Source organism: Anas acuta, chromosome 1 (assembly GCF_963932015.1).
Source record: "Anas acuta chromosome 1, bAnaAcu1.1, whole genome shotgun sequence".
NCBI lineage: Eukaryota > Metazoa > Chordata > Aves > Anseriformes > Anatidae > Anas > Anas acuta.
Genome location: NC_088979.1, coordinates 54,153,165 through 54,225,253, shown reverse-complemented (window position 1 = coordinate 54,225,253; position 72,089 = coordinate 54,153,165). Strand labels below are relative to the sequence as shown.

General features: G+C 44.0%; 1 protein-coding gene and 1 long non-coding RNA gene across 2 annotated transcripts; one reads left to right on the top strand and one right to left on the bottom strand.

Annotated features, from left to right (window-relative positions):
- Positions 1-32,500: 32,500 nt before the first annotated feature.
- LOC137854207 (uncharacterized) lies at positions 32,501-41,613 on the top strand. The gene is made up of 2 exons (XR_011095016.1): positions 32,501-32,623; positions 37,170-41,613. It is a non-coding gene; the product is annotated as an uncharacterized lncRNA (long non-coding RNA).
- On the bottom strand, positions 41,185-71,457 carry RAP2A (RAP2A, member of RAS oncogene family). The gene is made up of 2 exons (XM_068677331.1): positions 71,107-71,457; positions 41,185-45,198 (listed from the first exon to the last, which is right to left on the bottom strand). Exons 1-2 carry the CDS (start codon positions 71,418-71,420, stop codon positions 44,961-44,963), a joined length of 552 nt encoding a protein of 183 aa, XP_068533432.1. The 5' UTR covers positions 71,421-71,457; the 3' UTR covers positions 41,185-44,960.
- Between the last annotated feature and the right edge of the window lie 632 nt (positions 71,458-72,089).

Genomic DNA, 72,089 nt, shown 5'->3' with positions numbered 1-72,089 from the left:
ACCTAAGGGTATTCATGGGCTTTTCAAGTGAATGCACATTCATACGTGAAGTAGGCAACACACAGTGAATGAGCTACATTATGTGAATGTGCTCAACAGCTGAAAAATGAACTATGTCATGGGTTTCAGCTTCTTAGAGTGAACAGCTGAGTCTGATGGTGACACTGAAAGATTGTTCTTCTGGGTTAGTAAGTTTGATTCACTGGCCTGACAATGCCCTCTTCTCTGCGAATCCTTCACACCTGTAGATGCCCAGCACAAACAAAGGTCTAGTTCTGGCAGCTGGCAAGATCCAAATTATTAGCATGCTGAAGCAAGCGCAGCAGTATTTCTGATGTCAGTGCTGTTTGCAATGCTCATTATATATTGAACAGCAGCATGAGACCGATGCTTTCTTTGAAAGATCAGTACCGAGATATAATGTCAGAAAAATATTCACGTTGAGTTCGATAGACTCTCAGGAAAATTAGAGAAAATATACCATTCCTAGGCTGTAGCACTGCAAACTTCAGACTAAGCCAAATAGAATGGTAACTGCTTTTCCCCTTAGGCTTCTTTGTACTAAATCCATTGCAAGATAAATAACAGCAAGCCTCTAAATAAATACTACAGATTTCTCAGGAAATCTAAGGTGACATTCCAAAGTAAAACCACGGGAAATCTCTGTGGACTTTGACGATAGATTTTCTAATTGATATACCACCAAATAAATATTAAAACCCAAACCGCAAATGACATTCTCCTTGCTGCTCGAGATCTACACTGAGCCGTCGGAATATTAAAGCAGTCCCTACCCTGGTTGTTTATGAAAAGAATAGTGTCTGTCATTGAACTAAAGGAAAAAGGGAAATACCTGTCTACCTGAAAGTGTGAGGCTTGTTACTAGCTAACCAGCATTTGCTGTGATCCCTGGTTTAACTGTAAGCCAGGGTTTCAAAAGGGAAAGGAAAACAAATGATTACACTTTGGAGAAAAAAACAGCCCAAATTTCTATTCCAGTAGAAATGCCAACACCACCTTGGAATTCATTTTAAGCTATAACTATACGTGAAAATGCCACTGAAAACCCATAGATCTTCAGACCTTCCTGCACATCCCCACAAATATGCAAGACTTTATTGAAAGCCTTTGGAAGTTGCATGTGAACTGTGGGGCAAAAATACAAACAACTGTGCTGCTAAAGCATATTGCTGGATGTATATCGATAAAGCATCGCTCTACTTTCTTGTTTGAGGTTGGCTTATGCAGTTCAAAACAAAAAGAAACAACATGGATCTGGTGATTCAGTGTACGCCAGTATCTTAGGTAGCAACCAAGCCTGGAAGCTAGGCTGCTGAGTTCCTCTGTATGTGATCAGTGACGCAGCACAAGACCCAAAATGTCAAATGAAATAACACATGATTCAGAAAAGCTTCTGGAAGGGCCCAGACAGAAACAGCAGAGAAGCTGGTAGAGGCCACGCAAGGACAAAAGGCAAGGGAAGAAAGTTTTGTTTCTCAGTGCTACCTATCAGCACTTAAGTTGAGGGACTGCAGGTTCCTTGAAGTGGTATGGATTTGGGTTTATATCACCTTTTTCCTTTCAATACACACTTTCAGAAAAGAAATGTGTTGGGTAAATCAAATGTGTGGAATGGGTTGTGCTCTGGGTTACATACATCAGGTAGAAGACCTGATTTTAGCTGTCACAAGTCCATCTAACGTAGCCACCTAACATGTGGATGTCACTTAGGCTTCTGAAGAGCTGGTAAAGTACATACCAAAAGAGGTACTTTATTTATCAGAAGTGGTTTGTGAGATACCAATGTTTTAAGTGCCTGTGCCAGGTGGCCGGCACACCACCCCCCAGTACTAGGCATGCTGAAAGTGGGATGCAGAGCAGCCTTTGTGCACTTCTCACCCCCAGGCTCCAGGAAACACACCTGGCAGTCCATCTCTTGGGCTGTGCTATTGGACTATGGGCTGGGGAATCTATCTATGAAACACCTCTTCTCCACTTCAAGAATTCAGCCTAAGGCAATACATTTAGTTTCTGTCTTCAGACTTCCAAATGTCTTTAACTGGGACACTTTGCAATGCCATAAAATGACCATGGAGTGCAACACAAGCATAAAAAGTTAATTCTTTTAAAAATCAAGCCTAGAACACAAACGTATGAGCCCACTCAGTATGTGACAGTGGATAAAGATGGTGGTGAGGGTGGAGAAGGTGTAAAAGATCAGCTCTGGAAGCATAATAAAATATATTATTAACAGGAATTTTTAAATATTAGTTTTGTTGTTCCTAAAAGCAAGACTACAGACCTGTTAAAGGTGGACTTGAAGGCACAGTGAAATGTTTAGGTTTTGAAAAATTGAGAGTGTTATGTCAGCATATCTGCCTTGAGTAAGGTAGATTGGTGGGAAGGCACGAGATGTGCAGTCCTTGAGAGCATCCAAGACAAAACATATGAGAAACCCTCACTCGATGGGACTTTTGCTAAGTATCTGTTTAAATGTTCTCCTATATTGCTCCAGGGTGTCAAGCCATCACTTTGCAGCTGAAGTTGGGAGTTTTCAAAGTCAAATTTAGATTGCTGGATCCTGTGCAAGCACCACATGATACCAGACCTGCTAGGAGAAGCTCGTGGTCACAAGGACACACACAGCTCAGGGACATGGTCAGACTGGCAACATTCATTAGGGATGCCGATGAATCACATGAAAAAGGGACCATCAGTTTCCCAGTAACATGCTGCAGTTCACAGGAATATGAAGACACCATGAATTGGCTTCCTGGAAAAAACACTGATAGAAAGTGTGCTAAGAAGTCCTTCTTTCAGACTAAATAAAAACAGCTTCTGTATGGTTGTTTTTGTAGAGTTAAAAGGGAAAAAAAAGAAGTGAACTGCAAGGAGAGGCAAGGAAAAAGTCAAAGAGTCAGAGAAAGAAGAGCAAGAATGCCAAGACCTCAAAGAAGCAACTGGAGTACAAGAAGTACAAGGGACACAGAGGCCCTGTTTCTCCTGCCCATTTGGTCTGCCAGTTTTTGGGGCAGGCTCCAGTGGAATCAGCCTTTGTACAGGGTGTGGGAACATCAGACACCCCCATTTCAGTCCCACCTCCAGGTGCTGCTGCTGTAACATAAGGCAGGATGGGGACAGGCATAGAGGCAGACCAGCAAAAATCACGAGAAAGAACTAAGGTGGCCCAATTTGTAAATGCTGGCAATCAGGAAGGTGATATATTCAGCCTATTGTTAGTTTTTTGTTCAGTGGCCAATTTCTCCTTAATGAAAATAAAGGAAAGCATAGAAATCTAGAGGCTATGCAAATGGAGATTAATAAAGACTTTTAAAAAGGTTATTTAACATTTTTACCGCTTTGAAACTAGAATGCTTTTTGATTTTGAACATTTTTCAGGATTATTAACTTTGCTCAGGTTTAATACAATGAATTTATACTTACCAAACAGAAAGACAAGCATACAAAATTACTGCAGGAAGTGCATTGCAGAGTGAAGTCTGTATATGGATTCTGAAAGACTCCGTATATTTAAAAAACAGAGTCATTTTGGGGGTAATGATGACTGAGTCATCGTCATATACTGTGTGTCTGCGTGTGTCAAAATAGGAGCAATAAATGTAGTCATAAGGCAAATCTGTGTGACTGAGTAATAGAGAGGCTGAAGAAGACCTAATAGCTGGAACAATGAGGGCTGGGAGGGTTGCTTGTTATGATAATGTGTGATTTGCTTAACGGGGAACGAGCACAACGAGAGAGGCAAGATATTGCGCTGTGCGCTGTAAACCAAGGGACTAATGAAAGATGACATGCAGGTGGATTTCAAATAGCTTACGGTATGTTCTCAGTGCGTCGTAGGGAGGCAAGTTAGAGCCAGGAAGGTGACGTGGCCGGGCATCCTTCCTCCTGGAGCATGAGCATCTGTGGCTTCTGCTAAGTGTGGCCAGCACACTTCGTCTGCTGTGTGGGAAGGGGACTCAGGCCTTGGCACACCACACTCGAGAGGCTGCTGGCAATTACTGCAAGATGCTGGTGGGACAGTCTCAAGTCATCTTTCTCCAGGAAAGCCAATAAGTGCCCCTTAGTGTGCCTGTTAGCATTCTTGCACCCACAGAGGGCTAGGGGGAAGCAGCAAGTTTCCAAATCCGAAATGCAAAATGTTTTCGGAAAGGTGGTACCTTATTTGCAGGCATTTTGTGAGATCTTTGCTGTTAGCTCAGGAGGCTACAGAAGTTTATGAACTAAAGATACTCTAATATTGCACTATGGCTTAGCATGGATATCCTCATGTGTCAATTGTGAAATAAATTATCTGCCTTGAACTGCACCGTTAACAGAAGCGATGAACCATGCTGTAAGTTCATTGGTAATTTTTCCTATGTAGATAAATAATTTCCCTCTAGATTTCAATCAAGTCTTTATTTTGGACCCATGATAACACTGTCATGATTGATTTAGTGATTTTTCTCTGGTTGGATATATTAATAACTGAAGTATTAGCTATTTCTGAAAGAACTATAATTTAATCAACATGAAACGCGTAAGATTTCCTCGATATCAATCACCAGTAGTAGATTGGCTTTATCCATTAGTCATCAATCTACTGTCAAAAGTAACTGGTGAAGAATATTAATGCTTCGGAACAAGCCGTCTTGTCCATGATGAATGTACCCTGTTTTCCAAACCGTGCAAGTCAAATATAACATCAATGCTCACTTTGAGCACTGCTAGACTATCTGCAGGGTCTGCATTGCTGAAGGATCAAACCGTGGAGCAGCTCGTTATCTACACTGAGTTCCCCTTAATGTTTCTCAAACGGGGATGAGGTTAATAGTTGGGAGCTCCCACAGGGGGCTGCCACAGGCATCCTCGCCGCTCTATCCTCAATCCGTGGTCTCTAACAACTTTTAATGGGTAATCGCACCGAAGAGCCTGATTTTGCACATGGTTCTGCCAAACTATGTCCCCTTTCGTGGCTGTGTTTACTCAAACGGGACCATTAATGAAAATGAAGATATGTTGAGCTATCTGCAGGGTTGGGTGCCTCACACGCGGAATTCTTAATCGGCCATAAATCTAATCAAGATCTTCATCCAGCGCAAGCAAGCAGTGCAGTGGGTGAAAAACAAGAGGTACTGTTATGCAAATATAATTGCACTCAGGGCATACATTAAAGCAGCCCTCAAATGGCAGTCTTTTGGCTTTAAACAGGAAATAAAGCGAGATCAAATCAGGGGGGAATAATACCAGTTGATTTGCAAGATAAAGATTAATAAAGGAACTCATTGTATGCTTTACACATAAATTTTATGGTTACCGCACTGTAAATTTTTTTTAAAAGACTTTTTTTTTTTTTTTAAACTTTCTGCACCAGAACTATGATTCATTCACATGGAAAGGTTAGATGAGAGACACAATTTTTTAGCTCATTCAGGCTGTTCTAATTCAAAGGAGAGACGCTTTTGTGAGACCCAAAGTTGTTCGGAGAGGGAATTAGTTGGATTAGCGGTGTGTCATTCTAAATGTGCCTTACACATTTACCAGCTTCCTCTTTTCTTCTTCTTCTTATTTTTTTTTTTCAATTTGTTAGCATTGGAGTGGCTTAGGATCCTCCATGCGAATAAAACGCATTGTGTGCTTCCTGTACTCTCACTCTGAGGTGGCATTTCCTTCTGACCAAGGGTACAGGACTCTTAAGAAAAAAAAAACAAAACAGCACAGAAAAGCAACGTGATGCATCCAGGATGTCAGCATTACCAACAAATCTAACCACAAGATCTTACCGCCTCAACCTTTCCTGCAGCTTTACTTGTTCCTTGCACCAGGCAGGCTCGAGAGCATTTTGTAGACCTCGTTTTGTTTGCTACAAGCCGCATGCAAGTTGCTAGAATTAACTCTAGCATCTGGGAGCACACCAAGGCCGTTCACCATTATGCAAACCTTTATTATTCCAAAATCCTGGTGCAATTGCATGAAGCATGGGGTGTCCCCCCAGTCCCTGGCAAGCCAACACAAGCAACCTCAGGCAGCCTGCCCTGCTCCAGCTCCCAGACAGCTGGGGTGGGAGGACGAGAGGCCTGCGTGCCCCCGCACAGGATGCTGCCCGAAATAGGCTGCGAACAGAATGTAGGCATCGCGGTGTAAGCAAGCAAAAGCGAGCAAGCCAGCCCTGCTGTAGCAGCCACAAATCCATCACGGGCATAATTATATCGGCACTCACACCTAGGTGACAGAGTTCTGTGTTGCATCAAATATATAGCAAGTGCGTGTAATAATTTTGGTTTTATTCTTGTAAATTACAAGTCCAGGGGGAACCGTTACTGACCATCTCTCTGGCTATCTGCATATGGCAGGCCATAAGTTTTCTTCAAATTAATTGGAGCAAGAGCATCTGTTCTAGAAAAAATTCAATTGATTTCAAAATTTCCAGTACTGCAGAAGCCGACAAGCTAAGCAGAGTAAGAGAACCTACATACTTAACGATTGGTGACCTGTTTCCCATCTAAGCTTTCTATTTTCATCTCCAAGCCACTGATTGCTGTTATGCTTTTCTCTGCAGAATAAGAGACTTCAAAATCCTCTTCCATAGGTTGGTAGTTATGGACCATGATGATACTCTTCCTCCTGCTTAGGAAAACTGGTAGAGCTCCTGGATCATTACATTATTTAGTACTTTATATCATTGTTTTGCTCTTTCTTTCTTTATTTCCTTCTTTCCTTCCTTTGTTCTTTCTCTTCTGACCCCGACCACAGCTTGATCCAGCAAGTTTTTTGCCACCTTGAGTTTTTCAGTCATGATTTCTCTTTGATTTTTTCCTTCCTTTCTTTCTTCCTTTCTTTTCTCTCCCTGTCCCCCCAAACAGTCATAAAAATTTTCAGTAGAAAAAGAGTCAAGAATCGATCTTGTTGGGACCTCCTTAGAAACCAACCCACTCCTGAATAATTTCCCATTTACACATGCCTTTAGAAAACTGTCACACAGCATTTTTATCCATACTGCTAGGAAAGCAGCGTTAATTTTGACACTATTCATGCCCCAGTGGAAAGGAGCACATTCCAGGACTGCTGTACTCGACCAGAACAAAGTTGAATCTGCAGCTGTATTTGGGTTTTCATGGGATTCAAATAGCAGACAGCTGGCTGGCCATCTCAGCCTGTTCCAGCTTAGTATTTCCATGTTTTTTTTTTTGAAAAAGAAAGGCAGACCTCTGTGGTGATGTGTTGCCAATGTTTTAAGTCAGAGGTCCCATAAAACGTTCCCAGCTTGGTGTGATAAATCTAAATTGGTGTTTGTAAAAAAAAGATAGAAAATGGGCTGTGAAATCTTTTAATGTATTTTAACTCTTCACATGTTTTCCTGCAATACAGGAGGACAGCACAGTGAAAAGGCCTGTATTAATCACATATAATGCAACCCACTGTAGTTTGTGCCTTGTAAATATGCCGAGGATTTTCACTGAGACCAGCCTGTGTGGTACTAGATGGGGTTTTGGGAGAAGTTTCTATGCAGGAGGGGGGATGCATCGCATCACCCAGCTCTTCTAGTGTGGATCTTTTCTCAATGCTGGGAGAACGTGGTGATGTGACTTTTTTGTCTGATGGCATCACGCAATGCATCACTGGTTAGCCACCACCACAGCCTGGGATGAAGGGAAAGATGCCTGGTGTGAGAAAAACAAAACAAAACAAAACCACACAACCAGCAGGTTCTCACAGACTTTTCAGCCCATAAATATTGTGACTGGGGCTGTATCTGCTAAAACGAGCACTTTCATTTATTTATTTATTTTGGTGAGATGTTAACACTAATGGGTGGAAGCAGGAGGTAGGTCTGCAAACCCAGCCTGAGGGTGCTGCACTTTATTGAGCAGCTCCAAAGCTGTCTGAGTGGAAGAAGATGTCTCTCTCCATGTAAGTAAGGCTAGCTGTCTTACATGAGAGTAACTCCTACCTTGAAACATAATAATCCACGAATCTTTTATGTTCCACAAAATCAGCTTTTCCCTGTGAATGGGGGGTACAGAGGCACTGTTAACTTCTCGAAAACAAGTAAACAAACACAGGTGAACCACACTGCATGTAAAATTCAGTATCTACACCTAGAAGGGTGAAATCTGAGCAGGTCTCTCCTTTGTTATCCAGGTCACCACTTGAGATCATCTTAATTTTACAATCATAAGACTCACAGTTACTAACCAGGGCACACTGGAGTAATTTCATAAAAGAAAAAGCAATCCCCTCCAAATTTCAGGATAGTAATGAAGGAAATTTCCTATCAAATGTCCACTTATCAGGAAAGACAGGAAAATAAAATACATGAAGTACAGTCGCTGAACATGCCTGGTATTCTTGATCTTTCTAAAAAATAAAAATGACCATGCTCTTTCACATAAGAACACCGTCTGATTCATTTGTGGAACAGATTTCTATGCAGTTGTACCTACCTACCAATAAATAAATAAATAAAAATGTCTATTGCTCACCTATAGCAGACAAAATTGCTCTTTGCAGCAAGTGAAAAACAAATTTGGCACATCACTCACTCGCACAACATTAGTTTCTGCCGCTCGCCCACCCCACGCGCTCGATGCGCGCGTGTCAGCTGTGCCTGCGTCATCTTCCTAAGCCCTGGTGACTGACTCATTTCTACACCGCATGTGGCGAGTGTAGGCTGGACTTGAGCAGGCTTTTGGAGCCAGGGAGCAGGAGGGGGCTGCGGGGAAGCAGGCACTGGGAGGGCATGGCCCCCGGCTGGCTGCCGTGGCTTCTCCGAGGCAGGCTGCCACCTCCACTGCGTGCTTCTGCTGGCAAAAAGGATGACAAAGGCACCAGCACCCAGCTGGCACGGCCACATGGCCCTCCCAGAACTGCAGAATTTGGGGCGAGATGTCAGCTTTATCAGCCTGGTTTTGGAGATGTGGAAAACAACCACAAACTTTTACGCTGCAGCTATATTTTGCCCCCCAAAAAACTATCTGCAGAGGAGCAAAGTCTTTCAGGCAAAATTTCTAAACAGTTGAGTAGATCAATGTAAAGTCATTATATACTGGTGCTGCTGCAATAACCTGGGCACCGTTCTGCTTTATGATACTCAAATATTATTTCAAGTAAAGCTAATCTAGCATGTTATTCGTCCCTACTGTTTGCATGATTAAAGTGCTTGGTGCAGTCTGAGAACACCTGGGGCCACCTCCAGCCTTACCCCAAAATTTGCCATCCCATTCTCTTTGTGAGTTCATCTTACCTATAGATTTGGATGCCTCCTGGTTGAAGTTAGTCGTGAAGAAGGATCAAGCTCAGGTTCAAAGTGTGCTGGCACAACTGTTGGTGAAATATTAGGTCTGAAAGATCTCAGATAGCAGCTGCTTTCCACAAAAAGCATTACTACACATTACTCGCAGCCACTTGCACAGAGGAAAGAGTCTTCCCTTCACCAGACATAGCACTGCCAACAGGAACAACAAAGTTGCTCTGGTCCCCGTGCGTGTGCTGCTACTGATGGGTCACTGGGCTCTGTGGGAGCTGAGCAAAGCCCAGAGCGAGCAGCACCTTCCCACCACACCATGCCCAAGCACAGGGGCTTGGGAAAGGGTGATCTTACCCCTCAACCGCTTTGAAACCTTCAGAGCCTAACGAGCTTTAACTACTGCTGCTCTACTCCTCAGAGCAAGAAGTCATGACATTTCTTTTATCCATGTCTCCAAGAGCAAGGAGTTATTATGATGCAGAACTCCTGTATTTTGGTAATAGCTCTCCACCCAACTTTCCCACAGAAGAAGGCTGCATTTCTGTGGGTTTTGTTTCTGCATTTTGCCTGAAAAGAGGCACAGCTGCTCAGGCACAGGTGGGTGCTGTGGGGGCACAACACTTCCCAGCTGGGGCTGGCATGCCCATCTCACCAGGGTGGTGGCTTTCATGGCTTTAGAAATGTAAAAGGGGCATGAATTGAACTAATCGTATGCCAGAAGCACAGGCACCAGTTATAACTTGCTTGTTAATTCACATTCACAGAGGAAAGTCCTTTTATCTGGTTAGGCTATGCTTTCCTGCTCTACTTCATAGAGATGGGAGTCGGGAACTTCTCCCTGCTGGTGAGGCACCAACACACTCTCCAGCTTTGATGTGTTTCAGACTATCCTTTGCTTACTCTCTCTTGGCTGGTCTGAGCTACCTGCTCTAGATGAAGACCAAGAGTAGTGCAAGCACGGTGCGGTGAGGCTACCTGTCTATCTGCCAACTTGCTTCTTCAAAGTTGCAAAGAGTTCAGAGCGGTGAAGCTGGAGTGAAATAGGCACTGCTGAAGTTGTGAATCTCACCCAGCAGTTCCCTGGTATGGCAAGCCAAGAGGGATGCTTGCTCGTAGCTCAGTGTAGAGGCTGTCAGGACCAAACATCACTGAAACAGTGTGGGTAACAGCCACAATTTATGCTGCAATTTGCCAAGGACCATTGTAAAGCAACAGTCACTCACTTCTGTTAAACGACTGAAAGCTCCAGAACGAGTCCTAGGAGCTCGTGACAACCCAGACCGCCCCCTCCTTGCTGAGTCCCTCCAAATGTGAGCTGTGTGGGAGAGAGGACCTTTTCTCTGCTGGGTACTTTTGAAAAAAGAGGAGAAGCAGATTCCCCACGAAGGAGGAAAAAAAGAGGGATGGGCATACTGCAGAGTAACAGAGGAACCCCTGCTATACCAACAGCAGCTGAGAGAAAAGGAGGTTTTGTGCTTGGCGTGGGCTGGAAGAGGCTGGGAGCTAAGAGTAGGGTAGCTGTTTTCCAAGGTACTGTTCCTCCAGTGACTATTGAAAAAGGACATCATGAATCAACAAGGTTAAATCAAAGAAGGATTGATTTTAATTATTGTATCTTCACTGAAATGCAACAGAATTAAACCTGAACTTCTTGGCTGATGCGTTTACTTTATTTGCCTCATAGCTTAAAGCAGTTGTGAAAAGTTTCTGCCTTTGCTTTCCAATGTGCCTACACTTTCTATTTGTGAATAATCTCTTTAAACAGTGATGCAGACCTCAAAGGTGAATGTTGGCAGCACTGTTAGCCCCCTGACAGGTGAAGGAGAAGGAAAACCATTCCCCTATGGTCTTGTCACAGTCATCTGGCCATCATACCCTTTCCAGGTAGAGCATCATGGCCATCAGCTGGGGAGGCAGCAAGCTCAGATTCCTTGGCACCTCTTGGTCCTGCTCAAGCCATGGATTCAGAAAACAAGTGAGCACCAGAAGAAACGGAGCACAAACCAATGCATGGGTCCTTATCCTTGCTGCAGAGATTAACCAACCATAAAGGATGTTTGCGTGCTGATAAGATCACACAAATTTAGGAGCAGGAGCTTGAGACAGGTTCAAAAGGTGCAGGAGGTGGGAGAGTTTTGCTGCTTCTGCTCTTCACTCTCTTTTGAGTGCGCCAAAAGCAAGAATTGTATACTGGCCATAAGCAACAAACACACTTAAAAATCCCTGTCTGAGTCTGCGTCCAACCCCTGCTTTTAGTCACAAAGCCTCCTAAAATTACATTTTTTTTCTTTTTCTGCAGCTGGAAAGCTGATAGAGATGAAGTGCTGCTGAGTGGATAATGGTGTTTGCCTCTGAGCTATTGGGAGCCAAATTATCACTTGACCCAAAGTACCTGAAAGATCATGCCAAGTTTTCCCTTAACTTGCATATGGATGCAACTTCATGGTTGAAGAAGAATTTAATTAATGAAGGCAGCAGCAGCACAAAATATGCCCTGCATGATCTGATCGAATTACTTCAGAAAGGGAGCAGCTGTGGGAATCACTGCTTTTGCAATATCATGACGACACAAAATGCAAAATCTCATTGTGGATCCACCCCACAATAAAATAGTTCTGAATTCTGGACAAATATAAAGTACTTCTTGAATCAAATTAAATATTATATTCAATCCTAAATGGCACATGAAATGCACTATATTAATCAGAGCAATGTCTGGGTAAGCATTAGTAGGGTGTGATGGGGTGTCATCTTCAACAGTGTAGAAATGGAGGATGTAGACAGTCTGAGGTTCTGATCGGGGCACAGAAACACACAAAAGGAGGAAATGTAAGTCATGTCACATCTCAGAATCACACCCTGACCACTGGGAGTGCCTCCTGTCCTGCATGGTTTTCTGACTGGCAGTTACACGTCTCAGATTTTCTCTCAAGCAACAAGGATTTCCAGAATTCGTGGGTATCTTGTCTGGCTGGAACGGGATTTTTCATTGCCAAAACCTTGTTCCAGGCAAGACATAATTCAGAAATGATACTGGATTAGAAGCAGACCTCTGCCCGACTGTGCCATGGAGAGGTAATAGAGCCTGTGTGATGAACCCAAAGGGAAAGACCTGGCGATGCTCTTTGTGTCTGCCCTCACCCTGTGGATGTGACCAGCCACTGCCCTATCCTACAGCGAATTAAAGCTGCACGGCCCCTTTGTAACAAAGACAAATGTATGCTGTATCTCTCCAACTAAAAAGAGAGTAAGCTGGCAATTTACAATGTCAAATTGCAGCTTCAGCCGAGTTTGGTGGTTCGCAGAGCTTAATCCTCTTTATTTAAAGTTTTATTCAGTGTGGCTGCTTCATTCCGAGCAAATTTTTCAAATGGCCTTCAGAAGATGTGGAATCATTTTCAGCCTTTGACTGATTTGATCTCTTATCATTTCTGAACTACGGCTTTGGAGATGTAATTATTTTAATGCTTTTTTAATTTCAAAATTAGACTCGTATTTATTTTATCAATAAAAAAGACTAATGAGTTCCCCAGAGGGAAAGCTGTACAATGAAACGTATCATAGGACCACAGCCTTAGAGCTGGTTTGGGAGGAACTGTCTTTGAGCCAAATCCAAGTTTGTTGCCGTGTTCATTTTTGGAAGCCTCCTCCATTGATTTTTCATTTGTGTATTCATTAGACTGAAAGCCCATGAAGTGCAGTTGTTAATTACCATCAATGGTCTGTTTTTGAATCCTTTCTTTTTCAGACTAAGCTGATAATTCAGCTAGGCATCTGAATGGCTGAGGCTGGCTGATGCTAACCTGCTGCAGTTCCTTCCACATCTTCTCTTGCAAGCTGTTGTGAAGTGCAGGCACAGGAGATCATCCATGGCTTCTCTTGGTGCCAGCTTCCCCACGGCTCAAAAAGAAATTTGAGACAGAATCACAGGATGGTTTGGGTTGGAAGGGACCTTAAAGACCACCCAGCTCCACCCCCTGCCATGGGCAGGGACACCTCCCACCAGAGCAGCTTGCCCAAAGCCCCATCCAGCCTGGTCTTGAGCACCTCCAGGGATGGGGCACCCACAGCTTCTCTGGGCAGCCTGTGCCAAGGCCTCACCACCCTCACAGTGAAGAACTTCTTCCAAATATCTAAACTAAACCTACCCTCTTTAAGTTTAAAGCCACAACTCCTTCTCCTGTCACTACACTCCTTGACAGAGTCCCTCCAAAGTTTTTCTGTAGTTCCCCTTTAGGCACTGGCAGGCCTCTGTAAGGTCTCCCCAGAGCCTCCTCTTCTCCAGGCCAAACAACTCCAACTCCCACAGCCTGTCCCCATAGGAGAGGTGCTCCAGCCCTCTGAGCATCCTCATTGCTTTCCTCTGGACTCACTCCAACAGGTCCATTTCCTTCTTGTGCTGAGGGCCCCAGAGCTGAACACAGCACTCCAGGTAGGGTCTCACAAGAGCAGAGCAGAGGGGGAGAATCACCTCCCTCGCCCTGCTGGCCGTGCTTCTTTTGATGCAGCCCAGGATACGGTTGGCTTTCTGGGCTACAAGCACACATCGCCAGCTCCTGTTTGTTTTTTTATTCACCAATACCCTGAAGTTCTTCTCAGCAAGGCTGTTCTCAGTCCATTCACCATCTTGTTGAACTACATGAGGGTCTCATGGGCCCACCTGTCAGGCCTGCATGAACACAAATGGGTCTTCTTCAACATCCCTCATGCAAGGTGTCAGAAGGAAGGGTTGGGAGTGAATGGGATTTAACACAGTGCTGAGCTCAGGCAGCTGGCAGCTGCGGCTGCTCTCTGACACATCCCACAGACAAGTGGCCACCAATTTACATCCAAGACCTCAGAAACTTCAGGCTCTCTTCTGGCTCTAGCATGTCCCAAAGGAGGGCTTTGAAGTGTGGAGATGACCCATCTCCATGGCTTACATTGGTTGCAGCCACCTTATGCAGCAGTCTGTGTGGTGGCACAACACCTTTGTTTCTTCATCCTGCCACAATTCAACTGCTCATGTTCCTTTTTTGTTTGTTTTGGTTTTAATTTTTATTTTTTTAATTTAATTTAATTCTTGCCCCAAAAGTTCCAGGTGCAACTTCCAGGTTGTAATGGCCTTCCTGCTCCTCATGCCACGGTGGCTGCTTTGTTGAGGTGAAAGAAATGGTTTCCGTGTAATTGCCCATATTGGTTATTTTTCGAATGACTACTTGAAAGTTTCACAAAATTAAAATAAAATCAGCTTGCTAATGAAAATCAGAATGATGCAAGAACTATGACCTTGATGAAGTTTTCCATCTTTATATATATGTGGTACTGCGTATTTATGCCTAGTTGCAAAGAGTTCCCTGAGAAGGGTGCTATGAAACCATCAGGCACCAGCAACCAGAGAAACCACCATTGTCATATTTTGTGCCCACAGCACCCAGAAACCATGCAACACCACAAACTTCAAACCACTGCTGTCCCATGGGAGAGAAGTGAAAGGGGATGGCTCTCGGTCCTCTGGTAATGGACCAAAAGCAAACGACACCATCTCCTTTGCATTATTCTATCCTGCTTTAAATCTGCACGGTGTCCTCTTTTCCTCACAGTATGATAATTTGGGTGGATTTCTGTACTGGCAGCCAGAACACAAAAGGTACAGAGAAATTCACGGTCCTTCTTTAGTATAAGAGATATCATGCCTGAACATGCCAGCAGTTATTTTCATCGTCTCAGCTCTGACACAGCTCTCGTTGAAAGGTGAATCCTACAATGGGCTCCCCACCCCAGCTCACGCAGGGGTCTTTGGTGCTCCACAGCTGCGTCAGCACAGGTGCTGCCATCCTGGGTGGAGCAGGGTGAGGAAAAGGAGCTTGGGACGGACAGAGCTGGCTCTGCATGCTGAGGCAACGCCACACTGTCTGCCTCTGAGTGGGCAGCAGCATCGGTGCTTGCTGCAGACAAGTGAGGAAGGCAGTGTAGAGGAGCAGGCTGCTTGCTCTGGGCGCAGAGATGGCAGAGTACAGCAGCACGGCTTTTGCCTTGAAGCATTGTCCTGGTTTGTTAATGCGTAATTGCAAGTGTTTCTGACTGCACCCTCATGTTGGTGGGCATGCTACAATCAGATTTATTTTTTTTTTTCCAAACAGAAAGGAAATCTTGCAAAGCCTTGCATTTTGCTGCCATGCACGGGTCGTCACCAAACCACTGCATCATCATTTACAGGCCTAAAATATTTCATTAGTTTCTTGAGTCCTGGCTGGCTCTGCATGCCAGATCACCGAAGATGTACCTGGATCTTTGCTTTAAGAGCAGAGTTAAGTCGCATTCTGTAGCTGAGGTGTTTTAGCTTCTGCGTACTACTGCTCATGCCTTGCAGTCCTTGTAGTCACCTTGCTGCTGTACTCTACAGATTTTTTCAAGTGCTGCAGTGCTGCTTGTTACTAAGTGGAGAACATGGCTGAAAACTGCTTTAAGGAGGGGTTGTTTTAGCTCTGGAGCAGCAGCATCGGGGCCCTGTTTAGATTTTTCCTCTGGTGCCTTGTCTTTGACTGTAGTTATGCAGAGAGGAGCTGTTTACTTATTTTGCATGGCTCCCAAATGTCATTTAAGCTTTATTAACAGGAGGGTTACAACTTCCCAAATTTCTAATTAAGGTCTTCCCTTCAGTCTATTAGCAGTGCTTTTGTGGACATATTCTTTAATTAGTTCTGACTTTCTGACTCCAGTGCAAAGTAGTTTTTAACTACTGTCTGCAATGCCCACGAGTGGTGAGTCAACCTATTAAAAATTAAAAATCAATTTTACCTTCACCCTATAGAAGTTTGCCAAATGAACCAAGCACTATTTCATCTTATTTTCATTATCGCAGCATCTGAGAGTCCGGGTGGTGACAGGAGCTGTACAAGTGGAGACCAAAGGCAGCCAGCCTGCCGCCGAGGGGAGATGGGTGGTAGGAGGAGCTGTGAGGTGGGCACCATGCACTTGGTAGGACGGGGATGCTGAAGGCCCTGGTTTTTGTTGTTTGACACAATATGGGTACTGTCCTGGTGCCACTAGCCAGCTTCTCTGTGCGAAAGAGACCCCACAGATGCTGACCCCCAGAAGCATCCTGTTTGTTTACAGCCCTAGGAAAACACGTCTTAGAGACGTTGGGCAGCAAAACCCTCTAATGTCTCACCTTAAGCTCAGGTCACCTTTAGCTGGGTCTGTATTTACTTTCTAAGTGCACACCCATGGCCTCAGAGACTCCAGCTTAGGTCCAGCTCATTCTATGGCTCCTGTTCCTGGTGCGACAGGAATGGGGAGTCACCCTCCAGCTAACCCCAGCTAATGGCTACCAGCCACCAAAAGCCATCAACGCTTTCCCATCCCCACATCCTGCCAGTGCCCTTGCACGACTTCAGGGAGGTAAACTGGTAGAAAAGTCCCCTTGTGCTGGCTGGGGACTGGGGCAGAGACATGGCTGAGCATGGGCTAGGGTGAGGAGAGAAATCTGGGGCTGAGCAGGACCACCACACTCCCTTGCAGCAGCCACTAGTATTTCATCAGCTGTAATGTTTAGCAAGGCTACTCCTTTCCATGGGCACCAGAGTGCCCACAGAGGCTGGAGAGGTGAGGACAACCACCTGCAGTGAGGAAGAGGATGGTTTTCCTGGCACATGGATAGAGGTTAACATCTATGCCCTCAGACTAGGAAAATGTTGAGGCACAAAGCTGTGTCTGGGCCCTTCGTTCACACTGCTGTGACTGGCTCCATGCTGGTTCAGGAATCTGCTCAAAGCCACTTGCAAGATCAAGGCATTTCTTTGTAACCTGTTGGGACCAAAAGCTGGTCTTTATATATATGTATAATGCTTCATATCCTTGTAGGCACTGCAGGCAGAATAGATGATTGCAGCCCACTGAAATGTTCATGCGAAAACTTTGTTGTTTCAGTCCTGGTATTCACCTTAGCGCTCAGACTAGGTTTTCTGAGTGCATAATTATTAATGTAGTCATTAAGAGCATTTCCTGCTGTGTCAAAGCAAAGGAGCAACTCAGAACTGAGCACAGAACACATCAGAACAGAGAGTTAACCAAACCTATATGAGTACAAAGTGCAAAAACATCTGTAAAAAGCAGGTCAAGAGGAGTCTAATTACAGGGAGCACTTCGAAAGAGATTTATTTTTCATTTTGGGGATATGGTTTTAAATAATAATTAAAAACCCTGCAATCTTTATGGATTCTGTGTTATCTGTGAGTAAGGATAAGTTAAGGTTTCATAGTCTGAAATATAAGGATTGTGTTATGCATATCATTTAAAACATGCTAGATTTTGTCAGATGCTCTTTAAAAATGATAAGTTATTCACAAATATTGACACCATTTGTCAAGATGTAATACTTTAAAACAGATAGATAGTCTGCTGCAAGAAGAGCAAGAAAGTATGGTCTCATTTGCTTTCTGGATTGTGGCAATAATCTCCAAGTATTTTTGCTTTCAACAAGTAGAATCTGAATGGTAAAAATTGTTCAGTATGAAATTATGAAATGCTAGGAAAGAAGGCTTAATTCCAGGGCCTTTGCTGTAATTTTATCTGAATGCTTTCAGCTCTAGGATCAGGGCCAGCAAGTATGGAGGACTTTCAAGGTTCTATGAATGGATTTGAAGAGGGTATAAAGAGGAGGAGTTTAAATGTATATGACACTGGAAAATGGCTTGGATGAAAGAGCCTGATGCTGGGACTGACAAGGAAAAAATGTATGCTGTGAGGATAATAAAACAATGGGACAGGTTACTCTGATAGGTTGAGCAGTCTCCACCCCTGGGTCGGATGATGGAAGAACATCACCCAACGGGACAATGCAACCCAGACTGATGCTGGCATTGACCTCAGTGTGAGGTTGGATGAGAGACCTGAGCTGCCTTCCCACCTAAATGACTCAGTGCTTCAGCATGGATGGGTACGCCACAGCCTAGAGTGGACATGGCCCCATAGTGAATCTCCCAAACCCTGCCCCCTGATGCTGTTAGTTTGGGATTCTTCAAATCCATCCATCTCAGCACAAGCTGGAGCTCCCAAGGGCAGAGTATCTTCATCCCTGACCAAGGAAGGGTTTGTGCATGGCCGTCCCCACACTCAGTGGCCACCATTATGTTGCTTCACGTGTTAAATATGCTCAGCACACGTTGAATAATCGTGCTGTGAGGAAGGGGAAAACCCACCCAGCACCTTGCGCCCCACCAACCGCCCAGCACAGCGCTGTTGATTACTCAAGCAGGGTTCTCCAGGAGGGTTTTATTGTGCCTCTGAAGCTAAAGCCTCATTTCCTCACGTCTCCAGCAGAGCATCCCACCCGTTCTGCAGATCCTTCGGCAGTATTAGTCATTTGTGGCTATCAGCCATGCTTTCCCAGGCCTCCCCTCACAGCTGGTAACTGGGGGAAAAAGCATGCTGTAACAGAAACGGCCTGTGTTTCTAAATCACAAACATCACCGTTGTGTTGTGCTAACAGCCATCATCTTTATTTTTAGGATATTTAATCAATTTGGATGGTTTCAGATATATTTTAGTCAGACCAGCTTGCTCTAACTTACCTCCTAGTTCTGGTTGCCATGGCGTAACGATGATTTCTCTTTTAGCTAAAAATAAACCTTCAGCAACAAATGTATTAGCCATGCACACGCACACCCAAAACAAAAACAAAACAAAAACAACCCCAAAGCACTTTTCTATGCACCGATTTGTACCCTGCTCAACTGGGGCTCTTGGGCATCAGCGGTACAAGGCCCTGGATGGCTGTTCCCCACGTCCCCTTCCCTACTTATGGACCTTTATATTCTCTCTAATGAAAGAAATGCCTGTGAAAGTGCAAATATTTTTTCTACATGGCATCAAAACTGAGAGCATCTCCACTAAAACTACTGCAGGTGGTAGTTTAGAGGCACAGCATGCCACGGGGATGTTCAGCTTGTAAAAACAGCACGTTCAGAGGGGTGTTTTCTTTGGCTTTGGAGCACCAACATCTCTTCTGCTGCTGGCAGCACTGCCGTGGGCTCTGTGCAGCAGGGAAAGGGCAAGTCTGGCCAGGTTTGTCCTGCCCTACCCTTCTCCCTCCTTGCCGAAATGCATTTGCAAGCTGCTGACAGGGCCCTGCCGAGAAGCACTTGGGCCGCACCAGCCCAAGCGTGCCCGTACTGTGGCACGGGGGAGAGCGGGTGGCTTGCTCGGCTCCTCCCTGCCAAAAAAACACAGAAAGGTAACAAGGAAATTTCCAACGCTCAAGCAGAGAAGCAGGACAAGAAGCAAGGACACCGTTGTGGGAGGCTGGGCTCTCACCCAAGCGGCGCGTGCTGGCTGAGTCCCTGCGCTGCCAGTTCTCACGCTCCTGTTTTCAGTATGTTGCGAGGCCGAGCCTTTCTGGGATCTTGGCCTGGTTTTGTAAACACTGCCTCACTTAACACAGCTAAACACAGCAGGGGCAGGAGGGACTCCTGCCCCCGAGGGTGACTGGGGCTGACCAACTCCTGTCCGTGCAGCGAGGCCACCTGGGTTTGCAGCAGCATCCTACCACTAACTATACTTACTGGTATATAACAGAAAAAAATACATATAGAGTTACATATATACATAAAAGTGTATATATATCAAGTTGCTGTTCTCTTTTGTAGCTGCTTTAACAGCAGAAGGGTTGGTGTCATTGTGCCTGCTCACCCCATGTCCTCAGCTCTCATGGTGGCAAACAGCAGGTGGATGCTGGTGGTCCCCTGATTAAAGCCCAACAAGTTTTGGGCAAGGAAATCTCTTTCCTTCAAGGCATTTGGGCTGAGACTGGGTAGCTCAGTGGGTGCTTCCCAGCCTGAAACAGAGGCATATGTTTACAGTGTGCTTGTGATTGGTGCCCAGTGCCTCTCTGACAAAACCAGATGGAGAACGGGAGTTTTCTGTCATTACCAGCTCCTTTAGTTCGTGGCGTGCCCTGGGGCTCACCACTGGTGTGAGATGCCTGACCCAGCAGGCTCACCAGCTGAATTCCTTGTTTGACCTGTTGCTAATGGCAGCATTTTAATAAAAAATACCCAAACCCTACCTGTGAGAAGAGTGAAGTGTTGCCAAAATTGAGCTGGACTGAAATCCCACAATCCAGGCCCTCACTTTCCTACTGATCTTCCCAGAACATGACCCTCGGGCTTGGAGCTTGTATTTGGGTTAGAACTCAGGCATTTGGGCAGCCACCTCATTCCTGAAGCCTTTGGGCTTCTGCTGCTGCTGAGGAGTGCTCTCATCCAGCATGTGTATATGAGGACAAGGCCGTGCTTTGCTTTAGGTGTATTGGTCTCTCTGGCGTTGTCACTCACCACACCACGGCTGGAGCAACATCACCACTGGTAACCTGGAGGCCTGAAGGTCTGGAAATGCTCTCCGGGGACATACTTACCGGTCTGTTCTCCCCCAGGCCTCAGGCTTTGATGCTTGCCCTGCATCTGAGCAGACCATCCCCTGTCCTCACTACTAACAGCAGCCAACCTCGTTACTTGCGGTGATGAGCTTTTTGGATGCTGCCTTTTCTCATGTCTTATTATCACAGGTTCAGCAGAAGGAATGGAAAAGCACAGAGGCTGCTTACCACCCGAGTGGTGCTGCCAGGCTCACGATAGAGCTGAACAAGGATGCAGAAGAAGATGAAGCAAGCTCTAGGGCTGAGGAGCATGATTGTGCTTCTTGTACCAGCCCCATGCCAACACCACCACTCTCCCCAATGAAGTAATGGGATCTCATGAAGCTTCTTTCTCCTCTGGGATGTTTGTGATGCCCAGATCTTTGCAGATCTTCGCTGAGCATGTGCCAGAGGGGCTGAAGGTCCGTGGCTGCCTCCTCCCCACATGGCTCCTGCAGAGGGTGGGCACCAGCTCAGCTGCAGGGAAATTTCTGGCAGGGCTGGTTAATCTTCAAATTGCTTTTGGGAAAGACAATGAAAAAATGCAGATCCCTTTTCTGCCCATGCTCAGCAAAACTGTCTGTGCTGGGCTTACAGAAATACTCCTCTGCTGCTCTGCTTGGGTTTCTGTTTTCCTTCAGAGCTCACATTTTTTTCCTTTCGCTTCACCAGGTCAGCCTGCAGTTTAACACAAGCTTCAAAACCCCCAGTGCGGCATTTAATGGCTTTCCCAGATCATCTTTCCTGTCTTTTATTCTGCTCTTCTCTTTGCTCATCATATCCCTGGTCTTTTCCAGAGTAAGTCCACCACAGAAGTCCCTTCCCTGCTGCAGTTGTTTATCCCCGGTTCCTCATCTTGGAGCCAACTGTTTTCAGGATCAGCTTTCAATAGGGGAAATCATCTCCCTTTGCAGTGCCCCAAACCTGAGTTTGTGAAGACAAAAATCCTTTTGTTGATTATCCGCACCGTCATTGTTTGGGCTTTGTTTTTATTGTTTCCTTCTACCTTTCTGCACAAAGAGAGGCTAAACCCTCTCTGATGTGCTGCCTGCCACTGCTGTCGGCCGCTGGCACAGTCATGAGTTTCACTGCAGCCAGAGATTTCTCTGCATTCAGCTAAACGCGAGTGCATGCATTTGCAGGCTTGAGAAGAGGGGAAAAAAAGGGGGGAAAAAAAAGACAATATCTCATGATAACAGATATAGACTTACACACCACCAACATAGTCCTTGTGGAGAGTGAAACTAATTTCCATGGGTCTGGAATAAGGTCATGCGAGCTAAAAGAGCCCCTGTGCTGCCCCACTCTGAGCTGCCCATTAGTTGCCACCTGACCAGTGGACCTAAACCACCAGGAGTGTTTCAAAATGTGGCACATACGTGGACAAAAAATCTCTCAAAGAAGTTTTATGAGCCTCCTGCTTGGTGAGCATTTATTCAACCTCTGTTGCCTTCTAAGCTTTACAGTTTTACCATAGAAGAAATAAATCCCTAGGGGAAAAAGAATGAAACAAAAGTAGTTTGGAAATACAAACACTCAGTGCCTTCCTCTAGCACCGAGAAACAGAAATAAAAGGACACAGAAAAGAAACTAAGCTCCCAGGTAAATGCAAAGAAAAGAAGGTGTTAGGAAGCAAGAAATACATTTATTTGAGTTTATTTAAACAAACAAACCAAAACCATCCTGATTGCTTCTTCAGTAAGTATGGCAGTGTGTGAAAAGAAGCCATGCACTGGTGCGTGCTTGGAGATCCCTCTTTGCCAGCAGTAGCCATGTTAAATAATATTATATTAGGTCAGAAAGACAGCAAACGTGTGTAAGAGTCTCACATCGGCCTCAGCAGGGAAAATTCTCAGGATTTTAATGACTTCCTCCTTCCATGAGCCTCTCGTGTAGTCACAAAATTGTGCTCCTGCTCCTCATCCATCACCCAAAAAATGCTCGGCCCCCGGCACGTTCCCAGGATGATGCTGCCCCCTTGGTCAGCACGGGGCTGGTTCAGTGCCTGGTGGCTGCTTGGACAAGCTGGACATCACCCAGAGGCTGCCGGGTGAGGACCAAACCTCTGTGTGAAGTACCATACTTTGTTGTTTTCCCAGTGGCCTAAATACTCACAGTTTTATCTGGTTGCTGGTATTGTTCTTTTTCCTTTGGTTTCACTCAAAGGCCCGTATTTCTGTTCAAGGCTGTGAGGGAGATGCTTTCTTTAGCCTAGCACCGTCCTTTGTAAAATCACATCCAGAGCAGGTACCTAATGAGGTCAGGCAGAATACAAGTGTATTCATGTGCTTGGATGTCTGACTCACCCTGGCCATTAGTGAGACGGTGCTTGCTCAGGGTGTGACTGCGCTTAAAACTACAGGTAACAAGCATTGAATGTGTGTATATATGTATATATATATGTAAATATAAGGAAGCATGTTTATATGTATGCCTGTGTGTATATATATACATGTATAAACTCCGTAAATACCTATTTACATAAACCAAATATATACGAGACAGGGGTTTGGTAGCACCACAGTCAAAGGGATTACAGCTCAGCTGCACAAGCACACACTGCTGTCTGCTGGCACTATGAGTAGGCTGGCTATCAGTTGGACAGTTTTGTGCATGCACATAGCTGCCAAAGTAAGAAAACTGCTGTTTTCCCTGCATAAAAGTGTAAGTAAAAAACACAGAATGAGGGATGCTCTGGTGACTTTCATCAAATACCATTGAACAGCATCTGTCTGGTGGCACTTGCACGGGATAGCTGGTACCCAAGGTGCCTGAGTCTGCCATACCCCATATTCTGCACCAGCAAATGCTATTTCTGAAAGACTGATGAGCTCCTGGGAGACCTCAGCTCTGCCCACTCATCTCCTTTTGTGACTTAGAGGTGGCAGAAGGGAAGAAGGCAGCTCTCCAGCAAAGCCCAGGGCCATAGTCTCCATCGGTGTGGTGGGATGTTGACAGTGGAAACCTCAGCCAATTCGTGACTCTCAGGTGGCATTAATACGTCCACAAGGTTAGGGAGGGCTCCTGGCCAAGACTGATGCCCCCACATCCTGTTATCAGGAGGTGGTAGCAGCCACAGGTTTTCAGTTTGTCTTTTTCCACCTGGTATGGTGCCAGTCTGGTGTAGGGCAGAGCAGCCCTACATGACCCAGTGTGCTCACGGGGGAGAGAAGTCTCCAAACTTCTTTGGGGGAAGTCCAAATTTCCAGCTTGTGACAGATTCCAAGATTTTTGACATTGCTCTCATTCCAAATTGAAGCGAGCTTGAAATTTCCCCAGAGATCACATAGCTGGTGGAAAAAGAATCTCTTTGGGGTCAGAAAAAGAAATCATTTCAGTTTAGAGCTGGGATCCTTTCCATCAGAAAAAGATTTTGCAGCATAATTTTTTGGAAATATGTGTCAGAAAATGTGTTTCTCTACAAATCCCCACAGTAAAAGAAAATATATAAGGAGGTAACTTTACAAGCTGCTCAAAATATTTATTTTTTATTTTTTTTTATGTCCTCCCCCAATTAAAATGAAAACCATCATGTTCTAAGAGCACAGCATTTGCAGCTTGTAAGGTAATCAGATTTTACTTATAGCACAGACATCATCCTAGCTTCAGCGAGCAGTTCTGGTGAGTGCACACACTCTCCTGAGCTCTTTGAGCTTGGGTGCAACAAGGGCCCTGCTGTTAACGTAAAGTAGTAAAAGCACAAAAAGCATTGAAGAACAAGGGCAGAGATTCTGAAAAATGCAGCATCTGGAGCGAGGAAGGGAAGTGAGGGGATGTGGGAAAGCAGTCCCACAGAGAGCCTTCTTCCAGCTGTCCAGATCTACATGAGCACCAATTGTGTATGTTTATAGAGATGGAGATGGAGATGTCTGTATTTTTTTGTTCTGTTCTGAGATCATTGATCAGTCCAGAAAAGAAAAAAAAGTGGGTTTAGAGGCACACCCACAGCAATACTTTCTAATATTTTTTACCACTTTATCTTACTCTAATTCGTCTTTATTACTAGAAGTAATGCAAGGCTAAAGCCTTAATTCTCAGCATACCTATTGGCTACAGTAATGCTGTCCATGGAGGATTTATGGACGGGCTAGGAGGGAGCCACAGAGCTCAGAAATAATTGAGTGATGTAGCAGCAGAAGATCTCACAGTTCATTTTGGCTTGCACGTTGCTAAAAGAGGGCCAAAGTGTTTTGGCAGTAAGGTGCAATGAGGTGTGGGACAGTCAGGAGGATCAGCCCCGTGGAAATGCTGTGACATACCGACCGTCTCTTTGCATCCACACCAGGCTATCGGTAACATTTTCAGTCAAAGTTTTCCTGCAAGGACTTATAAGATGTGGAAAATCTTTCGTTCAAATTGAGAATGTCTTGGGCAATGACCAAAATACCCCCCAAAATGTTACCAGGGGCAATACAAGTGGACAATACTTCACCTCCTCTCCTCCCGTCACCCCGCCTGCCACCTCCCAGCACCGATATCTGTGTGGCCCTGCCGTGCCATTGCTCTCACAGGAGACCAGATGTGGAGACCATTTCTAAAGGTACAATCGTTGGGTGAAGCAAAATTTCCACGTTAAAAAAATTACTTATGGTAAATGTTCTCTGTTTACAGCTTCCAAAAAAGCAAGAGGAGAAAAATCACTCATTGTAAGCTACAGTTAGAGGAAGGTAGAGTTGCTAATATTTATGCTAGTCTTGCATTAGAAATCTGTATTTTTTTTTTTTGTTGGCAGACACCAACATGCATGTCAACAAAGCCATTCAAAATTAAGTTCCTGAGCACCAAAAATAAAAATGGTCCCTGGTGGAAGAGCAGGGCTCAGCCCTTCCTCCATAGGCTTGAGGCCGTACAGTTGCCTGCTTGTTATGAACACAAGCCCTTGATTCAAGTACCTTTGCTCTTTAAAAAAATAAATAAATTCCTTTTGAGATGGACCTATTTAAAAAAGCTTTCAACAGTGCCTTCACACTCACCCACTAGCCCAAAATACCCATGGGCTTTCTGACCAAATCGCCTCATTATTTTTGGATGCTAGTTTTCTCCAGGCCTGGATTTACTGGAGGGGGGGAGCTGCTCATCTGCAGGTGATGTGCTTGGACCACATCAGAGGTGGTCGAAGTGGCCTTCTGCTTCTCAGGTGCCAGTCAGCAGGCTGTAGGAGCTGCGGGAGAGGCAGCAGGCTTGCTCCCACATTTACAGCCAGTAACCCATAGTTATCCCACAGGCCTACGGACACCAACCACTGGAGCCAGGAAGGCTGCCCTCTGGCCATCCCTTGGCTGGCTCATGCTGCATTTTAGCCCCGCTTTCTTCCATGTCTTCAGCTACTTGGCTCACTCAAAATTTGTTTCACGGGGTTGTAAACCTCTTAGGGTGGATTAATGAGTGTGTAGACAGCTTGGGTCACTTTCTCTCTCCCATTTCTTACAATTGCTGGGTTCCCATCTTACAGTATCTATCTCTGATTTGACAGATCAGAAATCCTTACTATCAGGCTGGCAATTTCATGGGCCAGTTCCCTCAGCATTGGGGATGGAGATTATCTGGTCTTTTTAGCTGGAATATATTAAACTCCGAGTTTAGCTTCAGTCTGCAGCAGGGTAATTTCCATTTCTCTAAACATTTCCATTAGTCATCCTGGCTCTGACCCTGCAGTCTAGATAATTATTCTTATTGAATTGCAGAGGCAAGCTAGTCTCTTATTTTTTGAGACCTAAATAAATTGTTACTCCTTTTAACCTGAGCAGGAAGCTGAATGTCAGGATCTCACAGATAATTTCATTTAGGAGGGGAAATCAACGGGAGAAATTGAGTGGTTTTGATGCAGTTTTGTTTGACTGCTTGAAGGGATTTAGTAAGACCAGGACGAAAAACTCTGCTGGGTTCCTGGCCAGGGGCTGCTGTCCCTGCGGCCACCCCACCCCAACAGCAGCCAAGTGCATTGCCTTCAGCCCAAGCATTGCAGCTCCTGCACAACTTCTTGTTCATCTTTGAGAAAATGAGCTTATGATGGCTGGACCAGATGACCTTGGAGGTCTTTTCCAACCTTAATGATTCTGTGAACTTCTTTCTAGCCCCTCAAATGAAAGGAGAAGCTGCTGGTTTCAACCTTGGCTCAGCAATCCTACAACCTTAGCTTTCCCGTGATCCCACCCTTGCTGCAAGTGCCTCCCACCTCTTCTTGCCCTGGTTGTATGTGGCATATGTGACACCTTCCTTGATCACCACATGCTCTTTGTTCCTCAGCCTCTCCTGGCTGCCAGAGCCAAGCCAGCCTCCTCAGCCTCTCTCTGCCTGCTGAGCACTCTTCTTCACCACGCTGTCCCCCTGGTCCAGGGCCACCAGGAGGGTGCACAGACACCTGCATCAATCCTTTGACTTCAACCCAATCAGCTCACGTCCACTTGGTTTCTCTGTTTTCTTAATTGTTCGCAGATTGGTCACTTGTTCTATCTATCTATCTATCTATCTATCTATCTATCTATCTATCTATCTATCTATCTTCTATCTACCTGAGTTATTTATTTATTTATTGGGAAACCCTTTGCTCCTGGAAGGAGTCCTGCTCCTGAAAACGCCTCCTCTTGCAGCAAGACTCTGGTGACATTCAGCTCATGCCCTGCTACCAGGAGGGATAACACACGTGCTCTCTTTTTCCTGGCTCCCCAGGGAAGTGCAACCTCTCCTTTCCAATGTTATTATCAATAACTTATAAGGCAATGCTGATTATCTGGTGCGAGCTAATCAGGCTGAAAAGTAGATTAACTATGTTAATTCACTTTCATTTAGATTTTATTGGAATTCAATCCTGCTTCAGCACTTAGCTGCTGAACTCGAATATTGCCTGCTTCAACCTGTGAGCAGACTGCGGTGTGTGGTCCACTGGTGCCCGTGGCTTTTCAGGTCTCAGGCCATGAAGGCAGGTGATGAATCCAAGGAGAGCTGAGTAAGAACAAAACTGGTGTGGCGATGTGAAAACAACCCTTCAGGACAAAAGGCTTCTGCAGACACTGATCTTTTGTTCTTAAATCCCTGGGGATGTTGCATTGAAACAGGGCAGGAGCACTCATGTGATCCTTAGCGAGGCTGCCTGTGTGGTTTCCTGCCAAGGGGCAAAAATGGGTGTCTGGGCTGGGGTTCACCCTCAGGGACAGTCACCTGAATGCACACCTAAATGTAGGCAGCCATGGGTGAGCCAGGTGTCTACACCCTCACTGTGGTTAATGGAGCCTGGAGAATGATTCAGATGACCAAAGCTGAGTGTCCACTGGAAGGTGAAAGGCATAAATTTAGGAGGCCACCATCTGGAGCTGAATCCCTCCTCTGACGGCTGATAAAACCTTCACCACCTCCAAGGGTGTTCCAAATGACGATGCCTGTAAACCCAGACATGCTGTGCGTGGACAGAGGCTTTTTTTCCAGCCAAAAGCTCATGGTTGCCCCCCACACATACACATTTACCCCATCCTTCCTCAGGCTGGAGCAGCCAGGTCTACTAGGGTCTACTCGGAGTTCCCCTACCCCCATTATCAGGTGCAGATCAGTGTCTGGGGAGAGCATCTGTGTATGTGTGTGGTCCTCTCCCCACCTCCATCTGCCAGGGCAGGGCAGCCTCGTGCAGCTTCCCTGTTTGACCGGGTGCCAGCTGAGCCACCAGGGAGGTACATTTTCCTTGCCACTGCTGCCACATCTGATCTCTGCCTGAAAACCAGCCCTCTGCACCTCCCCTCTGAGTGCAGGTAGGTTTTGTTTGCTGAGGCGGAGGGCTGCAGAGCCTGCCTTTCTGCACTGCAGTGCCGGCAAGCACATCTCACAGGGACATTTATCCCTGCTTCTGACTTTCAGGCTTCTATTTGCTCGGAGATATGAACAGAGAGACTTTTATTTCCACAATTTAACCTGTTTAACCTTGTTTGTCTTCTAACAAATCCCATTTAAGTGCTGTTCTTTTTATTTCAGTGGCTGGCGCAGAGGAAAAAGTTCATCGGGAGAGAACTCCCTCTGCTTGTGCCAGAACTCACTGAAGGAAAACAAGCCTGGGGTTTGGGCTCCAATTATTTTCATTGCAGATTGGCCCAAAGCAGTCTCAGGGCTCTTCATTTCCCTCGTGAAGCCTGTAGGTGACATCTTACAGATGGTAGCATGGGGAAGGATGGTGGCAGGGAGCAGGTGGACATCTCCAAGCACCTTGACCCATCTCCGCCCTGCCCCACAGCCACGTTGGGGTAAGGATGGTTGGGGACAGCCCGTGTGCTGGGACCACGTGTGGTGCATCTCCATGGGACAAGTCCATCCCCAGGGGAAGGGGGACACCGAGCATTTTAGGAAGGCACCCAGCTCTGTGTTGAGCACCTGGAGCAAAGGGTTTTGGGGGCATGGTGCTCCACAGCGTGCACATCGCACTCCTACAAGGCAAGAAAAGGGGGAGAGAGTGGAGGCAGGGGAGACAGCAGCCAGCTGCCTCATGTATGAAAAGATTTGCCAAGCTCCCATGGTTAGATTTAATAGCTGGGTGCTCTGCGCCCTGGAGAACAATGTAATTTATGTCATTCCCGCTAACGGGCTGGTTTGATGGTGAGGGCTTCACTTGAGTTGCCTAAAACGTTAACAAAGGGGAAAGCGAAAACAAACATGAACGCTGGAATAAAAATTATGAGGATTTTGGGGAGACTGCCAGGCACATTTTTCTAACGGTACAAAGTGGAAAGCGGCTCGTTTTGTCTATTCTAGCTCAAAGACGTGAAGCTGGAGTTAGAAATAGAAGGAAATAATTAGGCTTCGCTTTAACTTCACAAGTTGCTGGAACATAAGTCAAGTCACCCCGTTGTGCCTGAGCAGCGGAAGCGATGGTGCATTTTTTTCACTCCAAATTAATTTCCTGTTCTTGAAAAATGACTTCTTAAGCATCCTTTTTAAAGTCCTTTGGGGATGGGAACAGGAGGGGGCAGAACGGATCCAAGGGGGCCTGTCTTTCCTCCCACGTCTCGCCAACCACAGATGTGCTCTGCAGAGGGCTGCACCATCCAGGGCTGCTGTGTCCCCATGCCATTTTGTGATGTGGAGCCGGGGGAGATGGACACCAGCAAAGCCCTGCTCCCTCCCCTGGCCACAGATGGTGACCCGATGGGAGATGTGAGATGCTCAGCATCCCTCTGCCACCCAGCCAGACCCAGGTTTGCTTGCTAGTGACGGTGGCTCTTGCCACAGAGCAGCTCCCAAGCTGTTCAGATCACCTGCTCCTGTGTTTTGAGGCTGCTGAAGCACAGAGTAAACCTGAATACTTTTAGCTGAGCTTTAAAAACACCACCTGAGCATCACTTGTGGCACAAGGACAAGCACGGGGCACACAGCAGCATGCAGCCAGCACTGTGCAAACCTGCTCCCAAGAAACATCCCTTGTGGTCAGCTGGACTATACTCTGATACACTGAGCTACATATTTAACCAAATACATGTAATCTCACTGTCTGTCATCACTATTTCGGTGTATTTATTACTTTACTTTGGTTATCAAGTGGAATAAACCCCACTGCCTTGCAGCTGTGCTGTCTCCAGTTGTTTTCCCTGCTGATGTTGGAACAGGACGGTGAACGGGCTCTGCTGGGCCTGCACGACTCCCCGACTGCTACACCTCTCCCTGCCAGCCCCTTGTATCGGTCTCATCTCCAACTCAAACAACTCTCATTTTTCCACTGCTGGCAGCAGAAGTTTTGCCTGTCATTGATCCTTATCGGCCCCGTCTCTGACTCGCTTTGCTGTTCCCGATGGATGCTGCAAAATGGCACGCTAACACCTCTGCATAGTATCTCACGTGGGGGGCACAACTTGCTCAGGACGAAGCCCTGCGGTTTGTTGGTTTTCAGCTTTGCTGTCTTTTTGGAGGCTGGGTTACCAAACGCAATCGGCTGGACCCAAGCGACTTGAATTAGCATGGGACACACAGTCTGCATATAATGAATGCTTTCAAGTCATCCCTTCCCATGCACGTTTTGAGAAGGAGCTCCACCTGCCACCGTGCTATTTGTCTGGTTTTCCCAGCTGGCAGCAAAGCCGCCGGTGTTTATGAAGTTAACTGTATATTTTGCCTCCAGCCAGCCCTGCCCCGGTGCTGCTCTGCTCCAGGTCATTAACAGCTCTGTTAATCACTGCTGCCAGCCTGGTAGCAGAGCCTACCCAACTCCTCACCTCTTGCTGCATTACAATGAATCACTCCTCCCTCCCCACCCCACTTTGTCTCCTGCCTGTTTTAGTTGATAATCAGAAACATCTTTTGCCTGCTCTTGCAATTTCAGCGCCTTGAGTACCTTCACGGAGCGAGCAGGGCTGACAGATCTGACAGTGCCAGCCAGCTCCTCCGTCTGCTGGGTTTTGCTGACTAAGTCCTGGTGCCGTCAGCAACGAGGAGGGCACGCAGCCCAGCTCCAGGCAGGGCGGGGAGCGGTGGGAAGATAAACTCCTCGGCAGCTGCCTGCAGAGCAAGTAGCATGGCATTTAATCCAGGCACGGGAATGTATTCCCCATTCAGTGCTGGTGGTGATATTTCCTATGTTTACAGCCAGGAAAACAATCCGATGGCCGTCCTCGAAGGCTCGGTGACCACTTTATCTATGTTCACAAATGTCAAGGGTAGCTCATCCCATCCCACCACCCTGCATGATGCTCATGCCCGTGGAGATGAGAAGGCACACGGCACCTTCACTACCAAGCAAGCCAACCAGCAGGAGAGCTCACAAACGGGAGACTCTTAGATGCCTGCAGAATACACTCTGGAAGTGAATTTTGAATTCATGTCAAGCACTGGCACGAGGAAGTCGCTCCTAAAAAGCTGTGCTCAATCAGGGAATAGATACACCTCGTGGCCTTGCATCCAATCAGCACTGCCTGGCTGACACGAATCTCAATTAGTCACGGCGAAGCTCGCAGCAAACGTTAGACAAGCGTTTGCTGAGCTGGAAGGCTTTCACTCAAAACCTGTGGTGTGGAGGAACGGGTGAGCACGTTGTCGCTAGAAATTATCGCCAGCCTAAATGGGTAAGAAAGAGTCTGTAAGGGCTTCCCAGAAAGTGGATTTTAACTTGAAAATATTAGAAGAGTGCAATGAAACACGAAGCCCAGCTCCTGACATCCACTGAAGGACAACCCCACCAGTAGGGAGGTCAGATGGGGAGGCCATGCTCTGCTTGTGGCCTCAGAGCTTGCATCCACCTGAAAAGCACCTCCCTTCCCTTCACTGAAGACAAACTTCTTTGCAAAGTCACTTTTGCTTTGCAAAGGGAGTGTGGCACTTGCTCAGGCTGCCAGGAGCGGAGCTTTCCTGGTGGCAGCCTTCATCTACCCTGTCACAGACCAAACTGGAGGTGGCAGACAAGGCCTCATCACCAGGCCAGGTTATGTATGTGTCCCACAAGATGTGCTGCAGGACAGCATTCCTGCTTCCCACTTTGTGGGTTTTCCCTAATGTGCTGTTTGCAAAAGTGTGGGAAAAAGCTGCTGGAAGGGCATTATCATGGCCAAGGATTCCTCTCAGCCCCTGGGGCTTCCCTAGAGAGATGTCTTGAGGGATTTGTGATAAACACAAACTTTCCCTTTCCTCATGACCAAGGCCTTTAAATGACTTGCTGCTGCTGAGAGCAAAAGAGGACATTTTTCAGTGTGTCTGGTTCTCCGTTTCTTTAAATTGCCTCCCAAGTCTCACTTTACCAAAAATCAATGCAACACCCAGGATGCAGGTGCAGCCAAATCTAAGCTGCCCATGGCTCTGCTGTGGTGCTCAAGGGTCATGGCCAGCTGCTAACAATTAAAGCTGCTAAATTAAATTAATCAATATTATTAATTAAATAAATGAACCTAGAGAGAAAGCACCAGTAAAAGCTAAACTGGGATCCCACCCCATAGGACCTACAGTGGCGGGCTGTAGCACTAACTAGCAGTGGTTGCCCTCAGTCTGAGCCTCCTCTTCCTCCTTGTCCAACTCAAAAACAGGTGGGTGTAGAGCAAGCTGAATTTTATTTTTTATTTATTTATTTATTTTTTTAATTTATTTTTCTTCCTTTTTAGGAAAGAAAAAAATATTTAGAGTTTTCTTTTGTTTGTTTGCTTTTCCTTTCCTCTGGATTGCTATTCTTTCTGTGGGAAGCTTACACTCTAACTTCTCTTCTGTAGCATTTTTCCTATTGCTCACTTTCCAGCTACAAACCTCTCTGTCACCAAAAGCAGGTTTTACTTTAATGAACTTCTTCCCCATGTTTCTCCTGAGTTTTGCCTGGGGGGAGGGGGGAAGCTTGTGTCTGTCTGTGGAGTCACTCTCTCCTCAGCCCATTTGGGATATCCTGCGCGTTTTTAAACCAGCCTGTGTTGTATCTGTAGTCTGAATAATTGGCTGTAGGAAGATATACATCCCTGGGTAAGGACTGAGGAGGCTCCCAAGGGGCTTGCTATTCATCACCACGCTGCCAAACCCACCAGCTAGTTAGCTTTTACATATCAGGTTTACAGCACATTGCTCCATTTATTTTATTTATTTTCTTTTTATCTTATTTTTCGTCCATTGCTGAAGCATTCGGTATGTAGGATCAAAATATATAAAAGGAATGTGTCCCCTCATTGCTTCCTCTTTTCCAATTCACCAGGGCAGAATACAAAAACCAAGAGAAAGCATTTTATATTCCCCCATCTATTACAGTTGTGAGCAAAAATGTGCTGTTGCACACAAACGCACCCTCCTCAGTTTATAACAGCTCTTCTTAAACAATCCTAGCCAGTTTATTAAGCCTGACCTTCTCTTTTCCTGGAATCGTAAGGCTTGGCTCTATTCAGGCTGTCCTTTTCCAGGAGATTCCCCATTTGAGCACTCAAAATGCTTTGTGTCTCTCCTCACACACAGCACTAAAAGGACTGGAACACAATTGCTGTTTACCCAGCCTATTTTCGCAAGTGCAAGGCCTACAAAGCTACTTCTTACTTCACTGGGATTTTAAAGCAAGGGAAGAAGGGATATCGAAGCTGCAAGTTTTTGTAACAAACAAAAATACTGCAAACTTCATTTCCTGCCTTGTTGCCTTACGGTCTCTGTGTGCTAATACCCTCAGAAGCAGGGTGGTTCAGTGCTTTCCCAAGTCCCTTTATTTTCAGTCTAATTTTTATTGTTGCTTATTGCTACCACATCTGTGTTCATCACAGGAGGGAATGTCACTTGGAAATGTGAGGCTGGGGATCTGCTGGGCCACGGAGTGCTCCTTTGGATGAGTAACTCCCTCTGAGACTTCCCATGGGCATGAAATGAGGCACTCATTTTACTTAAGAGTTTAAAGATCATTGCTTGAGAGCATGATATCAACATAGACCAGAATATCAGTAAAGAGAAGTCAAAAAACTGTGTTTTTAGATGAATTTCCCTTCAAGAGACTGTTGGGCCGTTAAAACAAAAGGATGGTGATAAAGTTTGTGTGTGTGTCCAGATAAATTACCGATGGATCAAAGTATCAGCAGAGAAAAGGATTTCTTACTCCCAGACTTGAGCACAATATGCATGCAGAGGTGTCTCCCTGCCCTAACAGGAAAAAGAAGCTTGAAAGGAAGGACAAGCCACCTGAGATACTTTGACCTGAGGGCCCTGAGTTTAACTAACCTTTGAGACATTCAGCCAACTGCTCATTTTTTCCAAAGACCTTTTACAATAGCAGCACAGAAGGAAGAAGTTGGAAAAAATCAGTCTTCTTGGCTGGAAACTAACCTTGCTTTAACTGAGGATCAACTACTACCTTCTTAAAAACATACATTACCAAGGTTATTTTACTTTTTGACAGGCTTTCAAGATAGGCCTTCAAAAGCCTGCTTTTACCATCAGCGGCTCACCGGGCCTGGCAAGAGCACGTTAAACGCTGCTGCACTGCAATCACCAGGCGGGGAGCCATGCCAAGTTTTGCTCGATTTTTAATTTAGCTCTTCTGTAGGAGTCTCAGAAAGCCCTCTGGTCTTCATGGCCCTTCAGTTAACTGCAGGAAAACCTCCTGTTCTGCACTCAAAGCTAGTTACTGTGGTCAGCACTGGAATAGCTGACACCAAGCGATCTGCAAGTGATGCCAGTAAGTTGTGCACATTGAGGGAAATGCCCCCATCCTTTGAGGAACCTGAGATACACTGGTAGAGAGATGCTGAGAAGGAGGGAAAACATCCTGCATGCTACTCTGATACAAGGCTTGCTGTCATCTTCTGTGCCTTTGGTGACTTGTGGGTGGGCAAGTCCTGAAAACCTCCAGGCAGAGAACTGACTTCTGCATCTTGCTTAATGCTTTCCTGAAAGACACAGGATGCTTCAGATCCGGCTTGGGTGTACAGCAGGTGTGCTGAGGGACAGGGTCCAAGCATGGCCAGGCAGCGTGGCCTATGGCTTGAGTTTTGGCAACAGTGCATGGATTTTGTCACAGGAGGAGCACACCCTTAAGAAAGCCAGTCATGAGTGGTGGTGAAAGGCCTAGAGGGCAAGATGTATGAGGAGTGGCTGATGTCCCTTGGTTGTTCAGCCCCGAGCAGAGCAGGCTGAGGGGAGGCCTCATGGCGGCCTTCAGCTCCCTCACAGGGGAGCGGAGGGGCAGGCGCTGAGCTCTGCTCTCTGGGGACAGCGACAGGACCCAAGGGAACGGCATGGAGCTGGGACAGGGGAGGGTCAGGCTGGGGGTTAGGGAACGGGTCTGCACCCAGAGCGTGGTCGGGCACTGGGACAGGCTTCCAGGGAAAGTGTCAAGGCACTGAGCCTGTCAGAGTTCAAGGAGAACTTGGATAATGATCTTAGACGCATGGGCTGATCTTGGGGTTGTCCTGTGTGGAATGAGGAACTGGACTGCACGATCCTTGTAGATCCCTTCCAACTCAGGATATGCTGTGAAATACTCCCACGGTGCAATATCATTTGCACTTCACAGTGCTAGAGGCCAACAGAAGCAGGGCACTGTGCTCTGGGTCATCAAGGCACTTTGCTTTTGGTGCAACTCAGAAAAATTATTGCATCAAGCATCCTAACATCCAACGCTATGGACTCCATTATCCCACAGATCCACCTTTGGCAGCATGTTTACCTCAGCCAGTGCGTGGTTGCTTCATCAATCACATAATGGACAGAGCTGCTACAGAGTCTGTCCAAGCAAAGCCAGGGCAATGGCAGGTTTGCTCTAAGGGGATTAGAGGGGGATCTCTGCTTAATTAGTCTAAGAGGGCTGATCTCAGACATTTCTTATACAGTAAAATGAGCGACCTGGTGATCTTTGGATCAATCAATTACTGCACACACCACAAGGTGTGATACAAACAGCTCTGGCTAAGACTTGCCCATACAGAAGAAATGTGGTAGTCTGAAAGTAGTTTAGGCCCATTTAGGCCCATAGTGGTGTGTCAGGAGTGATTATTTAGCATACACTGTTCTGCAGTTTGTGATGGACACCTCACATCTAGCCCTCTGTGATGAAGAGCACCTGAAGGTTGTTTGTAAGGAAGATGCAGGTTTAGGTGATTACATAGGCAATTAAAATAGCTGTGTATTTCTAAACTTACCAAGTCCCAGCTGTGGTCTGCAGCAAAGCTTTGCTAAAGACGCTGAATCTATCAGCTGCTGCAATGCTAATCCAGCTTTCTTGGTGCTTGCAGCACCACTGTTGGAGGGTACCACTCATCACCCAGCACAATTACTGTGTGGTAGACATCAGTTGTTAATGCATTTCTTTGCAGGGAGACTTGCATGCGGAGGAGAAAACAATTTTATTACCACCCTTAAGCCCAGTGAAAACCAGCTTTCATAATCTTTCTATACTTGATCAGAGATCTTTATGGATAATTTTGATATTGCCATCCAAAGTCAATGAGCAGTCAGAAACCCTTGTATTTTCCCCTGTAAGCCTACCCCTTTCTTTCCTCTTTATTCACATTTATAGGTGACGAACAGTAGCAGAAACTTTGTTGCAGATACCTGGATGAGGAAATGGGAATAGGCTTTATTTTCTATATTGTTTGTTTGGGTTTTATTTTTTATTTTTATTTTTTTGGTGGTGCGGGTATTTTTTAAACTTTAGGCCAACATGCCAAAAATAAGAAAAAATGGAAAATCTTAACAGGAGGCAGCATTACAAACTTTTCCAAAAGAGGGGTCTTCAGTTCTTGGAAAACATTGCCATTTATAAGCAAGTGAGCTCTATGTATAGTTTCAGTGATCCATAGGCTCTCTGTTCATTTCTGAGAGCAGGGGATAAGCAGCTTCTGCCATCAGCGTTTGCTTCCAGAACAGTTTGCTAAAACATGTCTGCGAAGTGTGAAGTCAAGACAATAAATAAAAAGGAAGGAGAAAAAAAAAAAGGTGCATGTATAGGGGAAGAAGGGAAGAATGTCTCTTCTAATTGAAAATAGTTGCTTTCCACATGGGAAAAAATTTTTTTTGCCACCTGGGAAAAAGATGCTCATCCAGTGGCAGAGGTAGCCCTGTTGCTATTCTTTCTCTATACTGACAAATATGATGTTTTTGCCTTTTTTTTTTTTTTTCTAGACAACCCAAAGAGCTCCAAGACTGGAGTTGCCACTGCTTGATGGGGAGAAAATATTATTACTCTTCAGACTTCCTGTAAATGTGAAAAGTGAACCAGAAAATAAGCATTTTGATTTAGATGTGAAGCAGACATGGAAGACTCCTCCCCAGTTATCTCAAAGTGTGTCTCCAAGTGGATGTTGTCCTCCTGAGTGAAGGATGCCCACGTGATGGATCAACTCCCTCATTAAAGGCAGAAATCAGGGATAATCTGAGTAAACCATCATGCATAGTGGAGCAAGTAAACAACATGCTGCGAGTGCACACCCACACTTAATGGTCTTTAACTGTTTGAGTAAGCAAGTTCCCAGAAATAGCTGCAAATACCACCTTCATCAAGAAAGGGTGCTTGAGTTTATCTTATGAGAAGTTGCCACCTCTTAGGAAGACTTCTGGAAAATCTTGAATCTTCACAGCTGCATCTTTCCCTGGTAAATTAAGCAGAACCAGCAGAGGTTTTATCTCCTTCCAAACTGTAATAGAAATTCAACAGGGTCACCCTCCCTGGAACAAATCTACAGTAGAGCCACAAAGGAAACAATGTGAACTTCAGCTAAAATTGACTGAGAGAAACACACAGGCCTTTACAGACTCTTATCCCATTACAGCAGCACCAGCACAACTCCTGAGGCTTAGTGGAGAATTTGAGAAGAGCATTGCTCTGTTTTGCATTGAAAGTCCTCATTCGTTCACTTGCTATCAGTCAGACACTTGTTTGTCATCCTTTTTGCTTTGCAGAACCCCATCTTCTTTGATTGATCAATTACTTGTGTTCCCGTAATCAAAATCTCATACGGAAATACTGTAAAGGTTAATTTATCATTGCCTTAATTTAAGAGAGCAAGACTTAATTTAGGAGAGCAAAAGCTGTTTGAAAGCTTTTCCTGTCCCAGTGTTGGTCATGAGCCACAGGGCAGGTTATGTTCACCTCCTCAGACCAGGCCTCTACCCCTGGGGTTAGTGAAGTCCACCCCCAAACCTTTCCTAGGGGACCTCACTGTCAGCAAGCCCTATTTCTGCTTCTTCAGCAAGATACGTTAAGATATATGGCTGGGAATCCTCCCTGCTGAACGGTGTCATCCTACTCTTTCCCACTCTATTTCTCAGCTCCCACCCACTGCATATAAATACATACCGCCCTCCCTAGCAGCTTCTCTGCAGATCCTTCATCCCAGCTAGTACGAGGCCGCCTGCTCCTTGCCTTCAATCCTTCCCTCACTCTTCCTCCAAGGAGAAGCAGCTTTATGCTACCAGCAGCAGAAAGACTTGCGACATCGCTTGCTCCAAGCACTGAAAAAGAGTGGGAAGAAATTGCTTCGCTCAGCAGTTTCCATTCCAGGATGAACGCTCACATGCACTGTGCAAGGTGCCTTGTGCCCAGAAGTTACTATAAATGAACTACAAAGGGCCAAAAGCATTGCCTGCGGCAGCTGAAGACTCTGGATGCCAACTTCTAACTTGCTTTGTACTGACTAAAGTGCACCCCACCCCCTCAGTAGCTTATAAATATGTCCCAAGACAGTGGTTTTAGGGTAATTTCCCTATGGTTCAAACCAGAAAGGTGCCAGATCTTAAACTATTTTAAAGAATTTTGCATATGCAGAATGATGCATCTTCCTTTGTTTTATCCTGAGAAACAACCGAACCATTTTACTTAATATACCGGATTACAGCATTTTTATTTTTTTATTTTTTTAAATGTTCTCAGCTGTAGGAGGTGTGTTTTATTTTTCTAAACTGTTATACAACAGGAAAGATAAGGTGACACGTCTCAGGTATTTGAGGATAACATTTTTCCTTTGGTTATTGAACTGTACAAGGACTCTAAAAGAATGAAAAATCCATTTATGTAGAATATTTTCCCACTACTGTATCAAGGCAGCTTTATATCTCTTTCAGATAGAAGAAATTTTTTTGTAGAATGCTGCTTTTTGAGATCCAATTCTCTGATACAGCTGCCTTTACATTACTGTGTTAGTGCAGGAATACTTACAGACTTGGTCAACCATACAGGCTGTACTTCTCCCCTTGTGCTTACCACTCTCTCCATCGACCTTCATTATTAACAATCTTTCAGCTGTATGTGTTCACCTCCAGGCAGATCCATCTCCGCTCCCACCTCCCTTTTCCATCCTTCAGCAGGATTCCTCTGTGGCTGCAGGACCTCTCATGCACTCCTTGGAAGAGCAGGCAAGCATCGTACCCAGTTGCCTTCACCCGTGGGCACCGTACCGTGGAAAGTTTGCAATAAATTCTCAGTGATCCCCAAGCTGTTTCATATTCAAGTCAAACCAAAACGTGCGTGCTTGTAAGTACATAGAAAAAAAAACACCTCTATCAAAGCAGGATGAAGATTTGCTGTTTTAGTGATTCCAGTACCACACGGTGTCTGGTTCACGGGAATATTGCTCCCCTGCCACCCACTTGCAACCCAGCCTCTGAACGCAGCCTCCCGTCTGAAAGTCAGCGTGGGCTGTGCCTGCTCCGTGCCCAGACAGAGCTAGAGGAACGCCAGTTCCTGCTTCCACGCCGCGTTGGTTTCGCTAGGCAAATAGGCACAAAGTCTAGCAAAGCTTGCACAGCAACAGCTCTGAAGGCTGCTAGGCAGTCCAGCCACTCAGACAGGGCTTTTATGGTCATTCTTCAAGCAGAAGTGCTGTTTAAAAATGTTAAGAGGCCACATGATGAACGTAATGTGGGAGCTGAGGCAAAGAAAAAAATAAAAGTAAAAAATCTTAGCACTATGTTAAACTCATGCAGTACTTTCTATCTGCAGTGTGAGAAGACAGAAAGTAGTGCAGCTAGATCCAGTAAGACTGATACCTGTGCAAGATAGAAAAGACATTTATTTTCAATCAAAACATTTTACAAACCTTTCGCAGAGGCAGCTAGCTTCCTGCACAAGCTAAAAGTAAAAAAATGAAATAAAAAAAGAGGATTCAGGGAAGGCATAAGAGCAAAACATTCAAAGATTTCTAGTTGTGTTTGTAAAGAACATGTTTCACCAACTTTTTTTGAACTCTTTAGAAGAGCCCAATGAATTCCTGTTGTCTCTGTATAGCTATCTTCTTGGGCAAAAAGAAATTAATAAATGAACAGTATGGCAAGAACCCATCCACGTAAGCTCCCCTGGAACTGTTTTACAGAATGAATTGGCATATCAGAAGCACAAAAACAACAGTTTGTGCCAGCCCTCTATACTAACCATAGAACCAGGAGCTTTTAAGATGTGCCAGCCTCAGGCTTCGTGTTCCTTATGGCACGCATGACATGAAAGCAAGAGAGCATCAAGCACCCATCATTACTGAGAACAGCGCATTTTAGTGATACTGGCATGACCAAAATGTAACTGCTGATCAATGCCAATTAGCTAGAATAATCCTGTTAGCATTAGCTCAACTGTTCATTTATCTCTGCAATGCTAATTGTGTTTGAAGTTCTTTCTAACACTGACTCCTTTTGTACTGCAATGAAAGCCTGCAAAAACACTCATCAATTGAACAGCTGATATAGGGAACGATCCCCTTTGTAACCCTTTGTAATCCTCAGTGTTATAAAAGTCCCACTGGATATTGATTGTACCATATATTGACCAAGTTCATGCATTGTTTTAATCTGTTTTACAGGAACTATCATCCTTCTGCCATAACAAGATATGTATCTTATCAAATACCAAGTCTTGATGATTGTTGTGAGTGTATATTCCTCTAAGAAAACAAACAAGAAAACCCCAAACCTTTGCTTTGGTTCATTATCAAGCATTAACTTAAATCACAACACGCATCCATCTGTTAAAATGAAAATATATTCTTTCTTATTGCTTCTTAATTTGTACTAGAAGAGCATTTTGGCAAAAAATGCCTTGCTGAATCCCAAAATAATTGACAGCATGTTTGAAATGACTGGGCAGCTCTTGTTATTAGCTTTGGATGAACTTTATGACCAAACCAAAATGGACAGTACAGAAAATCCAAGGGCAGTTTCATTAAATAAATTTATTTGTTAAAATAATTTAACTCCAAATACAACTGCTGAGTTTGCATTGAGTTCTATGTACAATTCTTGTTTTATTTGAAACATCAAGGTTTAAACAACTGACATTGTTACAAAACAAACTGTTGCCCCATTTTATGTTGCCAGTTGTATTAGAGCTCAACAATTATCTGTGAAATACATTAATTCACCTCTGGGAAACTCCAAATCAACAGCGTTACGCCTGGTTCCAGCACCCACTTCAGTCTTTCTTCAAACCCTGATCAAGAATTAACAGATGCACAACAATGCAGATAAAGCCTCCTGCAGTTGTCCAACATTTGCTTTTGTCGCGGAGTTTCACGATTAAAGCCTAGCCAGTGCTTGGACAGCACACTGGCAAAAAAATAAAAATAAAAAACAAAATAAAAAACAAACATGCACAACCCCCCCCCAACCAAATGGCTGACATCTTTAGGCAACATTCTATACAGGAAAGCAAATACCAGTAGTTTTCCCACAGAAAAGTAATGGCAACTGTAGCACTGGGGTTAGGGAGAGGCTAGAACCAGAACAGAAGTCATCAAATTGGTTTGATGCTTTGAAGGGGGGGGCGAAAACCAACAACAACAACAAAAGCAACTACGTGTAATACTCGAGATCTGATTCCCGTTTTGTTTGTTTGCTTGGACCAGTTTCTTGTGTGCATTTTTAAGGGAAAGAGGAAACAGTTGCTATCACTATCATCGCTTAAAAGAATAAAAGTTGCAACATTATATATATATATATAAAAAACAAAACAACAAAACCACAATAAAACAGGAGAAATGCTGTCTTTGTAGAAAAGGACAAAGCTCTACAAGGACAGCCAAAGGAAAAAGCGGGTCTTTGGAACAAATCATAACGTTTTAAGGCATGTTATAAGAAACTTTCCAATACTATAATTGGTAATCCGATCAGGGCACAAATTAAACACCGACCAATGACTCCCACGGGGCGGCCACAAAAGCGCCGTGTGGCTCACTCAGCTGCGTTTCTGCTACCCCTGGATTTTGGAAAAAATCTCTTGTCAAGTGCAACTGTCATTGATTCAAGCTCCACTACCTTCACGTTAGTGGAAATACAAATAGTGCATAACTACTTCCTCGGAATTACACGAAAAAAAACAACACAACACTTACGCTTTTCCCCCCCGCTGTACTGCACGGTGGCATACACAGCCTAGGTTTTTGAAGACGTGAAAGTGTACTGAAAAAAACAAGACTGGGAAAATATTGTCACTGATATTTTCTGTAAGGAATTGTACTGTGCCATTTTTCCTACGTTAGATCCGTTTCACAATATGAACTCCACATATTGTACTTTATGCCATTTTGTGGTCAATTAACAATTTCCAAGGTAAGATTTTTAATACCTCCGTAAATAATGTTGCATAACGTGCACTTCGCACTTCCAATTAAGCATTTTTGATTTTTTTTTTTGAGTGCTTATACAGTGGATCTCACGCTGACAAGCTATTTGGCAATTTGTGCTGCTCAATAATCCATTTCCCAGTCTAGATTTCCTAAAAACTGTCACTAAAGCAAGACTTCAGCTGTTGAATTGATCTTGCTTCAGCACGGTGGCTGCCACGGCGGGCGGGGGGGAAGAGAACATTCATACCATCTAGTTTAGGCATAGAAGCTGTGGACCCAAACTAAAAGCCTACGTTTGCTATATAGTCAATGGAAAGAGGTAGGTGCCTCTAGGAGGGCGATTCGGAGCACCCCAAAACGGGCATTCAGATGCCAGAAATAAATGGTGTGAATACCTCTCGAAGAGAAAGAACAAAGCGCGGTAACAAAAGCTCCGTAAGGTAGACATTGGGGGGGGTAGGGGGGGGAAAAGGGCTACATGAACTTTCGAGTAAGGCGTCATTTTGTGTGACATCTAATGCCCTTCCAGACGTTGGCGGTGGAAAGGTTTTGAAAGCTTAAGGGCAGAGATGGCCAGTTCTCTTCCGTCAACATGATCTCCTTTGTTCACCATCCACCGAACTACAAGTTAAAACGTTAAGAACACGTATGACAAATCTGCAAAGCGTGTTGCACTTCAGTTTCCTGTGTAGAAGATGAGAGCATTTTAGGCAGTTCTGCAGATGGAGGCAAAACTCTCGAACCTAACTCCAATTACAGCATTTCTAAGGGCCATATACACACGCACGTACACACTCAACACACACGCACACCCCAGCACCCCTGTTTGCACTCGTTGAAACACAAGGAACTACACTGTTACTGCACAAGATTGAAAAACTAATGAATGCATGGTGTTATTTAGACCACAGGCTCAGTGACTGTATTTTTATGGCCAATTTTACCTATAAAAGATCCAGCTCAAGACAATCTCTCCAGCATTTAAAATCTAAACATTGTGATTGAAAACTTTTCTATACTTTGATTGTAAGACTTCAGAATAGGTATTTCTGTGCCATTAGTCATGCAAATGATAAATACTTCACTGCTATGAAACTAGCAAGCCAGAGCTCGAGCATCCTTTCAAAATAAAACATTTGCTCCCACCATTTAACACTCCAATAATTGGGGAAACCTTTGAATAGTGTGTCAGGCAATTAAAGAGCCATTTCCACGCTCACCTAAGGAATTATAACTGCAACTATTTCACCTCTGAACCAAATGATTTCAGGTGGTTATCCAATTTGCGTTTTCAATATTAAAGCTACGAAAGAGCAAACGTGATTTTCAAAGGTTAGTTAGGGATCACACCAGAGAACATAGCCCTTCAAGGCAAGAAAAACTGTTGTCTTCAACAAACTTAAAAATGCAGGATGTTCATACTGTCCCATGAGGTTTCTGCAGAAGGGAACATATGGATGCAACATGGCTTAATTTTCCTTACAAGATGGTACTAGTTAAACTATTAAAGTGTTCCTTGTTAGTAAGGCTCAGCAATTTTTTTCATCACAGTTGCTTCCTCCTGGTTCAGTAAAGTGATAAATAAAGATGCTTCCTGCTTTGTAAACAGAGGGTTTGTTTGGCTTTTTGCAGACCAAAACCTGAAGCGATCCTCCATTTCTGAGCAGCAAAACAAAAGATTCAAAACATTCCCATGCCGTACTGTTTCTTCACCTGCCACTTCTTTTCGGATCTTGCCTCTCGTTTCACACACCGATGGCAATGTCTTCTGTTTCAAGATGTGGGATAAAGTGTTGAAATAATAGCATCACTTTTTGAAAAAAATCCGAACTTATATAGGTCTCTGGTAACCTCTTCCTCTAACACTGTCAGAAGTTCAGGTGAAATCAACACATTTGACTGAACGAACTTGGCCACAAGTGATAGCGCACACCTGAAGCACAGCGGTTTGAAAGACTTGGCTCTCCTTTTGCGCTCCTGCTAGACGCCAATGGTCTTCAGAGATGATTTTCTCCACTGCTTCTGTTTCCCATTTCCAAAGGGTTTCTAACTTCTTCGGAAACGGTGGCTGTTGTTGCCGTGTGATGTGACAACGCGCGTACGCTCAACTGGAATGACCCTGTAGATCAACTGGCTATGCCATAAAACTGCAGGTGCTCAAAGGGAAAAACGGGTGAGATGTGGTCATTTAACCCAATTATATATCCAGAGTCAGTGATTGACTTCCAATGCTCAGCTCTGAGTTAATGATGCTACTTCACTACAGATGTATTTCAAGTGACCCACAAACCAGGAAGTGAAGTAGACAGTTTTACCACCTTACAAAATTTCTGCAAATCAAGTCCAGGTTAGGTCATTTTTAATGCTATTGTATATTACATGCAGAACAGCATGGATCATCTTTGTCTGGCTGTGCTGCATAGTTCATTTGTCTAACAATTTCCGCAAAGAGCTCATCCACCATTGTTTTACTTTTAGCAGAGGTCTCCATAAAAGGGCAGCCCCATTCTTCGGCTAAGGCTCTGCCTTCGTTCGACGACACTTCTCGCTCGCTTTCCAGGTCCACTTTATTACCAACCAGAATTACTGGCACTTTCTCATACCTGCAGTTTAAAAAAAAACAACAACCAAACAAAAAGAAAGCAGCAATCGTTATATTTCAAAAGAAACAGCATTTGAAGATGTAAACACCTATTTATGAACAGTATAGACCCAACAAGAAAGGCAAGTTTGGACAATGTGAACATTCTACGTTGGAAAAAAATGCTTTGCATATTTTGCACCATTTGTTGCCCATCTCTTTCCCCCAAAACTTCCTTAAAACTCAAGGGAGTTCTTCCTCCTCTGAATGTTCTTCATCACCAGGAAACCTGCCCACTATTACCTTTTCTACGTTGTTAATCTCAGTTAGGGTGCAAGAACAGGACCGTGGTGCTACCCTCTCTCCGACATTACATCTTCCTTCTCCCTGAACAGGTTTCACATTGCATTTCTTGCTTGCGATAAGGAAGATGCATCACTCCCCCTTTTCAAAGGTACATCTACCTTCAGTTAATGCACATGGAAATCTCGGGTGAACAATAAATGGGAGAACACCAAAGTGCCAGTAAATTCATTTGGAATTCCAGGCAGCCCCCTCCAAGTCCTGTCTACACACAGAAGTATTATATAAAACCAGGCATTAGCTAACGCAGAAGATACAGCTTTTCCCTGCAGCATTCACATCATTATATGAGTTACACAAGCTGAAAAGAAAATTAAGTACCAGGCAATGCTATCACAGTTCTGCTTCATCACCAACTTGGACAACACAACAGATCATATAAGCTTTGAAGGAATTTATTACTTTGAACCTCTTCGTGAGGGGATCCTTGTCATTTTTATTATTATTATTATTTTAATTAAAATGCCTATCTTGTTTTTTTCCCCCCATCCTCACATGCATAAAACCCTTCTTTAAACATGGATCTCAGCAAGTCTTTAGTCAGGTTTTAAATTTACATATTTGACATAACAGAGAAGAAAACACTGGGCCTATTTCCAAAATGCTTTTACACTGGTTTTCTCATAAAAGCAACGAGGACTAAGAGAAGAAAAGATTATGGTTTTTAACACTTGAACTAAACTAACATCCAAGAGAAACAAGATGGTTGGTTCCCTCCTAATCTAAACCCAATTTTCTACTTTGTATTAGCTCAGCAGTGCTGTTCTGAGTCAAACAATTTGAGCCAAGACATCCATTGCTAACATGTGCAGCAGTTTAAGATGTTACTGTCCTAAAGCCACCTATAATAACTTATTTATCCTTCTCTTCTTTCTGCCTCCCAGGCAGGGCAGCAGAACGGAGCTGGTGCATGTGGTTCCACAGCTTGGTGTGACCCAGCAATGGTGATGAAATTTGGCTGTCGAGACTCTGCACAGGAACAGGGAATCTACGTGTTCCTGTCGACTCGATCCCAGAGTCAAAGGATAAAAGTACAGTAACTTCTCACACCAACTCAGTATCTGAAATTGGTCCAACTATGTCATCAGATGCACGTGAAATTCTAAGCTTTATAATGTGTCTTCTCTGAGAACATCACTTAATCCAGAGTCTAAGGCTGTGGTCAGTAACTGTAGAGGATTCCCCTCACTTTTTCACCATTTATCCTATCCTCGTTTACGACCTGAACAGCCGCAATCCATTTCTGACTCTCTAGATGCACAATATTTAGCACAATTATACCTTTGGAACTCTTACAAGAGCTAAGTTGCCATTAATTAAATACCAAAATACACACGAGCATCTTGAAATCTGTCCTCCTGCGTTTCAGCACATGATGGCATAGTCTTTCATTACATAAGATGGATGGTGTTGAACAGATAAGACAGCAATTCAGTATTTTTCTTTTAATCTTTACTATCCACGTGCATGTGTCTTATTTTATTTGCTATACAGCATTAAAAACCTTTAATGGAAGTGGAAACAGCTGCACCTTCACTATATGTCTTGAATATCTGAGGGCCCCAAATGCAAACCTTTTTCTTCCAGCTTCCATAGATATTCTCTCTCTTCTCAATTTTACAAGTGGGAAAACGTGAGAAATTCAGAGTAGTCGCTTGAGAAGCATTCAGCAAAGTAGCTGAGCCAGAATTAAAACACAGGATCACCTCTCTTCTTCTTCTGCAAGATCACTTCAATTTGTTGAGAAACACAGAGGGAAGAAAAGCCCACACACTTGTTGCAGATTTACAGATAGTTCAATTAAACATGTTAGTGCTTTGAATGGTTTGAGAACCCTAGAAAAGCTGTGCAACTAAATATCCAAGGATCTGTTTTCTATAAGTGCTTAGCATCTGGGAAATAGGGGGGACAGAAATTATGAAGCTTCATGCTAGATGACAAAAAGAGGAATTGATGAGCTGATGGGATAGATATAAAAAACTTAACTGAATTTATCTGCACAGGACTATCTAAGAACTATTACATGGAACAGATTGAATCACCCTTCTGTATTGCTTTTTTTCCCCTGCCTTCAGGGCTTGTGTTTGCCCTATTCACTACCTACCTTCACTGTGTAACATGAGATGAGAATCCTACAGTCAACAGCCGTATTTACCTCATAATCTGGATTTATCTGATGACCACTATATAACATTGAGTTGTACGAAAAATGTTTCTGCAAAACCCTCACGTTGTTTTACTCAAATACTTCCTCAAAGGGCAAAAATAAGGTTGCTCTTGCAAAACACACATCTGTATTACCTCACCTTTGAGCAGTCAAATTTACAGAGCAACTACTTTATGTAAGGTATACACGTACATATATTTTAAAGGGTACACTGAATGTATTCATTCTGATTATATTCTTTTTTTATACATATATATACACAATGCATACATATATTCTGTATGAAGAGAGTCTTAACATGCCTTTCTACACACAAAAGTTGTTACCCATCATCTAGATGAATGCAAACTGGAATATCACAAATAACGGGAAAGCAGTCCATGGACACCAAGCAGAAGACTGGCTGCTCCAGTTCAGTATTACTCAGTATCACAGAGATGTCTGTGCCTTATATTCTCTGAAGATCAGGACGATGATGGACCACTGTGCGCTGGGCTGTGCCACACCTGACCTAGCAGGCCTCTGCAGAAGCTACGTGGCTCCAGCTCAGCCACTGCTATCTTCAAAGGCCCTACGGGTCTCTGAAGCGTACTTCCCAGCTTTAGGGTTCTGGTAACACACCACAGAAAACCTAGAAACCCTGGAGCTGGCTATTGACTAAACGTCTCTACGAGATCTGAGGGTCAGGCTGGCTCTCCACGCTCGTCTCCCAGAACTGCCAGAATTTCCTGCCTCGCTCAGCACCCGGGCAGATCTGTTTCTGCTGAGCATGGAGGAGCTCCCCGCTTCCACTCCCTCCTCACAGTGGCAGCTGATCCCACAGGAGGCTACTCAGAGGTCCCACACACACGACTTCGGCCTGCCCTGGTTTTGGCACACCGCTGAGGTGGTGGGCAGCAGCACGGGCCCGCTGTGAGAAAGGGAGATTTGTCAGATGTGTCAGAACTACGAGATTTTAATGAAATTTGAAGGGAAGAAGAACATCTATTCCCCCACAGGCTTTTCACCCTGCGGATTTCAGTGACCCAATAGGAAAACAGCTTCTTTATGAAAGGAAAAAAAAAAAATAAAGAGCTGTTATTAGGTTATCTGGCACCTGAGCAGCAATGCAGATCCTTCCCATATAACCACAAAAATCAAACCTAGAATATCACAAATCCTTCCAAAAGCTTCAAGCTGGATCTAACCCACTCACAAACACGCTCCTGAAACAGCCAGCGTGCTTTTTATTCCCTCAAATTCTGTCTCAGCTTTCAGCCAATTCTGCCTCAGCATATACCTATCAAATTGTGTATCAGCAGAGCAAGAGAGGCTAAAAACCCACTGCCTATACTTGAGCCTGGAAAAAAAAACACAACAAAACACAACCAAATTGCTGTTGCTGCCATTCCTGGATGTGTGAGAGGGCAGCTATCCACCACGGGAGCTGTGCAGAGGTCTTGCCTTTCGGCATGGCCTGCTTCCCCCTGCCTGTCCCCGTCACGGTGGAGAAAGAGCACGTTCCTGCCCCTCGTTCCTGGAGCAGAAAAATCCAATTTTCTCAGCATCGCTGAAAAGCTCCGAGCAGTGCTGATCTTTCCTAATGAAAAGGCTGAGGGCCACCTGAAAATAAGGACTGCTGCCAGTTTGCTCTGTCTCGGTGCGGTGAAGTATGTATTCCAGGGCAAACATCACAGCAGAGCTTGAAAGAAATATACTCCAATGTAGCACGGCAAGACTTGACTTTTCAGGACCTCAGGAGGAAATTTTTGCAAGACCAATTACACATGTTTGCAGAACGTGTTTAAAGAACAAGGTACTTCACCCTGCTGAAATGATCTCACTATCTTAGGCTCCAATCTGATGGGTACAGAGCAGCGGCAGCTCCTGAAGATATAAACCTGACTGAGATCATTTACAGCCCCGTGAAGGACACCAGTGCAGAGTCAAATACCATCATATCTAGAATGTCACTCTGGCAAGATTCAGTCCTTGCTCCTTAAAAGATAACCAATATGTACTTACCAGTCTCAGATAACTTTATTCAATGCTAAAAGACTACCCTGATACCCATCTTTACAAGCTTCTGGGACCAGCAGGCCACGGTAAATCCCTCCAGTTTTCCTGAGGATGGACACCACAGCCACACAAGATCAGTAAATACACAGACTTTAAATGTTTAATGCAGCTCAGCTATGCACCGCTGACCACACAGCCTTACATGACATAGTGATAAACAGCTCCTACATTTTATCTTACCTCACATGGCACGTCCACCCGCATTTCTGTTTAGATTAATATGTATACTTTGAGTAACAGCTTAATTAACTTGTTAAACATTTAGAAAGTCTCTAGATGAATGGTATGTAAATGACCTCCATAGATTTCTACCTCACATTTTTTCTACCTCCAGTCTTACTCAGAGAGAAAAACATGGGCAGTACAAACATCACATCTGAATTTCTTTTACATTTACAAGGTACTTTTCAGATTTCTGGTTGAAGCTGTCACTGGAGAAAGATGAAAAAGATGACATGAAGCAAAAATAGAATAAAATGAAGAATAATAAATAAAATGAAGAACAAAAAATTAAGAATTTAAAAATATACACCACGATGCTGATAAACAGATCTGACTCCCTTAAACTGTACTAGAGATTGTCCCGTATCCCTAGAACAGGAAAATAAATAAGTTGTGCACTGGACCAGAAAAGGAGAAGACAAAAAGTGCAAAGGGGTTCCTGCTTTTTAATTCCCATTCAGGAAATGCTGCATCTTTTCTAGGATTTTTGCCTGAGCTCCATACCAGAGCTGGACATGTTGAACCAAAATGCAGAAGCTTTCTGTATAATAAAAAACAAATTAAGAGAAAAAAAGATGTGTTCTTACAGACTATTTTTATGACTACCTTAATTCCTTTTGAAGTTTATGGAAAGATGTATGGATTTCTAGCTTTATACGTTAAACACTGTGACCACTGAAATGCAAAGGTATCTATCCATGGTAACATTTCCTAATCGTCAGAGGAATCTGAGGTTTGAAACCACCTTTATCTTCTTCTTTCACACACAGTTTATTCCCTCCTGCTTTTCTGAGTGTGCTTCTGACACTTTTCATACTAGCTCAAAAAGGAAAGCCTGTAAAGTGGTAAGGATACTAGGGAAAATGATGATACAAATATTAGCAGAAGGTCAGGAAAATAAGTATTCTTCACTTCAGACTTCCAAAAAATTATGATAACAATCTTGCCAAAAGACACAGTAGAATAGTTCTGGGAAATATGAAGTACCAAAAATAGCAGTTAAATCCATTAGATTGTTTATAAATTCATATGCATCTATTACTAAACATTATTTTGTAATGCAGCTTGCAAACTTTGATTGCCTGCAGTGAAGTCTGTCTTAACTTGAAGTTTCCTCAACTAGGGAAAGAATTTATTCTGCGTTTAACTATCAAGACTGTTTCTAGCCCTTTAACACAGTTTCTTGGATATTTAATGTAAAATCCTCCATAGATACAAATCACTTCAGCTGCAGAGAATAAGAAAAGAGACAGAGTGTTCCCCAGTCTGGTGCTGAGCCTCTCAGACATGAGGACGAGAGGAAGCAAAGCTACAGAATCATCAAGTGCAAACATGCAAGCTGAAATGTTTATTTAAAGCTTCCAATTCTTGAACCAAAGCAACAGGAGAAAAAGAGGTATCTATTCTACACTTTTATTATGTGTATATATATATATACAAACACTTCTTTACTACATTACTACCTTACCTTAAGAAATTTAGGCTGAAAGGATGTTTCACTATTTCCAGACCCCAATTCCTTATATTTTGGTAGTTTTTAAAATAAAATTAACATTATGGGTTAAATCAACAGCACGTGCCCTGTCTGTAGAGCTCTATCTTGTCCCTGTGGAATTCTACAAATACACACCAATGAAGATGTGCCTGTAACTGTATACATAGATCAAATGTGTCAAGAGAAATAGATATATATATAAATCCAAAAATAAGTAGGTTTTTGCAAAGTTTAAACTTTCCACATTTTGCTCTTTGCAACATGAAAACTATTGCAGCTGCTCGGGTAAATCCATACCTAACAGCTGTAAAACCCACACCACCGTGATACAAACGAGTCATTCCAGTTTGCCAATTAATTGCATTTAATATTCAGTTTTGTAAGCTAGATTGTGTAAGGATTTAATTAGTTAAGCAACAACTCCCAACTAAAAAAAAAAAAAAAGTCTTAAAATCGTTTTTTCTAAATGAGTAGATGTTAAAGAGCTTATTGGAAGTCCCACTGCAATTAGGTGCCTGAGTCATGAATTATTTTGCTGTACAGAACAGCGTATGGCCTAATTGCGGGACGAGGGATCTAACGTTTCATTCGAGGCTTTGACATGAACTCCCTATAAAGCCTTCGGGAAACAAACTCTTCAGATGGGTAGACTGAGGATAACTGTCCGGTTAATTGTACTTACTCATAGGACATCGAATTAAATAATAATTGTAAAATGACTTGAAGAATAATATTAGTATAATAAATAACCACCACACCACATTGCTCTTGAGAAGACTTCAGAAACTATCCTTGCTCTTGTACATGAAACCTGCTGGTAATAATCACCTCAGCTTAAATTAAATACTTTAAAGGCCAATTCAGTTCACTGGTTGTTGTAGTCCACTTACACTTTCCAGTTTGGTTTCAAGGTCTAACTGAAGTCTTGGCCAATCCTAGTTTCACTGAAATTGTCTGACAGGCTCACCTTTGGTACTGTGCCTAGGTAGTATTAGAGGAAATAGTTGTCTTCCAACCAAAAGCCCAAGAAACAACAACAAAACCCAGTGCAATGAAGCCCTATATATACATACATACATGTTTACGTGCACACACACACAAATTCACATATGTATTCACACATACACAAATATATTTGCTTCCCAACTGTTCCTACAAGCACTTTTTACTTTAACATGTTACTTCTTGGTAGCTTACAGCTGAGAACTTGCTAGGGACATAAATGCTGGATTATATTATCCTTTACATGTACTCAAAGGTGTACACCACCTCATAAACCTACATTCCTTTGCTGCAACAGATGATATGTGTCATCTATGTATGAAGGGCACTGAAGAATTTTCCAGGCTACTTCCAGTCACGTCAGAGATAAATTCTCATTTACAGAGGATTTTCCACATCTAAGATCTCACATGGGAACAGTACAATGACAACCTCCTTCCAGATGTTCAGCCTGCTTCTACGGGTCACTGCAGATAAAACCTCTGCTGGCAGCTCCATCACCTGCTTATATAGAAGAGCAAGGCTGCCTTAAAATTCTATTGCTTGCCAGCATGCCCCATGTGAGAAGAGATCACCATCCACTTTAATGTACCAAGCCAGTCCTAAAGAAAAATTACTGATCTTCAAGTTCCTTGGGAGACCTTTTCCTCAGCAAGTTCACAGAAGCCCATCCATGTTTAAATCGCATCCAATGGCATTACCAGTCCCCCTCAAAGAAAGGTTCTGGCACGGGAAGAGGCAGACAAGCAGCCCTTTTTGCACTGGGATGACAACAGGGAGCCTATGACCCAAGTAACACCAGGTCTCAGCCTTTCAGGCACTCGATAGCCTTTGCAAATAAAAGGTAGACCTTCACCTTAAAGAATATACTATACCTTTCCCTAAGTATCTGCCATTCCAATTCATGTCTAATGCTGAAATCAATTACCAACACTGAAAAGGCTTGCTGTGAACATGTATAGTATTTCAGTCCCTCTCTATACCACTCAAAGGTCTCATCTGATAGCAGCAATAACCATGAGCATAAAAGGCAAGGCAAGTGGTTTTACCTGACCTTTTTCTTCGTGACTTGTTCTCTTGTTTCTAACATGATACTTCCAAAGCAGCAGGAAAAATCAGGATGTCCTACAAACCTGAGGTTCTCACAGGTGCATCACTTTCACTTAGCTCCTGTCTCGTACTCAGTTTGTGTTGAAAGAAGTCAAGTTATCACAAAGGCTACGAACAGATAAGGCACAGTAGGGTTGCTTAAGTACAAAGCTCTCGCTCAAAAACTGCAGAAACTCTAAAACTAACCATCTAGTTTAAAATAAATAAATAAAAGAATACAGCTACTACCTTTAGCAATGGCTCAGCATCTTGAAAATTAGGCTGCATGCTGATGTCTTTGAACTTTGTATCCATAATTGAAAATTACTCTTAATGACTGTATTAGTTTTCTGACCTTAAATATTTTCAAGTCATATGCCATGGTAATATAGTAATGTTTATCTCAATGGGCATGACTGGATGTGTCAAGGGTTTTGGTGCATACCACATGTACAACACACAGAAGATACTACAGTTACAAAGAACAGAAAATGCTACAGAGTCTACCACTGATATTTGATTTTTATTTTAAAGTCTTCCAGACGTAGCCGCTTAGAATTAAATTTTCTACAAGGTGTCAGAGGATAAAACACATTAAGTGAGAGGAGTGCCAGCACAACGTGGGTTCAGTACCAAACCCTGCTAAAAGACTTCCTGAGTGATTTCTCACAAGTCCTTTAAACTCTGTATCTCTGGTCTCCACCTGGAAAAACTGCCATCAGCCTTCACCTCAGAGAGCCTAAGGCATGTCACCACCATTGAGGCCTTCCATCCCTGGTCACCTGCACCCCAGCTGTTCTCAGCAACCTGCTACGTAACTGCACAAACCTTCAGTTTTTCTTTACAAGCATCCCGAACGTGTACATTAAGACAGATTCAGTGCCAACACCAAGCTTGCCAGCAGAGATAGTAGAGCCTTTAGATGAGGTGTGCCTCAGAGCAGGAGCAAAGAACAAACACCAGAGTGGGGAGGAAGCCAAGGTTGCTACCTCACTTCAGCTGCACAGACTGGAGCAAACAGCAGAGCTCATGGTATCTTAAAACACTGACACTGAAGGATTTGTCCTCCTCCTCACGTCTCCATACAAAACCTGCACAAGGTCAAGAAGCCTACCTACTCCGACAACGTGGGACTGAATACAACCCTTTGCAAAGGCAATAAAAAAATGCATGCAGGCCTCTTGAACATCATACAGCAAATTTACAGAGCCTATTTTTTTCACACTTCTAATTTATGAGATCGTGACCCCAGCAGGTGCTACCATTTATCTAGCAATACATGCTTTGTCACAAGAAGCTTCTCTCAGAACCATACTTTTTGAAATGCAAACCTTCAGATAGATTACTGTAATATTATAAAAGGTACTGTAAACTTACTGCACGAGGAAGCACTGACAAGCAGGGGGAAGGAAAGTTGCCAAATAGATTTGTACCACTTCAGATATAGCAAAGTGTATGCCTGTAGTTAGGTTAAAGAAAAACCTCTGAGACCAAAATTTTGTTAGCATTCCACATGGAAAAGCAGAATCAACATCTAGCCCTTCTGCAAAGCACAGAATCTACCAATAAATATACATGGATGATGTCAGGTCTACTTTCCTATAGATTTGGTCAATGCTGTACCTAAAGCTCCAGTTTTTCCTTCCGCCTTGTACTCTTTCCCTCAACCACCCTCAGATCTGTAAATCTCCAAGCTATACAAATACGTGTAACTACTAGTTTATGTTGAGGAACTGACAACCATACCTACACAACTCAAGGTAGGCGTATATCTTATCACTATGAAAGCAAAGCAACTTAACGAGATTTTACAAAACTAACTAGAGCTCCCTCACTAAGTTAATGGTGACTTCAACCTCTTTATCCTTAAATCTATCGACAGGGGAACTCATTAGTGAATACACAAAGTAAAAACTTTGGCTAGCATATTCAAATGCATAAGCCCTTTAAAAGGGTCAAAAGACCACAGTTCCCGTAAGGCCTTATTTCACTCTTCAAATTGAAAATGCTCTTATATTCCTTGAACCAACTCATAATCACCGATAAGAATCCAACTACAAAACTTATTTAAATAACTGTTCTAATAGGATTTTCTCTAGCTCGTTAAAATTACACTTTTACAGTCTTTAAGAACAGGCCTAACAAATAATTCAAAACCTTTTTAGTAGCATCACCTGCTTCTGAAGGATTAGAATTTAGGAACCATCACATTGTTTGGTCCAAAGAAAACCACACAGCCTCTTCTCAACATCAAGCTAAGAGCCTTCTTACTCCAGTAAGTAAGGGCTGCTGGTTTTTACCTCTACCCAAACATATTCCTTTAGAAACAGCTGCAGGCCTGGATCACAAAACTCACAGGTAGCACAAAACAGCCCGGGTTGTAAGGGACCCCAAATAATCACCAAGTCTGATCTCAAACACCTATGCCCCTGGGTAGGCTTAAATTCACCTCCAACAATTTGATTGCTACTATCTGCATCAGCTGTACAATCAAGTACTGCATGTGGCTATAAACTGCATTTCCACAGTGCCTTTTACTTATTTACTTTGAAAGAATTTGACCTTTTGCGATGAACTTAGCTCCAAGTCACCCAAAGCTTCAGAAAAAAATAAAAACTGGATTAAGCAGCAACCAACCTGGCATCAATTTCTGTTCTCCCATCAGTCCCCACGTAGAAGAAGCTCAGGCAGATGGATACCAGAGCGTATGTGACGTGGCACAGCCTGAAGAGAATTTGAGAGCTTCGCACGAAGCAGAGGCTTCCTTGTTACCCTAGTAACCACAGAATAATACAGCTTAATGTCCTTCAAGCTAATAAAAATACCCTACACTGCTTCTAAGAAAACTTTGCAAAAATGCTCTGCTGAGACAGATTTTCCTCACAACTGTAGTATTATATGACAACTCTGGGTATTATTTGTAAGATGGGCTATTTTGCAGAAACTCTAAGCGAGTGGCAACACAAGAATACCGAACCCAGAGAGGAGACAGAAATCTGACTTTTATCATTTTGTCTTTTACTTTAGAAGCAGTATTATGATTTCATATCCTTTTGATTATATTCAAGGCCTCTTTCACCAATGTAAAATTTGTCTTAAGGAAAAGAAGCCCAAGAACTTTGGGTTACAGGTCCAACTGCTTCATTAGCAGATGCTCTGGAAGCCTCTTCCCTCCTGCTGAGTTTCTACCAGAAACTCTGACTCCTGACTTGAGAAAGAAAACCATTCTGCCACGACCACAGAAAGTTGGTAGCCCTCACCTTAAAGAGTAACTTATTTAATTACCATAAGCTTGGTTTAAATAATTTGAATGTTCAGTCCGACTGCTTTGGATGAACAGAGCACCAAGAATGTTTCTTCTCCACAGTTTTCAGAAGTGGCCTCTATGTTTAACAATTCAGCTACTTAACTCCAGAAATAAAATGCACATCAGCCAGTTAAGTGAAACTGTTTCCATATCTAAAGATTAATAATATATAAATTATGACCTTCCAAAAATCTTGTGTTTTTTTTTTTTGGTTTCGTTTTTTAAAAATGCTTTGGTTCACCAGGTATAAAGTAGTGCCTCCCAGCACACTACTGCTATGCTGAGAATACCAAGTATGATTTACTAATAACCTCTCTTCTATGTTGAGTATAAACCTCTGAAATAAGTTTCTCAGGAACTTATTCTTCCTACGTAAAGACAAGTACCCATTAGAAAAAAATACCTCACAAACTATTTTATTCTAAATCGGCATCCTGAATATGTTGGAAGACATTGAACAAAAAGTTCAACCATCCTAGCATCCAGAACTTTCCTAGGAAGAAATTAATACCTATAAAACGATACCAGATACAAGGTATCAGGTACATAGAATAGTAAAATGTAAATACTTTCTTCCTTATGTATATCTCAAATCCAATATTTGTGTAAGTATTAAAAATGACGTCAGCCAGAATGAGGAACTTGGGCATACTCAACAGCCCAGATGTTATTTATGTTTCAACTCATGTACAAATGTTAATTTCTTTGGGTCTGGCCTAGGTTATAAAGGAATAAAAGCTGCCTTTTCCCAGACACGTTTTACTAACACGATGGACAGATGTTTTATCATCTATGAAGACAGCACGTGGTGTCTTCCCCAGAAGAGTCAGAGCCCATGGCTGCTGGCACAGCCAGTTTGTGGGATGCTGCAGTCAAATAGGTGGTAGCTTGGTTGACAAAAAGGATGTGTTTTGCTAGCTCGTGGTGAGAACTCGTGCATCTGCATCAAAGTGGAAGGAAAAGAAAGGAAAAAAAAAGACTTTTCAGCAAAAGACCATACTGTTCAGACAGAGATATTTTTTTTTTCACAGGAAAGAAAAAGAAGCCAAGCCAACCTCAACCATTTAAGATGTCACAAATTCCGACATGGACACCACTCTCAGCATTGCTTAAATTAGTGAGGAAAATGATTACATTTATCTGAAGCGGGATCAAACAATGTGGCTTTATACTGGCTCAACTAAACTTCAGAAAGTAATTTGGTGATGAAATTTTCATCCAGGAAGGATGGCAGTTTGTGTACTTAACACTCAAAATGGTAAGAAGTCATTTGAAAAAAGTTGGATTTCTTTTAAGAAAGAGTCTATATTTGAAGGAACCACACACCCAGTGTCCATAACACCTTCTTTGTTGAATCACTAATTGGTAACCAGAATTTCCTGAAAATAGTCCACTAATTATTTTTTCCACATTAAGTCGTCCTATGCAGAAAGGCCATTTCAATTAATATGAAGGTGTGCGTGGGGGTGTGAAGCCCAGGCTGTTCCCAGTCCTTTTAATCTAACCGTGTTTCTTGCTGACAGACGAAGTCTTTCAAAGGAAGGTGTTTTGATCATCTCTGGGAGAAGAATGTAGACTTCAATTACCGGCCCAATTATCCCAGCTAGGAAGGCAATACAATTGCTTAATTTTAGAATAATAAGTGACTTTCAAGGTGAGCCTTTTCAGCTTTCATCCAAGACTGAGCTTTCCATTGTCCCCCTCCAGAAGACTGAGCTACCACGACTGTAGTCACTTTTTTTTTTTTTTGGAATAAAAGCCAGCTGCAGGAGAATTCAACATCCCCTGAGTTCAGTGATTTGCCACCTGTAGGTGATTTGTCCTCTTTCTTGACTATGCTCATGCCAATGTTAAAAAAAAACAACACACAAAACTTTATTTTGGGTGTACTTCAGCCAAATACAGTTGCTACGGTTGGAACAGGATAAAAAATAAATAAATATACAACATCCTGCAATAAACGGCAAATTATATTAAGTGATCAAGTTCTTGAGAGTTCATGTAAGGAATATGGGGTAGCACTAGGGGATACATCAGTAATCCCTGCAGTACATGGCATGTACGCCACCCTCCCTCCTTCTTCCTTATGTTCCAGAGCAATCCTGACCTTCTAAGTTCAAGTATCCTGACCTCAAGTTTCTGCACAACTCATTTGCTTTTTCAGAACACAGTTCTGAAATTTTGATCAATTTTGGTAGGTAAAAACTGAATTATGTGAATTTGTTTAATCAAAGAGTTACATGAGGGGAAAGAAGACAAGCATTTCCATCATTAGATCAGATCATCACAATGCTAATCGTGAGCTTCCTGTGACAGAATGCTCAGCAGATAAATGTATTTGAACATGTCCACTTCAGGAGGATGACTGGGGGTTTGTAACATCTCCTAGTGTCAGTCACTTCCTTCCTTTGAAACAGGACCCCAGTTTTAGTTACATATTCATTCACCTCATGTGTCCCAGATAAAACCGTTACCGTTGCCCTGTAGCTGAACACCGGGGAATTACAAATGTAACTGACAGTGAAAGTGAAAAAGATGCAAAGAGCATGAGCTCCAGCCCATCAGGAGGCTGTCCAAGGACTGCATTTGCTCACTGTGGTTCTTGAAAACCACCCCAGCACAGGTGCAGAGCAAGTCCAGCAATCCTCCTGTTTGCTGAATCAGAGGTCAATGCAGAACACAAAGTGTAAGGCCTGGAGGCAGCAGGGCTATTTCCACAATAGCTGCAGATCTTTAAGTAAAAACTGGTACTTGGAGTGGTAACAGGAACAGCATTTCTTGCCAACGGTTGCTGACAGACTCATCTGATGAGCAGATTCAGCATATGAATGTGGTTGCTATGAAATCTGGTTACAGAGAGTGCTAGAAGTAAAAGGGTTAGAGGAGGTTTGACTAAAAGCTGCTAGATGGTAAACAGATTCTTCAGGGATTTGCAGCAGCTACATAACAGCACAGTGATACTTCAGCAAGCGACGGAGGCTCCACAAACCCAGCTGGAAAGTCTATAATGTACCTAGTGCCAGACTGAGATTGTTAGATATCCATTCAAATAGCATAGGAAAAATTACGATCCAATCCATGATATTATTATTAAAGGCAGCCCAGTGTTCCTCAAACCTAATCCCATCACGACATAACCAGATGTTCACCCCACTGAAAACAGGGGGATTAGCTTCTCCACAATTTGAATAGAATTTAGGAATATCTGGATCCAGCTAAATTACCTACATTTTCTGCAATGTGATTGAGGATCAAAGAGCAGAAGGCCGTTGCTTATCTCACACGGCCAACCTATAACTACTGGAGAAGCAGATGACAGACAGCCTGCTAAGAATCCACGGCTTTTAATGTTACATGAGGCTGCCAATATCCAAGCTAGGGGAAATACAAAGAGACACATGTGAAGACTAGTCTACCAACTTTCCTCAGATTTGATATTTGACTTTAAAAGCTGTGGGCTCCCAACAGGCTATCTTGATATCATCTGCTCACCCAGTTTCTTCCTACAAAAGAGTCTACCATCCCTCAGACAACTGTTTGTTCAAGGATAGCCACCCAAGTAGATTCTACTCCAAATATAGTTTATTAATAAGCAACCTGTGCATGAAACTTGTTTTTAGAGAAGGAAGACATCTGAGAATGGTTAAATATATTCTCATGGAAGCAATGCAGTTTGTCTTAGTGACTGACAGTAAATCACATAGCAGAAACACAGTTTTAGAAGGAGAGAAAGAACTCTCGGCTGTCCAAAGAGAAAGGTTTCCCCGTTTTGCATTGGCAAGTCTCTGGGTCACGGCATTCTGGGTTTATTAATACTTAAACCCAAAGAAACCTCAGCCAGGAAAGGGTCCTATGCAGTTCTGAAGCGTAATAAAGCACCACAGGCTAGCTGATCAGCTCCAGGTACAAGAATTGTCAAGCCCATGCTGTGGGCCTTGTGATCATCAAGCCTCTGGTCTACTTGCTTGTCTGTACTAAGAGCGATCACACAATCGTGTGGTGGAATTTCACTGCTCAAAACATTTCAAAACATGAAATGGATTTGTAAAAGGAGGGGAATGAGGCAAGCACCACTAGGCCTGAGGTACTCCTGAGGTACACACTAGGCCTCCAGAAGGATTTAGGTGGCCATGTCCAACAGACTGCTCCACAGACCCGCTGCCGACCCACTTCAGCTCCTGACAAGCAGCATATTATCTCAGGCTTTTTTTTTTTTTTTGCTGAAGCGATACAGCTGCTTTAAAACTGTGCTAGCCCAGCCGAGCCATGTGCTGGAACCACAACAGGGTCACACTCCTCAGCTCTCGTGGGATTTGTAGATTAGGCACGCAGGCAGCTCAGCCCCTTGGGAGGCCTAATTCACTGAATGCTCCTCTGTGCGTCTACGAACGTGACAATGCTAAAACACTCGATAAAAATCATAGCAGATATCACTTCCACGCAAAACCATGGGAATAAAAAGTAGTGGCAATGCTGTTTCACGCATTGGACATGCATGTTCTTCAGTCAGGGGAGTTCATCACCTGCCTTTCCCAGAAGGCTGTCATTACCACTACACTACAAGCAAAGCTGAGGGAAAAAAAACAACACTCTTCAACCCTCCTGTTGAAGATGAGCCACTATTAAGGCATACGTAAACACTTGAAGGTAAACTCACGATTTCCAAAGGAACAACAGAAAAAAGATTAGGTGTACAAGGTAGTATGGACAGTGGCCTAAGGAAAAATACCAGGGACTGAAACCCAGAGATCCCCTGATACTGTTTATACAGAAAAGTCACTGCAAAATGCAAAAATCAATATCCCAAACACTGAACAGTCACCAGAAGACTTCACTCACCCAGGTGACTGCAACATTTCAGGCAAAGCTCAACTGTTGCTTCATTACTGCACAGTGGTTCCCATTTATTTCCTCACTACTAGAATTTTTAAGTGTTTTAATTAGCGAGAGAGCCTGCTTCTGAAGAGGTGGGATACTACATGAGTAAGGAGATAGTTCAAGGAGCTTGCTGCAAGAGGGACCACACACCTCAGAGCACAGCAGACTCCTAAAGCTCTTTTGCAAGACCCATTTCCCATTTAAGTTCCTCCCTATTTCTCAATGAAAGTGAGAAAAGAGAAGGCTGAAACTGAATGTAAAAAAAAAGGGGGAGGGGGAAAGCATCTCCAGTGCCTAGCATGTTCAGAAAATGAATGCCAAGATTCGCTGCATCCATTCTGCTTCGGACAGCATCCTGCACGCTTAGTACAAAAATGAAGCCATCCCCTCTTTGCCCCCAAGTCCCCTGCTGCATACTGAAGAGGTTATCTGTTAAAGACCCCACAGCTGATGAAAGAGGTTTAAGCTGTACTACATCGATCCCCTCTCCCCCCAAAACCTTATCAACACGCAAGCAAAGGCGATGGGAGAATTCACTCCAAGTCGCTGCCTGGCTCCTGGTTGCGGCTCGCAGCACTAACCCAGCAGAAGGTGACTCATGCTCCTCTCTTCCAGGCATCGTAGGGAGTAACCTGCATGTCAGCCACAAGGAATCTGACTGCTTCTCAGGCAGGCAGAGCAGATGCCTTCCTTAAGCAGCGAGACAGAGAGCCTGGGTTTGGTCAGACTCCGAGGCACTTAGACTAGTTAGGAGATTTATTTCTTTTTTTGAGGCTATCAAAGGCATCTGAGAGAATGCTCCAGAAGACGCCATGCAAGGTGATCATCCTTCCAAATTATTTTCAAAAAGGCTGAACTCCTAATTAAAAAAATCACTACCAGCACCGAAACAAAAAGCCCACCACCTCTTGACTGGTTTTCAGTAAAATTACTACAGTGAAAGAGGAGCAAAAATGTGAACCTGGAGATTATCACTAGGAAAGCCCTTAACAACATTGAGTCTTTTTGGCAGTAGAAAATACACAGACTGAAAAAAAAAAACTTATCTTCATAAAATACATTATAGTGGCAGTATACAAATAGGACTGCTGTCCTGTGGTTCACAAAACACACACCTGCAGGACTCCATGTCACGTCCAAGTAAAACACAGATGGGTGAAAAAACAAACAAAAAACAACAGATTTCCCCCTGTACCTTTTATAATTTTTTAGGGAAATAGTGTAAAAACAACTCTTCACATCCATTATTTTATTCTGACAAAAACAATGAAATTCTAAAATTTAAAACATGAAGAGGAAATTTCAGAAGAAAAGCACATCTTCAGAACAGATTTATGCATTTCTAAATGGTTCTTATCCAGTTCATGTCTTTCTGAAAGAAAAAGCATAGAAGATTTTTTTTGCATATTTATAAAACGCTTTAAGTAAGATTTTGCAAAGCAGTTAAAGATGTTTTAGCAATGTGAGAAACTGCAAGCAGATCTACTCCAAGGAAAGTAGGTTGATCAGTCTTGGCTTATCCTCTATGCTGTGAAATGTATTAGGAGTAAGAGGGCAAACAGCACAAACATTCTCCTAGCAAAACCAAAACTAGCTTGTCACAGCAGGCTCACTTATAGCCCAGACGTGATCTATGTGGCTATTTCTTGAAAGCATCTTTTCTTGCAACTCATCAGAAACCCAGGACTGAAGCTTTTCTTCACAATGCTCAGAGCACTTCAAGTTCAGTGCCCTTATCCAATTCACGGGGATCCAATTCATTTCCAGTTCAAATTAAATTGCCATGTGAGTATCAACTCAACCACAATCTCAGACACCATTCATCTTTAGTTAAGGTGGCTGGCTACCTGTTAACCAGAACAGTAAAGGGAAGACATGAGGGTGGGGGGGTGGAAACAACACAAAACCACTAACCAACCAACCCTTACTTTCCAGAATTATTTTTAGCACAAACAACGATCCTCATCGATTACATTCCAATACTTTAAAATGCTTTAGTCACGTCTCCTCATTACCCCGATTTTTTGCAGAAGACAACAAGCACAACTTAAAAAATGTTAAAGCTCTGTCTATGTGACCCGAGCAGTGTTTCAAAAAAACAAGCTAGTCAACTCTGAAAACATTTTTCCCTTTTTTGTCCTTCGCTAGATCTTTCATCTAGTCTAGCCTTTCATCTAACCAAGACAAGAATTAAACACCGTCACCACTGCACCAACTAATTGAGCTAGCCCCATGACGTTACTGTTGGGAAAGGATAACATGCTCCTATCACACCTTTAATTCTCTCGTCTAGACTAGGATTTAAGACAACACAGCTGCTAAAACACAACCCATCGACAAAGAAAAGCACTTGAGTTGTACCCATTGCTGTAACTGTACCTAGACTGTACCGTTTGCCTTAACACAGCAAAATCTGAAGACCACTCCTGTGCTGGAAACCTCTGGCCAAGAAAAAAAAAAAAAGCAGGAAGCTAATGAATAAGAGGACATGAAGAAGCAGATAGCTATAGCTCTTGTTACCTTAATCACATAAATCTTTGTGCAAGTCACTACGTGCCAAGATAATTTAGCACTGCAGTCCCAATTGCTTCCCAATTCTCTCTCAAAACGTTATCATCACATACCACCTACACAATTTACAAGGAGGGGAGGAAAAAAAAAAAAGGAAGAAATGTTTTAAACAACACCCGCAATATTTCTGAGATGAAATAACCAGTAACCACAGGTTTGTTCTTAGTTGCAAAAGAAATCTTGAAGTGAATTAAGTGAAAAACTAGAAAAGGAATGGATTTAATGATTTTTGGGACAGCCACTCACTCAGACATTTCAAATTTTATTCATTTAAAAACTCTTAAAAATAGAATGACAATTGAAGTCTCAGTCCAAAGAGTATGCCTGCTAACAGAAGAGTTTTAAGGAAACATACTGCTACTCTGAATGTTTTATTTATGACCCAAACAACAAAATTTGTTTCTTACACATACTAGCCAACTGAAGAGCAGACAATCATGGTTATTTTGAAAGAAAACACACAAGTTACTGCCAACTGTGCTGGCTATATAAAAAAAAAAAAAAAAAAGGTATTTAGGGAATTATTGTCCTCTACATATCAAAGGGAAAACAGAAAATCTGGTGAGCAGTGACTTTTTGGATAGAATTTTCCAAGTAATCATTGCAAAATCTGTCAAAACCCTAATTAAGCGTAATTAAGAGCAAGATAGAAAATATTGAGCCCCAAGCATTAACATACAAAGTCCAAGTATTACTGTTCTAAAAGCCATTGAAGCCACTGTAATATTTGCTCTTTAACATATTAAACTGCATTTTTACAACGCAGACGTGATCAAGTAACACTGCAAGACTGAAAACAAACTTAAGAAATCTTGCCACATGCTGTGCTACTGTTTGACAATTTTAGCTATCCACATGTATTCACGCACCTCTGCAACAACACGAGCTGCAGCAGCAATTAAGACCTGAAGAGAGAAAATGATGCTGAGTGACACAGGCATGATTCTAAAAAACCAGAAATTAAAAGAAATGCTGTTCTCTAAACTAGCACAAACTAAACTGAACGTGCACACAAAAGGAGCACGCATTTCAGTAAGTCTAAAAAGAACAGGTAAAAAGCAGGAGGGCCCAGGGAAGTGGTTGAGTCACCATCCCTGGAGGTATTCAAAAGAGTTGTAGATGCGTTGCTTAGGGATATGGTTTAGTGGTAGACTTGGCAGTGCTAGGTTAACGGTTGGACTTGATGGTCTTAGGGGTCTTTTCCAACCTAAATGACTCCTGATGGATGATTCCATGATTTGTTTTCAGTGCCCATATATGCAAACTGTCACATCATTTTACCTTATAATGGAAAATAAATAAATCTTGGAAAATACCTACCAATATGATTAGCTGCTACGGGTGGAAGCAGACAAAAAAAATATTGGAAGACTCTAGTTAAAGGCATTGTCTCAAATTTTCACAGCTTCCACAGAAAGTAACTCAAAGTAGCATGAATACTTCAGATCATCAAGAAAGGGAGCAGGGAAAGAAGAATCAGGAGAACTCTGCAAGTATGGAATTCAGTTAAAAAGCTTCTACAGGAAAACATTAAAGGTGGTATGTTCCAAAGATGCATGAACACTTTGAAATATTTGACTTTAAGACCAAGCTGAGGAATTTTAAAATAATCTTCTATGGTTTAAAATTGCACACTGTCAGAGATTTTTTTTTTTAGGGGATTGTCTATGTACGAACTCCACAGTTAAATCAAGAAACCTATAATTTTGTCTGACAGAATTATTTCATTAACTTCATATTAAAACAAAGGTAGATTGACTAAAAAAATAAATTAGAAAATCTACATTCTAAAGAGCTAGAAAGAAGTCTGGGAAAGTTGTTTGAAAACTACAAAGGGAAACTAAAGTTTAAGATGTTACTGTAAAACTTATTTAGTCCTGTACCCTGCAAACAGGTACTCTTTCCATTCTAAAGACTTTCTAGGGGATAGTTTATGTATCAGCTCACCAGTAAGACATAAGAGATGTCTGAACAGCTGAAGAATGTGGTGTTACATAGAGGGTCAACTTGGTAAGACTGCCAACTTGTGTTTACCACTTTACATCTCCACAGATACATAAAATATTTGCATTTTCTTCTCACTCCATGAGATTCTCACCTGAGAAACAGCCATCTGTAGCATCCCCTCCAACAGGGGGGAAAAAAAGAGAGACAAAGGGTCAGTATAGGTCTTCTTTTACATTTGGTGATATTTTAACACAATGTCTGAAGCTTGCATCGTGTCCAAATCCCACCCAGTTTCCTGCATTTCCTCAGAAGTAGGTACACCTGTTTGATGGGATTTTAAAGTCTGTTAATCCGTCCTTGCCATGAAGCGCTAAGTTTCACCTGACAAGCACACAAGGAAGGCCTGGCAGCTTGGCAAGCCATGCAACGGAGGATGTGGACCATGCTCATTACCTGCCCTGCCTTTTTCACTGAGAGATGAGTAATCAATCCACTGTGTCACGATTACTGGAAGAAAAAACGAAAACAAAAAAAACCAACACAAACAACCCACCTCTTGCTAAAAAAAGACTTCAGGATTTCAGTCTCTTCGTATTTCTACCATCCTACATGGAGAGCATCTGTGAAAGTCCCTCCACTTTTGCATACAGTACTTTAGAAGGAATAATATTTTCCAAGTTTCACTTCAACTGCTTTTGCTATCTCTTCCTGGAAGGCTTGAGGCATACTCGTCACAAGTGTTGAAGCTGCATTTCTTGAATACTGCTCTACATGGTTCTTAAAATTAGACCAGCAGTTTCTTAAAAAGAGATGAAAAATAGATAAAACCTGGAACCCTTGCCCAGATGACCTCCTGAGGTCCCTTCCAACCAAACAATTCTGTGACACTGGTAAATTCACTGCAGGGAGAACTCTTTAAGCCAGGTTGAAGAGCTAAAGAATAAATCCAACTATTTAATCCCTTCCAAACTCTATTGACAGTGATTTGTATGATCATATTGAGATTTAATAAGGAACTGGACCCTAATGTGCTAAGTGATATTTGAGTAAAAAAAAGTATTTAATTTTCATGGCACTTGGAAAACAACATTTTTAAACTAGACATTTGAGTAATTTGTAACTTCAAGTATAGTTTTGCAGACTTAATCACCATTAAGACACTAAAAACATCAATCATCATTGACTCGAGATGCTGATTTCACAATTAATACATTTCAATAATTGCTTCTCTCGCGTGTTTTGAATTGCCACAGAGAATCCCTAGACTGGGAGGCAGATTTTCATCCTGATGGTAAGCGCTGCCACAAAGAACACTCAACTCAGTCACATTTCTGTGATATTTCATTGCAATATACCTATTCTGGTTAGTCTGCACTTTCAGTCAAAATTAATGTTTTCTTGGTTTTGCTTCCTAGAGAAATTAGGCAATAGGTTATTTAGAAGTTTTATATTTACCTGTTTTCCCACTGCTTGAAATAAAGCGTTTCCCAAAAGGACTGCCTGAAGTAAAATCGGGCGGATTCTCCAAAAGATGAGCCCAACAGTCCTGTCTTTAAAACACCGGTCTACAGAAACCACAGCAAGTGAAGAACGGCAAATTGACTTTGGAAGAATTTCCCCTCTGTGCTTTAGGTTCTGTTGGAATAACAACACTTTTCTATTTCATGGGGTTCTCCTAAAAACGTCCAACAATCCTTAATATGTCCAGATTGAGAAGTTTCATTAAGGAAAGCTACACAAGTGCCTAGAGGACACAGTCGACGACGCTTAAGCATACCTTATGGGAATAAAACACTGGCAAAGTCACATCCAAAATTAAAATTCAGTATATGGTAAATGTCAGCAGGTTGGCTTCGGAGAGCTTTCTAATCACACAACAGACAAACACAACCGTGTTAGAAGTTATCCAACTCTGCTCTGAAACAAACAACCAAACAACCCCCCCCCCAAAACCAACAAACCACTATTCCACACTTCTTAATCTACATCCTCGCTGTTTCTTTGCGAATCTCGCTATCTAACTGGGGTGTATCACCACCAATCTGTTTCATCTGACAGCTTCTGCTCTTGCTTCACTGCAGACCTTCACCAGCATGGGCCCACTCATCCAGGTCAGCCTTGTTCTCACCAGTAAAAAGTTTCTCCAGGAAACAGTTCAGTCCGCAGCAAAAGCTGAAGAGCTCTTTGCTGCCAAACCTGCTAATCCATTCTGGGAGGAGAGGAGGTCTCGGAACTGCAGTACCTACAAATGCACAGATAACGTTTTGTGTTTCTCACCCAGCAGCACAAGGCACCCCCTGCTTTGTGCATCCAAAGCTGGCAGCACGTGTAAAGGTGGGAAACTCCAGCCGACAGCGCTTCTAAAACCTCTCCCTTCTCCTCACCTGCCTGCTCAGCGCTGCTGGAGGCGCACCTTAGCACTGACAGGGCTCCTTCACCGAGGGCGAAGTGCCTTGAGTCGTTCCCAGAGAAAGCCAGACAAAAACGCTGCCTTTCCTTGGAAAAGCAGGCGGTTTACATTTCAAGCAGCATTTTCCAGGAAGGAACTTTAATTACCTGCTTGAAGGCTGCGGAGCCGTCCCCTGCTCTTTTTGTGCAAGCCGTGCACCACGCCTGACAGGGCTGCAAGGCTCCCACACCATGCGGTACAAAAGAAATCCTGACTTTATAGTTGTGCCACTAGGAGACTCCTCTGCAAACTGGGAGACCTGGATTTCGGGCCTGTTTCTGAGGAAATTCATGCATTTTTTTAATATTAAATAGACGTTTAATGAGAACAGAAGCTAACCTGACAACAGCTATCTGTTGGACAGCCTCTAGGGACTGGCTTCAGAGCTAAGTAAAGGTCCACTTTTTCCCCTCTCTTTTGGCCATGTAAACATGTCACTCATTCCTGTGAAGTTAATCAACTTCCTCGGGAGGAACGAAGGGCTCCCTTAGCTTAATTTGGCCTGGTATGTGGTGGCCAGGCCAGGGAAGCAGAAAACTCAAGCCCGCATCTCTCAGCCTGAAGAGGGAATTTCCCCCCAGCTTTTCTACTTCTTGGGACAGTAACTATAACTATCCTCTAATTATGTGAGAGCATGGGAATTCTTCCATCAGAAAAAGTAAAAATAGCAAGGACACGCAAAATGCAAAGGCACCCAGCAGCTGGGGACCTGGTCAATCAGTTTCCAGGTACAATCAAAGTTCAGAGACTTTTATATCATGGTTTTGTACCCATATAAGCAAACACTTGCAGTTTTCAGGCACATCTCCTCCCAAACACCTAAGTAAATGAGACTGTGATTATTTCTCTCTCATTAATGCATTCATGCAGCTGTAAATGATAACTCAGAACTCCCTGCACAGGTACATATCTGTACCTCTGCATTCTTCCAGTTACGCTTGCATCCTTCTTACTGGTTAAACGAACGGCACACCAGGTCTCAGACGCTGCCTTTTGAACTTGCATCAAGTGGCAAAACAAAACAGCAGACCCCACAAACAGAAGGCGAGGTAAGTTGACCAGGGAAGACCTGGTACACTTGCTGAGATCTTGTAATTCACTCTTTAATATGGCACGTCGATATTATATTCCTTTCAACTGCACCTCAATTAAAAAAAAAAAAAATCAGGACTGGCCAGAACCTGGATTTTTTGCATAAGAGAAATTTAGCATTAAAATACTGCTCGGGTGTCTTTCCCAAAGTAGCTCGCTGCCAGCCAGAAGAAGTTGAAGTCTTGCAGTAAGAGCCCTGACAGCAGCAAGCGCCGAGCGGCGTGCAGACCCACCCTGAGCAGTGCTGAGTCAATATAACCCTGCAAGTGTGAGTTGCTTTCTGTTCTGCTTCACCTACCTACAGGCTGGCAGCTCGGCTCTGGAGGCAGACGCTCCGCTGCGAGGCACAGAGCACGCTGAGAGAGCTGCAGCTCGCGTTCAGGCACTGGCTGAATGCAGAGCAGCGATTAAACACGGGCAAACCAAAGGCATTTACCAAAGTCCACCTTAACTACTAGGAGAAAAACTGTTCTGCTATAAGGCACGTGTGAATGATGAGGATTTTAAGGATACAGAAAATGCATTTTCCCTACTAAGTTCAAGATAACTTTGTTACATCAGCCTTCGGACCCCCCCCATTACAAAGTTAGGACATATATTAAGAAACGCCTCCTGCGAGGAAGTTGCGAGTCTCTGAAAATATCCGAGCTTCGCCTCCTCCCTCGCCTTTCCCCTGCTCACCCTCCTCCCCAGTTTCAAAACACATCTTTTGGGGCCTCGGGCTGGAGCAGCAGCTCCTGCTACCAGCACATCAGCCCCCGCCAGCACCGCACGGCGGGCTGCAAACCCCAGGGCTGCGGTGCAGCGGGGGTTATTGACAGGGGTTTGCCTTTCAGGTGCCTGAGCCTCTGATAAAAACAGGTCTGTAGCAGAAGCCCAATCCCTCTCCATGGCGGGGAAGAGACGTGGGGATGAGCTGCGGGCAGCATTTTTGCAGCTCGAAGGGTCGCTGCGATGTCAGCCCTGCAGGCTGCGGGGGCCTGGCCGGGACCTGAGCATCACGCACCGGCAGCAGCGGGGTGATATTTGGGATACCCAGCGGCGCCTGCAAGGCCTGAACCTCACAGCCACCACCTCCTCAGCGAGGAGGGATCCCGGTGGGATGCTGAGGGGAACATCTACGTGCCTGGGGAGCGCGGGACACCCCCACCCACCCTGGTGTGGGTGCGTGTGGAAGGAGAGCGCCCCAAAAACCCCCTCGCAGGGCACCTGGGGCCCCATCCCCGTCCTGCCAGGGCTCCCGCAGCCGGCCCGCGGGGCTGGCGTCGGGGAAGGGCCGCGCCTCGTCACCTCTTGACGCGGATGATCTGGTCGCGCATGGGTCGGATGTCCTGGAAGCTCTGCTGGTTGACCAGGCTGTAGACCAGGATGAAGCCCTGCCCGTTCTTGATGTAGAGGTCCCGCATGGAGGCGAACTGCTCGGTGCCGGCCGTGTCCAGGATCTCCAGCACGGAGGGCGACGCGTCCACCTCGATCTCCTTGCGGTAGAAGTCCTCGATGGTGGGGTCGTACTTCTCGATGAACGTCCCCGTCACGAACTGCACCGTGAGCGCCGACTTCCCCACCCCGCCCGAGCCCAGCACCACCACCTTGTACTCGCGCATCCTCCCGCCGACCTCCTCCACCACCTCCCTCCTCCACCACCTCCCTCCTCCTCCTCCTCCTCCTCCTCCTCCTCCTCCCGCCGCCGCCCCGCCGGCCGCCCCTCACCCCCCCCCCGCCATCCGCCGCCGCCCCCTCCCGCCGCGCCTCCTCCCGGCCGCCGGGGCCGCGGCGCGCCTCGGCTGGGGCGGGCCGCAAGCCACGCCCCCTCCTGCCCCGGTCGCCATGGCAACAGCCAATCAGCGGCGGCGGCGGCGGCAGCGCGCGGGTTGGTAGGGGGAGGGAGTCACGTGCCCCCCCCCGCCCTCTCTCTCCCCCCCCCCTCCCCGGCCCGCTCGGCCAATGGGAGGGCGCGGCCGGCGCCCACGTGACGCCCGGCCTTCTGGCGCTGTCGCCCTGGTGACAGCGGCCCCGCCCCGCCCCGCCCCTCCGCCCGGCCGCTCGGCGGGCCCGCTCCGCCGACACGCGCCGCGCGCCGCGGCCAATCAGCGGGCGCGCCGCCGTCACGCGCCGGGAGGGGACAGCCAATGGGTGGTGGCTCAAGGGGCGGGGCGGCGGCGCGGCCGGAAGTGTCCGTCAGAGGAGCCCGGGGCGGGGGGGAAGGCGGTTGGCGGCCGTTGGTGCCCGTTGGTGCCCCCGTTGGGGCTCCCAGGCCGGCGTTTGAAGCGTGT

Coding starts and splice junctions, on each gene's coding strand:
- RAP2A (XM_068677331.1), bottom strand. CDS start 71,420: ATGCGCGAGTACAAGGTGGTGGTGCTGGGCTCGGGCGGGGTGGGGAAG. Junction 45,199..71,106: donor CAGATCATCCGCGTCAAGAG/GTGACGAGGCGC, acceptor TTTAAACTGCAG/GTATGAGAAAGTGCCAGTAA.